At 43.1% G+C, this 52,678-nt stretch overlaps 1 protein-coding gene and 2 long non-coding RNA genes across 5 annotated transcripts; 2 read left to right on the top strand and 1 right to left on the bottom strand.

Moving 5' to 3' along the window:
- Window positions 1-10,015: 10,015 nt before the first annotated feature.
- Window positions 10,016-35,129, bottom strand: E2F7 (E2F transcription factor 7). Of its 3 annotated transcripts, none has more exons than XM_083699121.1 (13): window positions 34,879-35,129; window positions 34,153-34,245; window positions 29,876-30,154; window positions 27,160-27,328; window positions 23,972-24,259; window positions 22,850-23,008; window positions 21,749-21,886; window positions 20,846-21,040; window positions 19,312-19,378; window positions 17,586-18,060; window positions 16,351-16,597; window positions 15,246-15,673; window positions 10,016-14,064 (listed from the first exon to the last, which is right to left on the bottom strand). In XM_083699121.1, the coding sequence occupies exons 2-13, from the start codon at window positions 34,243-34,245 to the stop codon at window positions 13,888-13,890; spliced, it is 2,715 nt and encodes a 904-aa protein (XP_083555247.1). In that variant the 5' UTR covers window positions 34,879-35,129; the 3' UTR covers window positions 10,016-13,887. The 3 variants fall into 3 exon arrangements, with proteins under 3 accessions (XP_083555247.1, XP_083555249.1, XP_083555248.1); XM_083699123.1 differs by having other exon boundaries at window positions 16,351-16,594; window positions 34,879-35,124; XM_083699122.1 differs by lacking the exon at window positions 34,879-35,129 and adding an exon at window positions 34,461-34,479.
- On the top strand, window positions 34,169-39,286 carry LOC310825714. Its single transcript, XR_014555475.1, has 3 exons — window positions 34,169-34,233; window positions 34,865-36,110; window positions 39,245-39,286. It is a non-coding gene; the product is annotated as an uncharacterized lncRNA (long non-coding RNA).
- On the top strand, window positions 39,278-51,750 carry LOC310825744. The gene is made up of 3 exons (XR_014555508.1): window positions 39,278-39,324; window positions 49,195-49,279; window positions 51,732-51,750. It is a non-coding gene; the product is annotated as an uncharacterized lncRNA (long non-coding RNA).
- The last annotated feature ends 928 nt before the right edge of the window (window positions 51,751-52,678 follow it).

Below are 52,678 nucleotides of genomic sequence, written 5' to 3'. Positions count from 1 at the left end.
TCAGCTCATCAGCAGACTTTGGTTTTCATAACTGGCTTGGTGTGGAAGGTTTTGGCCACATCCTGCAAGAGATGGATACAGGGTACTATCATTTACAGGTTGTGCAAGGGGTCTTGCTGCCATCATTCATGCCTTTTTACCCAGAGTGTGAACTGCTCCAGCTACTGAGGATCTCTCTGTCTGCTAAGCCCATCAATATGAGACTGAAAATTATTTGGGTGATGCAAGTTGGTTCAAAAGTGGCTTTTCTGCAGTGGCTCCCCCAGAGAGGTTCGCCTGGCACCTTCATTATACACCTTTAAGTGCGAAGCAAAGACATGCGTCTTTAACAGGTGATGTGGGTTAAACCACAGAGCCTAGGACTTGCTGATCAGAAGGTTGGCGGTTTGAATCCCCGCGATGGAGTGAGCTCCTGTTGCTTGGTCCCTGCTCCTGCCAACCTAGCAGTTCGAAAGCACGTCAAAGTGCAAGTAGATAAATAGGTACCGCTCCTGCGGGAAGGTAAACGGTGTTTCTGTGTGCTCCTCTGGTTCGCCAGAAGCAGCTTATTCATGCTGGCCACATGACCTGGAAGCTCGACTTCCTCGGCCAATAAAGCAAGATGAGCGCCGCAACCCCAGAGTCGGCCACGACTGGACCTAATGGTCAGGGGTCCCTTTACCTTTACCTTTGGCTAACTGACACCCAATGCCCTTTTAAATGGGTTGTGGACAGGGCGTTTTTTCAACTGGAGTTCACCAGAACTCAGTTCTGGCTCCTCACAGGGGGTGCCATTGCCATTATAAGAAAACAAGGGATGCATTCATGGTGACACCTCTTTTTCTAGAAGAATAGCACTAGTTGTAGAAGGAGGGATTACAGCGGTACCTTGGTTCTCAAATGCCTTGGTACTCAAACACCTTGGTTCCCAAACGATGAAAACCCGGAAGTAAGTGTTCTGATTTTCGAACGTTTTTCAGAAGCCGAATGTCTGATGCAGCTGTTGGCTATTGTTTCCGGGGTGCCGGCACCAATCAGAAGCTGCGTCTTGGTTTCCGAACATTTTGGAAGTCAAACGGACTTCTGGAACGGATTAAGTTTGGCACTTTTGTTTTTGCTATTTGTGTGTTTGTTTTTGAGGCTTTTTCGGTTAATTTGTTTTTGTGACTGTGTGGAACCCAGTTCAGCTACTGATTGATTGTGTGACTGTGGAAATGGATAAAAGCCCCCATCCAAACAATGACTATCATCAGTGCAGGTAAGGGAAAAAAATATATTTTAATTTTTATCATCTACAATACAGTCTTATTTATTTTATAATACAGTACATTGATTATTGCTTTCATTTTATGGATCAATGGTCTTGTTAGATAGTAAAATTCATGTTAAATTGCTGTTTTAGGGGTTGTTTTTAAAAGTCTAGAATGAATTAATCCATTTTGCATTACTTTCTATGGGAAAGCGTGCCTTGGTTTTGGAACGCTTTGGTTTTAGAATGGACTTTCGGAACAAATTACGTTTGAGAACCAAGGTACCACTGTATTGGTGTGTTTTTGTTCATATTTCTATTATGTATTTTGTGTTTTTTATATTTATATTTTATGTTGTGAACCGCCCTGATATCAATGTGCATAGGGTGGTATAGAAATCATCGTCGTCGTCATCATAGCAGGTAAGAAGACAGTGATAACATATCCAGCCTGCTGCCACCTTCGTTCTGACTTTGCTTTTGTGATTACAGCAGCCTGATCCAAAGGCATGAAGAATTCTTTCCCTTCCCCCTTGCCCCCCAGGAAGAAAAAGCAATTGGAAATGTTTCAGTTGCTTTATGTCTTTAGGTCAGGGCTGCTGTGAAAGGCCACCTTTGTGGCAACTGCAGTGGTTACTGATTATCTGCTCGGCACGATTTGTGGTGCTAGTTTTGATTTATAAAGCCCTTTATGGCCTGGCTCCAGGATATTTTAGCTAGCACTTCTCTCCATATGAACTTTCACAAGCTATATAAAATATATATTGGAAAGTTCCCACCTGCCCCTTATCTGTAGAGAAATGCAGATGTCAGCTTTTAGGCACAATTCAAGGTGTGGGTGATAACCTTAAAAATGTCCAGGCAAAGTTATGGTGGTTAGCCAGTCATGCTTTTTCTTAGCAAGGGAGATGTGCTGATTAGGTGTGAGTAGATATCTCCATGCCCCTCCTATGTCCTGGAGGCTAGTTTCAGTGAAATTCCTAGCCTCCAGGCCATAGGAGGGGCATAGGATATGCTGAGAATGACTCTATACTGGCAGGGAAGGCTGAGACCCCAAAATTTGGGATCCCACTCCAAACCTGTGTCAAAGTTTTTGGAGTGAATTGGACAACGTTGGGTTTTTGGCTGATACCTATGATCCATAACTTGAGTATCAATTACTCAGTTTGGGGGCACTGCAAAATGCCAGGGGTTAGTTTTGCTGCAAAACGACTGTAAAACTTTGGCACAGGTTTGGCGGGGATTCCAAGATTTTGGGTTCGTAGTTAATGAAGCTCACGCAGGCTGCACCAAGCAGAAAACCCTCAAAACGCAGAAAGGCACCATTGGCCCTGGGCCGGTTGCATCTCTGCACTTTATGCTACTTGCTCCACCAATCTGTTGCATGTTCCTATATTTTATCCTAATTCCGTTAGTAATTGCAGCCATTAATTAAAACAATCAATTACCTGGATCTTTTAAAAGAAAAATACAGGACACAAGGGAAAAGTCATCCTCCCCAAGCCTCAACATGATTTGCTAGAAATCATTTCTATAAGGAATGATTCATGCATCCTGCAGCATTTAATTTCCCTGGCTAGCAGCAAAATCCCATTTAGAACCAGGAACAACCATTAAAACAAAATAAGTTTAAAATGTGTGCCTTTATCTAGTGCTGAATCTGTGAGAATATTGGCAAGAATTGTTTTAAAAGTCAGCTGTTGGACTTTGGCCTTGACGTTTCAGCATGATTTAGTTTAATATGCTGCTAGTAGACTGTTTCAGCACAAGGAAGCAATAAGAAATATCGTTGAGAGCTATTGAAATCTTGTTGAGAGCTATTGTTTCATACTCCCTAAGCTCAATGAGCAAGACTATGATTGCATTTACTCCACATTTGTGCTAAAGGAAGTGAGGAGAAGACACTCACATGCTTGTGGTGCTCAAAGCAAGCCCTGCTCTCAATAAACGGAAGGCCCTTCGACACTGAAGAATTTCCAGAATAAGTAAGACTCCCAGTGGGCTAGGTGACCAGAGATAGGAGGTGATGAATACCTTGCAATTTTGCTAAGAAGTGTTAGGTGGTATGGTAGTTGGAGAGTTGAATTAGGAGTGAGGCGACCCAAGCTCCAGTCCATGTTAAGGTCAGAAAAGTCACTGAGTGATCCTAAGCCAGTCATCATCTTTTAATCTAGCCTACCTTTCACGAGTTGTTGTGAAGGTAAAAGCGGAAGGAGAGAAACAGCCTGAAAGAAGGGTGGGGGAAAGATGTGATTAATGCCAGCTGAAAATTGTTTGATCCAACAGGCGTTCTCTGTGGACACACAGGGTTATGAGAAAGGTGGGTTAGAGCTGGCAATGTCTCATTTCTAAACCATCAAATGGATTTTTTAATGTTCATGTTAAGAAATTGCAGAGTGTACCGTTGTACTTCTCTACAACTACCATTTTCAATCAGCTTTCATTTTCAGAAGTATTATGGGTGGGCCATAATCCATACAATATGTAGAAAAGACTTTTTTAATAGGAATGCTGAGGTCATCTGACATTCTTTACTTAATATGTTTTATATTCAGAGCAAACAGTTGAAAGAAACCAGTTCCCACTCCTCTACATTTGCAGAGCCTACATACCTTAAGGCAGTATGAAAACATTTGATGTACAAGATCCATTGAAATGAATGGGCTGAGTATAAACAGAGGAGTTCTCCTCCACAGATCTGGTCCTCTTCAAACCTGCCCACTGAGGATATGTTCTCAGTGGGTGATGTCCCCCAATGAGTAGAACCCCTTCATTGATTTGAATTGAATATAAGTTTGGTGCCAAAGTAGTCAGGGGGAAACACATCCGTGTGCTGGCAGAAGACCATCATAACCCAAATCTGAGCATAGCACATGATTTCGTTTGCCCATAGCTGACTTATTATGATAAATAATGTGCTCTAGGTGTTGAAGACCTGTGGGGCTCCATTTATTGCTAGACTACAACTAGTTGGGTGAGACTCTTGACTATTCCCAAACACTCTATAAGTCAGAACTGCCAGGGAAGCAGAATTTTATTCTTCTGTGATCTTTTCATACAGTAAGCAGCACCAACAGATCATTGTTTAACTTGGTCTGTTGTAGCTGCCCTGTTTGTTTGATGGTCCATTTTATATGTAGTGTTTCATTTTATGAATCAGTGGGTTATTTTTCTGTTATGTTTTGCACCCTGCCCTGGTTTTCATATAGATGAAGAGTGGGTCATAAACATTTGCTACAAACCAACCAACCAACCAACCAACCATAGGGTGGCACTGTGGGTTAAACCACAGAGCCTAGGACTTGCTGATCAGAAGGTCGTTTCTGTGTGCTGGTCTGGTTCTCCAGAAGGGGCTTAGTCATGCCGGCCACATGACCCGGAAGCTGTACGTCGGCTCCCTCAGCCAATAAAGCGAGATGAGCGCCGCAACCCCAGAGTCGGTCACGATTGGACCTAATGGTCAGGGTTCCCTTTACCTTAACCAACCAACCAACCAAACAAACAAACAAACAACCAACCTCTGAGGCATTCAACTTTTCGCTCAGAGGAAAAGCTTATGGCTGTAACTGCTTGATTATGGCGCATCACATTATTAAACAACTAAAATTGGATCAGTGGACCTGATAAATAATTGCAGCTTTAAGCAGAGAGGACAGAAACTTGGCCCACGCTTGTAGCACAAATACATTCCAAACCTTCTCTATATTCTCCTTGTAACCCAACCCCCAAAGTGCTCTGGGGAAACTATGATAAATCTTTACACATTTGGAAGCCTGAATGCATTATCTTATGGCTGCTCCAAATTCTAAACACAAATCGGCTGCTCCATGCTGAGCCTATTTATTTCAGTTCTTTGGAGACTGATAGTCTCATAGAATATATGTCAGGAGAAAGTTTTTTGTTTTTTATTTTAAGCATATTGAATTTTGAATTGTCCACAAAACATGAAAAATTGCAAGTTTCTTACAGAGTGGAACAATGAGAAGTAATCATTTGTGGCCTGTTCTTGCTGCTGGTATGTTCGCAATCAGAGAAACTGAAGCTTGTTGGAATATTTTAGCATGGCAGAGACAGAATTTATGCTGCAAGGGTTTAGAGATATGGTAACACTGTGACATTCACATTAGTTCACCTATTTGTTCAGAATCTGGAAAAATGCCTGAGCAGAATTTGCTCAATTTCTCCGTTTACACTGCTTGGAGATGTGCATTCCTATCTGTATTCCACTGCCTCTGAAAATGTGTGCCCCCCTCTCCTTGTATTTTATTGTACAAATGGGGACTGCATTGATGACTCAACTCCAAACGCACCTTGCAATGCAGATGAGCATCTGGACATGCATATGCATCCCACAACAAAGGAATCAGCATACAAAAGCTATTTTTGTAGCTTTAGCTAACTGGGAGATGAACCAGAGATCAGTGCCCTGTGTAGACAATGCTAAGTGAGATGGTCTGACTCAGCATAAGGCAGGTGTTTTATTCATTCCTCCTTTGCTGGATTAGAGCATTGGAATGCATCTTCCACATTAGTTATGACAGCCAAGTGATCCTCTAGTACAGCAGAATTTGAGACATCTGGATGTATGTATGTGATTCAAACCAGCACTGGGCTCAGAATATTTAGAAAAATGATCCTCAAGAAATCATAACCCTCCATAATTGCAAACACAAGAAAGCCCAACATTGCAGAGGGCAAGCTTACTGCGATTCTGGAGAGACATAATATGCATGTAATAAATTGTATGTAGGATCCCCACAGTGGAGGAAGGAAATACAGGGCCTTCTTTGTGGTAGCCTCTTCCCTGTTGTTGTTGTTTTAGAGATAGCCGAGCAGTGTTTCATAAGGGCTTTGTTATTGATTGATTGATTGATTGATTGATTGGCTGGTTGCCTTTGTTCTGTTGGTTGTGCTGATTCTACTGCAGTTTACTGTGGCTGGTTTATTGATTTGATTTGTCAGATTTATTGGATGCTGTTTTATTGTTGTATTTTGTAAACCCCAACATATATATTTGACTATCAGCATATAATACTTAAATTAATTAATATATTTACTGCAGCATAGAACTTTAGCAAGCAATCTCAAGTTCTTCTAAATATGTAAAGACTTAGAAATCCTTTCTTACAGTTTATTCTTCTTGGGTGCTTTAATCATGTTTAAAGGAAGGACATGTTGGTAAAGAAGGGACTCTAAAAGTCAGGCATATTTACAATCAAAGCTTATGTGAAATGTGCTTTCTAACATTTTCCAACATTTTGCAATTTATGCAAAAGGAGACAGTTGACTATTAAGTGGGTGCTTAATTATAGCCATTCAAGTTTTGATTCCTGTGTGAGCAGCTGCACTGCTTTAGTATAAATTTGATGACCCTGTCATAATGTGTGGGACTTTGGAGGTTTCCAGTGTCTTCATCAGTTCTCAGATTGATTTATGGGTTATTGCTGATGCAGCCCATGGCTTCACCTACAGCACCAAGGAATGTTATTATATAGAATCAATGGGCCAATAAGATGGGGAATGAAAATAAGAGATGCAGGAGCATTCTGCTACATTCAGTTCGTTTGAATGAAATTAGCTGAAACCTTTCCAAGCACAGGCAAGCACGAATATGCTACTTTCTGTACAGATTGCACAAATGTTCTCCTGGAAATTGCATTAGGAGAAGCAATTTGGTGCTGCTAAAGTCCAGACTAGACTATTAAGTAGTTCCCCCATCCCCACCTCACAAAAATCTCTTGGTTTCAGATTTCTTTGTGGGAGCAGTTTCAAGCAAACTATGTTTTGGTGGGTTAGAGAAATGATAATCTTGCACTGGCTTTTACTACAGCGGAATTCAAACCATTGCAAGCACTCTAGGTCACATAGCCTGTGCAAAACTGGAGGGGGTATACCCCCAGCTGTAGGAATGCCAAACCCATAGGAACTACTCCCCAAAAAGTTGATGGGCATGGCGATTCAAATAGCATACATGCAGTGTCATGTGATTTGATTATGCAAGGCGGGGCTTACACACCCCCCCATATTGTATTCAAGTTGGCACCCCTAGCAAAAACAGTACAGAAGTTCTATTGATGTCACCTGGCATGTTGTCATTGCAACAAAAACTCAGCCCATAAAGTAGACAGGACATTTTGAGAGAATTTAAGAAAACAAGTGGACAGCATGTTCCACACAACATTGGCTGCGTGATAATGCTAATGTTAATAGAGTGGTACCTCAGGTTACAAACACCTTGGGTTACAAACGCTTCAGGTTACAAACTCCGCTAACCTGGAAGTAGTACCTCAGGTTACAAACTTTGCCCCGGGATGAGAATGGAAATTGTGAGCCAGGCCCCATTAGCGAAAGCGCACCTCAGGTGAAGAACAGTTTCGGGTTAAGAACAAACCTCTGGACCGAATTAAGTTCATAACCCGAGGTACCACTGTACCTATATCTGCTACTGTTGTTAACCTGTATCTTACTAGTCACCGTATCTGTTTGATTTAAAAGAGAGCTCAAAAGCTTGTCCCAATTTTGTGACATTTTGGTTGGTATTTATTTATTTGCTGTTCAATGCCAAGATTGGCTTCTAAGTGGTTTTCAAAGTCCCATACAAAGTCCCATACATTGGCTCTTCCCCCAATTGTGGATTTTAGAGGCTTTTCCCCCTTATGGACAAGCATGGGCTACTTTTGCTTTTCATTTTATTATTAATAAAAATATTTTTATTATTATCAGGAAATAAAGCATGCACAAAGAAACGATTGCAACTGGTCTGAGGTTTAGAGCTGCAGGATAGCCAAAGCAGCTATTGCTAAAAATTATAGAGGGTCACCCAGAAATACCCAAACTAGGATGTTTCTCTGCCCTTTTAAAATATGCATGGTTAGTTTTCTAGTTTGTCACATAAGCACTACTGCCATCGTGTGGTGAACCAAGACAAATTATTTGAATCGGGAGTGGTACAGCAAAAAGAGAACAGAACTCTTAGAAGCCTCGTGTCTCATTTGATCAAAAGACTCATGCCCAATATCTAGAACATACACACACAATTAACACAGGCCTCAAAACAATGGTGATATTGCAGTTTCACACTTCAGGGACCTTTTCTTGTCAGGTATTAGATCTGCCAACATACATGTAGGGTGACTGTAGGCCAAACTAAACCAAATGTTTACAGCACATGACTTCTCCCAAGGAATCCTGGGGACTGTAGTTTGTTAAGGGTGCTGAGACTTGTAACTCTGTGAGAGTAAAACTACAGTACCCAAGATTCTTTGGAGGAAGTAATGTGCTTTAAATATAATGTGAGTATGCAGCCTATGGGTTAAGAAACATTGTTCAAAGAAAATGGGCTACACTTCTTTGACAAGTCTTATGTGTTCTTTGCCTAGGTTTCTTTTAGGATCATTATGTAACTCAGCCTACGCTGCTGGCAAAAACTTGACTGTCCGTAGATATATATTGTTATAGGACTTGTAGATGCTAGAATTTAATTAAGGCTTGTGTGTTAAAGCTGTGAATCAGACCCCCAAGTCTTAGAATGTAATCAAAGCTAGTGTGTACTAGACACTTCTAATCCTTAAATTAGCATGTGAGAAAGACTAATTCCATAGGCAAGCTTCCTAAATTGTGTATTAGACACTTCTAGGCCTAGGAAATTAACACGTATGATTATTTCCTTTGATGAGTTAGCCTGGGGTAATGAGTCGTTAACAAGAGGATTAAAGGGGAATCTGGCCTCTCCCAGTGTTACAAAAAGCAGGGGAATAGGTTAGCAAGAGATGTGGCTTGAGGGAGCAACGTAAGTGGCAGGGCAAGGACGCTGCTGTCCGTATGGAAGAATCAGGGGCCCTCTTGGGTTGTATATAGTCATATCTCATAACTCATGTTGCGATAGGTTCATGTTGCGAACCCGGCAGTGTATACTTCTGGGTTTCACCATGCACGCTTCGCACATGTGCAGAAGTGCTTTCGTGCTTGCACAGAAGCGCCACTCTAGTTACGGACTTTTCGGGGTGTGAACGGCACTTGGGAACGGATCGAGTCCATAACTAGAGGTAGTACCACTGTACATGTAAACAAACCATATACTGTATCACAAAAACAAACCATATATCATAAAGACACCGCAGTCTCCGCTGTGCCTCATTGTCCAAAAGGAAACACAGACTTGCTGTCAAGTGTGCCTGGAACTCCCTGGAATCTCACACTGCTGTGGAGCTTGGGGGTGGCATGTAGCAGTGTATTTCCAGGCACAATTCAAAGGGCTGGTTATGAAGCCATCTGGCTTAGGCCCAGGCTATCTGAAAGACCATATTATCACATATGAACCTGCCTGGGCTGAGAGATCTTCAGAAGAGGCCCTTTTCTCTGCCCTTTCACCACCACAGGTGCAGATATGGGAGAGGGCCTTCTCAGTGGCTGCTCCCAGGCTTTGGAATGCCCTTCCTCAAGAGGCCAGACTGGCTCCCTCATCGCTGGCAAGTGATTTTTTTTTTATTTCAACAGTCAGGCGTCCCTTTATCTTTACAGTTTAGGCCAATAAAATAGCCTGGGGTTACGGTAAATGTCCCTCCTCTACTGCAGCTGCAACCCAAAGTGGTTGCCCATGTAAGATGCTTTTAATAAAAAGTGGTTGTGGTGGGGAGAAATGTCAGGAGCCCTTATAATGGACATGTTGAACTGCATCTCAGAGGGAAGAGATGCATGGGATCGCTGTGATCAACTGCGTTCAGAGCTGAGGAATTATTAAATGCATGGTGGCTGGTGGTTTTGCAAGAAACAAAAAGAAGCAGTCCCTTTTACTTTTGGCTTTATGTTTATTATTTTACAAAGATTAGGAGTTATCTAATTTAAGTATAAAAATATGCCCCCCTCCCCCGTTCAAATAGTGTGTGCTCTTAATAGTTTTGAATGCAGAGTGTAGCAAAGAACCTAGGACAGGCAGAGAGCAATTTCTAACCAGTGAAGACCCACAAGCAATTGAGACGTTAATACAAAGATAATAAACTAGCAGTGCAATGTTATAAACATGAAGCAGCTTTACATTATCAAAAACAATACAGCTTTTTAAATACAGAAATAGCACCTTTTACAAAAGGAACTGAAATATGTAAACGTGGTATATTATATTATTCAAGTATTAAGTTATACACACACTCTCCCCCCTGCAAACGGGTTAGTGCCATAGTACCAGAGTTAAGGTTTTTCACAAGCCCTGAAATCCTGCACAAGTCAGTGCATGAGCACTTGCATCAGTGCAAATGAATGCTTGCCTCTGCTGAAGAAGTTTTGCCACAGGTTCTGTGAAACAGGAGTCAAAAGACAAAACACCACATTCTGGGTCACCAGACCTGCAGGCTCCTGCTTTCACCACCAAAAGCTGCAGTTTCACACTTGCTTCTGTTTACAAGCAGTCTTTTAATAGTAAGAAGGTTGGCTCCAGAAGCAAACCTTGGCCTGTTTACACCACCACTTTGGCTGCCAAATCTGATTCCCCTCTCACTAGCTATATGCAACAGGTGCTGGTGCACAGAAAATTTGAATCTAGCCGATTCTCCAGTTCATGCAACCCAAGTATCTTTAACTTCACTCTCCTCTCCATACCTTGCTTGCAAATACAGCTGACAGAGGTAGCAGCAAGCCTAGCACAGCTACAGTCTTAAACTTCCAGCCTAGGGATAAAGTGGCAGCGGTTTGCAGATGTTCGTGCCTTACAGATAGCTTTTTTGCCCTGGTAGTTCTGTGATGCTGGATGTTCAAACAATCACTTCACCACTTCCTATCCTGTCACCAACGCAGCTAAAATATGCCCAAGAAAGCAAGTACAGTCGTACCTCGGAAGTCGAACGGAATGCGTTCCGGAAGTCCGTTTGACTTCCAAAACATTCGGAAACCAAGGCACAGCTTCTGCAACCCAGAAGTTGCAGAACCAATGTTGGACGTTTGGGTTCCAAAGAACGTTCACAAACGGGAGAACTCACTTCCAGGTCTGCGGCGCTCGGGAGCCAAAACCTTCAAGTCACAAGGTGTTCGTCTTCCGAGGTACTACTGTATTGGTTACTGAATGTATAGTTCTATTGATCATGAAAAAACAAGACATACTGTCTTTTAATGTTTTAGAATCAAGAGATTTTCATCCGCCTTAATTGCTGAGAACCACCCCTTTATTGCCACATGTAATGCATATGGGATTACTAATTAAGAGCAGGCACATCAGCTATCTTTCTGTTAAGAGAAACAGTATCCTTTGAGCAAAAGAGGAACAGACTTGAGTACACCAGTAAATCAGGCACCTGCCGCAATTATGCTTGGCAACAGTTGTTACTAAACAGAAGATTACACTTCATGTGGGAAAACTTGAATGTGGGTGAATAAAACAATGCATTGGGTAAAAGTCACAAAAATGTGAAAATTCTGTAGTGTAAAAAGTTTTGTTTTAAGGTCCTCTTCCTTCATGTTCTTCAATCTCCTATTGTGATTGAACTAAAGAGATTTAAGAAACATTAAGTTGCACTACACTCCTTGTAAGGCTGTTATTGGTCTATTCTAACATAAAAATACAATATTCCCAAATTATTTTGCAGCTCTAAAATTAATTACTTAATTTTCATAACACATTCATTATTCAAAACTAAATGAACCAAAGTATCTTGTCACACAAAACCATTGTTCTTTCTTAAACCTGGTGAAATGAAAGTTCAGAAAACTTTTCTGACCTCAAGAAATGTACATCATGGCTACAAAGTCATCCCTAGGTTAAAAAGAAGAAGAGAGAGCCAGCCACACTATCTATTTACTTGATTTAAAAATGAAAAATATCATGATGAATTTTCTTTTAAAATCAGCAATGTCACGTTAGTCTAGGAAACTGGTGAAATAAATGCAAAAGTATGCACTGCCCAGTTAATTTGTAAAATGTTAACCCATTTCCAGCAGCAGACTCTAAACTGACTTGTTTCCTTTCTATAGTGTAAGTAAATGAAGAGTGGCTCATAAATTAATGCAACCCTTTCACTGATCACTCCATAATTTTTCTATTTCCATGCCGGGATACAGATCCTCCATTTCTTTCTGTCATAAATCCAATCTTTCCACAGCAGCCACTCATGCCATAAATACCGTGCTCAAAGGATTATCTTGATGAAAACTAGACCTGTTATTGTGTAATTCATAGAAGTCCACATTATAGGCAAATCTGCCCAACTAACGACAATTTCTTTCAAGCTTCAGAGCCAGTGGCAGAATTACAGAACATGCTTTGCCATATATTGAACCTTGGCTCAATAAGAAAAACACAGTGGTACTTCGGTTGTCGAATGTAATCCGTTCTGGAAGACTGTTCCGACTTCTGAAACGTTAGGCACAAAGGGCGGTCAGCAAAGTCAGTGGAGAAATTTTTTTTAAAAAAATGCAGCGGAAGCCATTCGACTTCTGAGGTGCATCAAAAACAGAAGCAATTACTTCTTGGTTTTCGGTGTTCGGCTTCCGAAACATTCGGCTTCCGAGATGCTTGAAAACCGAGGTACCACTGTATATGGGATTGTCACTGCAATCCTTTACACTTACCTGGTAGTAAACCCCATTCTATACAATGGGGCATATTTCCAAGTAGTTAAGTATAGAATTACACTACAGTGGTATCTTGGTTCTCAAACGGCTTGGCTCCTGAACAAATTGGCTCCCAAACGCCGCAAACCTGAAAGTGTTGTGGTTTGCGAATGTTTTTTGGAAGCTGAACGTCCAAAGCAGCTTCTGCTTGACTGCAGGAAGCTCCTGCAGCCAATCAGAAGCCGCAGCTTGGTTTTCGAACGGTTTCAGGAGTCGAACGGACTCCTGGAACGGATTAAGTTCGAGAACCAAGGTACCACTGTGTATTTAAACTAGAGATGAATTTCTACCATACACACTTCAGAGACTCCTTATTCTTGAAGCAACCTATTACACCCCCTATAGTGTTGGGGACAGGCCTTTGTGTCAATTGATAATTAGCTGGTACGTTTTGTGCAGAAAACAAGGACACAGAGAAACTATGAAGTTCACTAGTACGAACCCCACTGAAATATTTTAAACTTCACAGTTGTTTTGGTCTTAAAGTATTTCACATGAATACATTCACTCCTACTGTAAGTTATCAGACGTCTCCGCTTTTAACAAGTGCAGGGGAAACTGTACATCAATAACATTCAAGTACTCCACAAAAGTCTGTTTTTCTGAAGTTGCAATACTTCAATGTTGTAGCAAAGAAGCACCGGCTCCTACACTTTTTTTTTTACTTAGAGGTCCCCCTTGGTCTATCCTGCATACTTAAGCAGGACAGCGTGTTTGTAAAAGAGCATTTCCCCTATATAAGTGCTAGCCAGCTTCCCCCAGTTTTGGACTTCGGAACAGACCCTGATAAACCTGCTCACATAACTGATCACTAATACAATTTTATAAACTTCCCAAAGAGAACCTGATGCTCCCTTCTATCAGCATGCACATAATTCAGATTTTAACAGGTATTAATATTTCCACAGCTGGGGTGATTCACGAGGAAGAACATCAACAGCGTAGTTGGCAAATGAACAGTGGGCAAGCGTGCCTGTTTTTAATGTAATAACTGAATATTTCTGTAAAAAAAGTTTAAGGCACTGCATCCTAAGCTGCCCACACCTCTGCTGTGAGCAGGATTAGTCAGAGCTGTTGCTGGAGATCTCTAATCTTCTTTGAACAGAGCTTGCCGTTCTGCTCTGGTTGCCTTCGCTTTTCCGCCATGCTGCAGGGTCTTCAAGGCTGCCAGGGGTCTTGAAAAACACTTCTTGGGGTGTGGAATGCATGTTCTTAGGAGTCAGCGGGGCTGCAGAAGACTATTTGTAGGGAGAGACAAAACCAATTCAGTAGCTGTTCTCTTTCAAATCCAATTCATCTAGCTCAGAGAGGTGGGGGGAACCTGTGGCCCTTTAGATACTGCGAGGTCACAAGTCTCATAATCTCTGACCCTTGACTATTCCGGCTGAGGCTGTAAAGAGTTCAGCATCATTTTGAGGTTCCCTGCCTCTGCAATCACTAAAATGAGTTGCAGATTGAGGTTGAATGGAGCGAGCAATTTCTAGATGATAGCCATGGTCTTATAACCAATCTCTTCCCCCATTAAAACTGTTGATTTGTTTTGGTGGGAAAACCATGGGTGTAAGGAAGTTTGTCCCTCAGCCTATTTGAATTTGACCACCACATAGAACAGAAACCATTCAAATCTAGTATGAATGAATGTATGCCACTATGACAGGACAACCCCTGTATTAGCAGCACTTACCCAAATATCTAATTATCCCAGCCTTTAAGAGGCTCCAGTCAAAAAACAAAGCTGGACTCCACTCACAAGAGTTCCAGAGAATGATGGTGTTTAACATTAAAACAAGAGTGCTTAACTTTTAAGCATGCACTCAGTTGTATAGGATTGCATTAATTCGCCCTAGTTGCATGGTTCCTGATTGGGTGACACCCCATAAAAAGGAATTCCTTTACTGAAATCAACAAGAGAGTTACTGTGGTCTAGGGGTTAGTGTCAGATTAAGACTTGGGAGACCAGTGCTCAAATCCCCACTCAGCCATGAAACTCAATGGGTGGCCTCGGGCCAGTCACAGCCTAAACCACCTTGCAGAGTTGTGGAGATGAAAGAAAGAAGGGGAAAACCTTGAGCAACTTGGAGAAAAAGATGGGATAGAAATACAATAAATACATAAAACCTGCGTAGGTCGCAAGTCCATATATGTGCTGGAGCTTATTATAAAGATGAGTGACTTTGCCGTGTGCAAGTGAGCGGAGGAGAATCCTAAATCCTAGCTTCATTTATAAATAAGCACCTGGCTGATTTCATAAATAGGAACTGCTGTTTACAAAATAATAAAATAAAACGTTTAGGAATTTTATGATCTTCAGCTGCCACAAAAGCACCAGTTTTGAAACGTAAGGTGATTTGGTTTAAACAGATGCATTTTACGCGCTCCCAATCTGAGCTTCATCCACACCCTATCTTTGCATCCTCACCTGCTGGAATTTCAGGAGGGTGACTGGGTGCCCCATGCAAACCGGCGAGTCTGCTTTAACGGAGCCGCAGGCAGACCCGAGGACAGGGCTCAGGTGTACAGCTGGCTGAATCTGCTGGTGCGGCTCCAGCGTTGGTAGCTGTGATGAATTTGGAGTGACGACTGCTGCTGGGGTCCCAATAAAAACAGGCGTTGTAGGTGCCAGGCCAGGCATTCTGAAATTCATGCACGTGACATTTGAGAAGGAGCCGGCAGGAGCGGAAGAAAGTTGGCTTGTGACTGCTGGGGAATAGATGAGAGGGAACGGTGCCAAGGCCGTAGATGGAACCATCATACAGGGAACGTTAAGCGAAGGCAAACGGCTTGAAGACAGGTTGACGGGACCAGGAGCTTGGTTGGCAGGAAACAGGAAATTAAACCCATTCAATCCTAAACAACAGAGAGAAGAACAGAGGCAGACATTTGCAGTTAGATGAGACAGTAACTGGTGGGATTTGCCTAGTTGGCCCCACCAGTGTAAGCCCTGTTCGACTTCTGCTTGCACAATGGTGTTCTCCTCCCCCAAACTGACTTGTGTGTGTGTGTTTGTGATGAGAACCTCCAGACCAAAATACTGGGGAAACGCGACCCTGAATTCCATCCATTGTATATCCTTTTCTCTTGAGAAAGGGCCAAGGTTGGTTCATGGGCTAGGGGTTCTCCAACTCTGCTGTAGATTACATTTGCAAACTACTGGCCCGATGGCCATAGTAGCTGGGGCTGATGAGACTTGGGAGACACAGCACCTGGGGCACTACCTTGCCCGCTACTCTTTCTACAGGGCATGTTAAGAGTGTTAAGCTTGAAAAATAAAAAAATCTGGACAGCTTCTGCTAAGCTTTACGAAGTAGAGATGATCTAGTAGACCGATAGCATGACTTCTCCATGCCATCCCAGACTTGGGGCAAGCTGTGCTACAACAAAGGGGATAGGTAACAGTGATAGGATTTAGATTTGGAAATTCGACCTCCCTACCTAGTAATTGGTCGGCATTTTGCATGCACCTAGTTTAAAGTATGTTCTGGCTAGATGCTACATCAGTACCTAGTTCCCAAGAGTAGCCTTACCAGCTGCAGGCTGCACATAGAGATACTGTGGCAAGAAGGACTGCTTGCCATTTTCTTGAGAGGCCTGTTCATTTTCCTTTGCATTTTCTTTCGAACACTTATTCCTAAATGGCTTTTCTTGCTCCCAAGTTTCCAAAGGTTTAGCAGCTTCTATAGCAGCAGGCACCCCTGCTTCAAACTGAAGTTGGTCAATGGGACTGCAGTTATGATCTGAGGCAGATTCTGCATCTGTTGGCTTAGCGTTCTTCTAAGAAAGAGAAAAGCACAATTCATTTCATTAAAGAAATGCAAAACAAAAGAGGTGCAGCTCTATTATGGGACTAGGACCCTAGCACAAATTATGTCTAGCTTTGAAAGGTTAAAAATAGTTGATCAAGGGATAAATTTATCATAAAATAGCTTTTTTTATTAGGGTCCTCCCCTACCCACCAAACCCAAAAACGAAATGAAGCTTTGATTTCCAATGCAGAACTGGCAGGAGTTAATTCATGCAACTGGCAAAAAATGACAAAGTAGTAAGAACCAATCATTTGTTTCTGAATGAGATACAGCAAGGACTGCTAAAATCTGGAACAGGAAGCTGGGTGGGCAATGACTTAGTGATAGCATTTTGCCCTTGTTCAGTCTGACTGATAACTTGGGAGCGATTTTGCATCCAAATCCACTCATTAAGGAATCCTTCTGCTACAATGTCTGATTTGATTCACTGGAATGACTCATCTAGGCTTATTTGCATGGCATGTGGCACATTGCGGAGGTGTTGGTGGACCGGTGCTTCTGAGCAAATGGTGGGGGCCAAATGGCATTTTGACTTCTTCAAACTCTAGGAGACGTTTCGTTTATTTGCTTTCCTCTTCCAATACTGGAGGGATTGCACGCAGAATCATGGAGTTGGAAGGGACCCTAAGGAAGAGATTCCTTCAATGCAGGAATACACAGCTGTCCCATATAGGGACTGAACCTGCAACCTCGGTGTTCTCAACACCACGCTCTTAACAAACTGTGCTAGCCAAAAAAACATTCCTTGCCATTTATCACATGTCTCTATGATGACTTCTGCAGCACAGAGGGGAAGCAAATACCTCACGCTTTACAGCAAACACGTCAGGGGCAATCAATGCTGCCTAGTTCTCTGCAGTATGCTAATTCGCCTAGGTGAGGGTCATTTCAGTACAACCTTCCATTTCTCCTGCTGCAATCAAAACCTGGATATTGGTCCAATGTATTTCTCTTACCTTAGATACCACCAGTGAAATGGGACCATCGCTCTGCTCCAGACTCTGCCTTTTTGCCGTCGGTTCCTCTTCAGTGGGAGGAACACGCCATTGGGAACTCCGCTTCTGACCTTTAACTGGAGACTCGGCCCCTTCTGATGGGCAGGGTGAAGCCTGGCCCTTGAGGTCCCAATTTCCCTTTTCTGGAGGACTTCCCCTCGAGAGACTCTCATGAAGACTGCCACACAGCATGTACAGAGAGGGAGATGGCAAGTAAACAAAAGGTTGGTTGGAGAGCACAGTGGTTTTGCCAGCCTCTGACTTGGAAGCCGATAAAGGCAGACCTTGGTCATTTATCCCATTTGGTAGAGATGGCTGTGACGTGTCTGAGCTTGCATTTGAGGGAGGGAAGGTGTTAAGACAATAGTCTGAGTCTCCAGAAAGAACAGAGAAAGGGGGAATGATGCCCAGGTTTCCTGCCGCTTCGAGACTTTTGCTATAAAGACAAGGGGAGAGTTAGTTAGTCTAGAACCATGGCACACGCTATTCTTGCTCTACTAAGAAAAACCTGATTTATTCTACTGGCTTAGGAAAGAACTAAATCACCAAAACGTTTGCATGTGTGTGTCTATTTATTCCAGTTTAGGATGGGAAAATCCAATGAACAAGATTAGGCCTGAGGAAGGCTTGTTGCAATTTTCTGACGTGCACTGAAGCCTTCACACCAGAAGGGTGAGATATAAGTGTTTCAATGAAAAACAAATTAAAATAAACAATCTGCTCTGTTACAAAATGGCAGTGCCAAATAAAAAACACACACCCTCCTACTGTCATTGCCGCCCTTTTTAATGGCTTCACCTAGATTCAGACACTAACTAGAACATTATGTGATAGGTCACCATGTTATTACATGAGCAATTTTCTGTGCAAAAGGTAAAAGGGGTTTAAAATTTATGCTAGACTTGTAAAAGAATAGGAGAACTGACACTCTATAAAGAGCTGTGTGGCCAAGGTGCTAGCTGATCAGTGTTATTCATGACAACACTCACAATGATGAGTACTCATTTCAGGAATTTTTATTTGCCTTATGAAATGAGCACTGGAGGCCAAACAAGATTCTCAGCAAGCTGTCTCTGCCGTGTTTAAGTTTAAGATGGTGCCATACACATTTTACTCAACTTTAAATTCACATAAAGGACCACATCCTTGGATTTAATCCATCGCAATATTAGAACACCTGCGTTATCAGGATAAAATGGCCACTGGGTAACACAAGCTTTATTTAAACCCAGCTTCCTCTTTATATTTGTTATACAGTCTCTCCAAGGTAGCACAGATAATTTTCGGAGGTGCCATTCATTCTATTTTAGTGCAACCAAAGCTTCAAATTAGAGAGCTTCAAAATGTCTACCTTTGTTAAAACGTTAGATAGTTGTTTACTTCACTTAGTGGGATGCATATTTTCACAACTATCAAGGAAACATCACACCGAGTTCACTTTATTCTGTGTGCTGCACCTTGTGCAAAGCCAAAATTTGTTCAAGTCTAATGAGCAATCCAACTGGAGCAGCTGCTGTACCCCATGAAACTCTTCGTGAAACACGCAAAGACACAAACTGTTACTGAACCATGGCCTGTTCTCATAACATATGGATGTTGCACAACAGCTAAACTTGGAAGACTGAAGCTCATTTTAATGCAGACCAAAGCTTTTGCAGAGTATCAAGCTTTAAAATCCACAACATACCTTGCGTCATCTTCCATCTTCTGGCAGCAAACAGATGCTAGATTTATCATTTTGGAGCAGCAGTCATCTGAAGAATGAAGGAAAAGCAGAACACTGAATTAATTACCAACGGATGACGGTTATGTTTGTACCGTATGAGAAACAGCCATGCAAACACCCAATCATGTCCTCTTGAGAAACAACTAAAATTCACAGAGAGACATGAACTTAGGAAAACAGGCAGCACCGTTGATGAGTACTGTTTCAGGGACCATGTATATAGGATCTGGTAATTATGCATTTTCTAGGCTCCGTCTCAGATGGGGCTGCAATGGAAGTATTGAGAGCATTCTTCGCTACACTCCCAGTTCTTCCTTTGAAGTCACAACCTGAAGTTTCAATCACTTGACATCAGATCTCAGATGACTGTCACCCTCAAAGTGATTTGCAGTAGGCTGGGCACTGCAGGTCCTTTCTCTAGCCTATATGAAAATACAGGTGTCCACAAATTTTGGCTGGTCATCGTTGACAGCTAAAACATCTGGTTGCCAGGATGCTTCCCCACTCACCGCTGAGCTTGGGAATGCGTATGACTGTGAGAACAATCATCTTCCCACTCACCCCACAGCTCTTTAGCATGTTCACGTTGAGCTCCAAAGCTAAGCATGATACAAAATCAAAGAATCATAGAATTGTGTAGTTGGAAGGGACCAGGAGGGTTATCTCATCCAACCCCCTGTAATGCAGGGATCTTTTGCCCAATGTGAGGCTCAGCCCCATGACCCTGAGGTTAAGAGTCTCATTCTCTACAAACTGAACTATCCCAGGTCTAGCCCATCCCTTCTCGAGCCCAGAGTTCCTGCAATTGTGCTGCACTTCAGAGATCCTTGAAGAGGCCCTGAAGAACATCACAATATAGATACACATTTCTTTTGAGCTAGGAGGGGGGCCCTGTGTAGGATTCTTCTTGAAGCTGTACCCTCCAAGTGTCTCTGAGGTTCAGTGGAATTGCAGAAATTATTTCCTCCTCTCTCTCCCAGAAATTTGTGGACCCCCCAGTGAAAATGGTGGCCTGGAATTCAGATTGATGTTTTAAACATATTCTATAGCTCAGCCCCGATACTGCCAACTTACACTCAAGCACAGTTTCTTTGCAGTTGGAGAGAGGCAACTCTATTGTTCCATAGGCCAAGGTAACACAGTACTTTCTGAGCTGGGAACCGTGTACCAGGCAGAGATGGGCCAATTGTCATTCTAGTAAAACCTTCAAATCACTTTATAAAGCCTGACAGTGCTGAAGTGTGAAAGTACTATAAACAGGATTGTTCCAGCCAGGTCCATCTTACCAGCAACCATAAAATAATATGTTCTCTTTCCATTTAAAGGGCTTTAATCTGCCTGTGCCAAATTCTAACAAAAGGAGCGCGCTCCAAGTTTAAGCTTGTGGAAAGGGAGCTGCTTTACCCGAAAAGAGATGCACAGACGCACGGCTGTTAGCTGGAAGCTTGTTAGCAGAGCTGGTGGGTTGGAGGAGCACAAGCCCTCCCCAGGTTACCTTGTTTTCCCCTGCGTGGGCTGCTGGGTTCTGAGCTGGCCTTCCTCTTGGCCACTTCGGAAGGCTGAGCCGTGCCAAAAGAAGCATGTCGGGAGAGCCGCTCTTTCCTACCGGCACAGGATTGATGGGGGACACGTGCCGCCCCTTTCGCTTTCGTCAAAGCAGCACAGGTCGGAATCTCCATCTTTATGCCACCTAAACAGATGCATTCTTCTTTAAAATCAGCTCGCCAAAGGATGACCCGCAAGCCACGCTCAACATGAAGCAGCCCTGGAGCATCACTTGGGCAATAAACCAGTTCCATTGACAAAGCAAGACACTTCGCAGGTGAAGTAGAACAGTTATAATCGGAAGCTGCCTACTGAGGCCCCTCGGATGGCACCCTTGCAATGTTAAGGGTTGGGCTTTCTATTCTTCACATTACTCGAGTCTCCTTTACAAAAATATGAGAAACCATTTGAGCCAACCTGGGGTGGGTTGGTGCTGTTAAGGCTGTAAGAAATGCATAAGAAGCTGGCCACAAGGCAAGGTAGGTACACGGCGGTGTGGGGAACAGGACAAAAACCGCTCGGCTGGAAAGGGGAAAGAGGGCGGTCCCCAGGTGTGCCTGGCCTTAAATAGGCTAAGCCCCGCCTCCCCGGCCCGCCAACTGGCGAGCAGGGTCGAAGACACGCCCGGGGATTCCCTGTTCACGCGGGGGCAAAGGGCCAGCCCCCGCGTGTGTGGGAGGGATTAGCCCGCAACCCCCTCTCCTCCCAGGTCGGAAATGGCTTTCTTCACATTACTCGAGTCTCCTTTACAAAAATACAAGAAACCATTTGAGCCAACCTGGGGTGGGTTGGTGCTGTTAAGGCTGTAAGAAATGCATAAGAAGTGATAATGACATAATATAAAGAATATTACCATTGTCTCCAGTGAACTCCACCGGCCCAATCCATTTGAAGGCTGGCTTACGACCTCTTTCCTCTGTTACATGCACTTTCTCGATGAGCCCAAGGCTTGTCAGGACATTGGCAATATCATACAATCTCCGTACCTTTGCTAAAAGAAAACAAGTTTAATTATTGAACAAATGCATTATGTTACATTAAGATGTAACTAACCAGGCTGAAGAACTGCTACCAGTGAACCCAGAAGTCAAATCATGAAGAAGAGTTTGGATTTGATATCCCGCTTTATCACTACCCGAAGGAGTCTCAAAGCGGCTAACATTCTCCTTTCCCTTCCTCCCCCACAACAAACACTTTGTGAGGTGAGTGAGGCTGAGAGACTTCAGAGAAGTGTGACTAGCCCAAGGTCACCCAGCAGCTGCATGTGGAGGAGCGGAGATGCGAACCCGGTTCACCAGATTACGAGTCCACTGCTCTTAACCACACCACCACACTGGCTCCCCATGAGGACTGGGTACAAAAAATATAATATATTTTAGGTCTTTGGGGTGGGTGGATGTGGTCTGAACTATTACTCTTGACCGGTGGATGAATGTCCTAGCAAAATTACTATGCATAAAGATTTATATCTGGAACATGAATACGCCATATTCAATAAGAAAAAAACCATAAAACTAATTGTTTTATATTATAGTCCTTGAGTTCAATGAATTGATTTTAATCCAGCAGGATTGCAGCCTCTTTAAAATGCATTCATAACCCAATCTAGGATAATAAATTTCGTTTCAGAGCTTTGTGTGCTGTTTTCATTTTAGGCAGGACCACAGGGGATCATTTTATCGTTTAGTTTTAAAAATATGTTTTCAGTGCACAGTGGCCAAGGAATCATTTAATATTCGTGTACACGCATGCACACACTTTGCATCATGCACAGGCTAAGTTTTGAACTAGGCTCCTGTATCACCTGCATGACATGATGCAGGGCCATAGTGTTCCATATGAATCCCACCCCCCTAAAAAAATCTGAAAAACCAAGTATATTCCCTTGTGATGTCAGTATGACTGTTATTCTCTGCAGTGACTAAATGATAATTCATCCCAGAAACAATCTTACTTTTAAACTTGCTGTGATCTGCTGTATCCTGGCTTTCTTCTATCAATATTTTCGCTGCTATGTCGAGAGTAACTATCTTGGTCTTGGAGACGAGGAACAGCATGACAAATTTTTGGCTCATAATCCTCAACGACTTGTCCTTTCTGCTGTTTGCAGACGCTGTATTACAAACACAACCCAAGTCTCAGCATGCTACATCTATCACAGCCAAGAAAGCGTTTTGAAGGCTTCTCAAGCAGAAAAAAAGAAAAACATTTCCTTGTTGGGAAGCAGGTTTTTTTTAATGAGCAGAAAATAATTGCCTATAGCAGATGGGCAGTTGCACTTTAATTCTCTTAAGGAAAGAAGGAAGGTCATAGCAAAGTATCTTGAAGGAGTGTGTGGAAAGCAGGACATTCTGTGGATTTTATTCTGTGTATAATATAGGAGCAAAGAAGAGTGAAATCAGAAGTTAGAAGGAAGCACCAGAAGAAAAAGGATATGTAGGTTGATTTATTTCATCTATTTATAAAAGCATTTACATAGCACCATTTATAAATGGCTTTGGCCTTGTATACCTGAAGGAGCGTCTCCACCCCCATCGTTCTGCCCGGACACTGAGGTCCAGCGCCAAGGGCCTTCTGGCAGTTTCCTCACTGTGAGAAGCGAAGTTACAGGGAACCAGGCAGAGGGCCTTCTTGGTAGTGGCGCCTGCCCTGTGGAATGCCCTCCCACCAGATGTCAAGGAAATAAACAACTATCTGACTTTTAGAAGACATCTGAAGGCAGCCCTATTTAGGGAAGTTTTTAATGTTTGCTGTTTTATTGTGTTTTTAATACTCTGTTGGGAGATGCCCAGAGTGGCTGATGAGACCCAGCCAGATGGGCGGGGTATGAATAGATTATTATTATTATTAACTGTAATATCAGGGCAGCGTTTGGGGCAACAAGAGATGGCAATGACGCAAGAGCTGACCCTGGTATAGTTCCACCATTTGTACAAAAAGAAGTCTTGTCCCCCCAAAAGATACAATCATGTTTCAATGGAGTAATTTACTTCAAAAATAAAAATCAAACACCTGTCACATGTTAATGATGGCAAGGACCTCTCTCTTATTCTGCCAGTAGCCTTTGCTAACTTACCAGACGGACAATCTGTCTCCGAGAAGTCAAGCAACTGCCGGTCTTGGAAATCTAGAAAAGTCTCTTTTTTGTGTTCTCCAAATTTACAGTCAAGGTCTAGCTCTTTATGCTGGAAAGAAGCCATAAGTTCTTCATATTTCTGCAGCTCTCCTATTTCCTGGAGGTTTTTGAGCGTTTGACTCAAGCTGTGACGACCGTGCCAACAGTACTGATTCTTAGCTACTCGGCTAACGAGATCAAGAGACTCCAAGACATTCACTATGTCATAAATTCGTCTACGCTCAACCCCTAGATGTGGAACAAAAAGAAAGACAAAGAGAATAAAAGCAAAACATTGCAAAATACACCAAACAAAACAAAACTCCTTTTCCTGGGCACATTACAAGACAAGTCATGGTGGTACAGTATTCTACTTCCAAAACAAGGAACACAATTATGGACTCGTGTTCTACTGTTTAGCAACCAGACAAGATACAGACACAACAGCTGTCAAAAGAGCAAAACTTTTCAGTGGCTCATTAGAGATGTGCTGTAAAGTTACATAACAGAAGAAAACTGGTCTCTTCAGGGCTACTTTCCATATTATACAAGTCATAGAGACTTTCACATAATTCTAGCTGAAGCATTTGCATCACAGCGATGTCTCATGGCCTGCCTGGCCTGACATGTGTGTGTTAGGTAACACCAGAGGGTTAATATGGTGTCTCTGGCTTAAAAACAGTTCCCAAGTCTACCCCTCAGCCTCAACAACTTGTTTTTGAGAGAGGCACCCTGGAGACCGCTTCTGAGCAGGCCTGCATAGGACTGTGTGTTCAAAGTAACCTGTCCAGGTCCTTTGGCTCAGAGTTATCCTATAGGAGGGCTTTTATGGCTTGATCACAATTTGGATCGTAGCCTACATAGCTACTTCTGTTAAAATGATTTATCTTCGTTTGGGTGCCTCAAGGTGGAAGCATTCAGCTTGAGAAGTGCTACATGAATAGCCAATCCCTACATCATCCTTTCATGTCTAGACGCTCTCATTTGAAAAAGCCAATCGAGGGAATGAAAAGCTTTATGTGAGAAGTAGCTCATGATTGTCTATAACAAGACATTTAATGTAATTTAAAATATCAATTAGGCAGTTATTAGTTTGTCACGCAGAACAAGAGAGAACAGGTTGCTGACTACCATCCCAGTGTTAAACTAAGCGGCCTTTGCCACTGCTTAAGGGACAAGCAAAAGTACCAGAGTTCCTAATAACACTGCCTTCTGAGGAATTAGTGTGGCAGTGATAGGAAATCTTCACGTAGTTAGAATCTCTGTCTCTCCCCCACCCCCAATAAAAGAGTAAATAATGTATAGTTACTTAGTCAAAAACAGCATGTGGCTTTGTGGCGCTTGTTACAGCATTAAAATCTACGCAACGATCCTTAAATTTGCATGGCAACATCCATAAATTATCCCCGTTAACAGAAGAAATGCTACTAAACTGTAAACTGCAGTCAAGTACTCAGAGAGAAAGAAAGTTATTCCGGCAGTAGCCAATGTGGTACCCTCTAGGTGTTATGGGCATACACGAGGCACCCCCAACCTTCGGCTCTCCAGATGTTTTGGACTACAATTCCCACCATCCCTGACCACTGGTCCTCTTAGCTAGGGATCATGGGAGTTGTAGGCCAAAACATCTGGAGGGCTGTAGGTTGGGGATGCCTGGCATACATCATCCCCAGACAACACAGCCTATGGTCAGGGATGATTGGACTTGTAGTCCGTAAGATCTGATGGGCACTACATTGGCTGCTCTTTAGGGTTATTCGGAGTGGATGGCAGTGCAGCGGTATGCTGATGAGGCAAGAGAAGGCAGCCTACTTTGTATTAAAACACAGTTGCCGCCCCCCTCCTTCAAGTATTTATTACTACTATTCTAGGATGGACAGGCAGAAGATTTGGAACTGTTGGGCTCTGGGTGTAGTTGAGTTGTTGCTGTGATGTAGAGCTCCCTTGAATTACAATGTCAACGTCCACTTCAACAAGGCTTGGAATTCACCTGGGAAAGGGGATGGTACCGTGAACTTGTGGTAGAGTCATCCACCCATTATTCATGCTCCAGGTGAAGATTTGCAGCTGGGACCAAGCAGTGTCCCTGCATCATCACTCACAGGCTAAGCCACAGATGACACTATTAATTGGAGTTTAGGGAACTATGAAAATGGTGCTCAAGTGGAAGCGGAGAGGTGCCCCCCCTTTCAGCAGCAGATCTGGGGCAGCGAGCCTATAGTGAAAATGACTTAGTGCCCTGCTCAATATTTCTTGACGCTGTCACATCTCATTACATCTTCCATTAAACTTCCTTTAGCAAAAGGCTACACAAATCTGCCCTAACAACACCATGTCAAAAATCTATTTTAAGAAAATATGCTATGCAAACAGAAAGATGAAAAATAACTTTATACATATTTATGTGAAACTTCCTTCTGTGCCAGATCAGACTATTGAGCTCAATACTGCTTTACTCTTACTGGAACATTAAAAAAGCTGCTTTGCCTTATACATGATATCCCAGTGTTGCCTCTTGTGACTACCAGTGGCTATCCAAGCTCTCCGACAGAGGTCTTCCCTATTATCTGCAACCTGCTCCTTTTAACTCGAAATTACAGGAGTTGAACTGAGCAACTTCTGCCCCCAAAGCAGTTTTCTATTTCAGTCCTGAAACAATTTGCTTAGAAGCAAGACCTAGCAGTTACAATTCTTGGAAGAAATGTGCTCTTCCAAATACTTGTGTGCAGGCCATTTATTAATTAATGTAATTTATAGGCCACAGAATTTTCAGGGCAGCTCACAACAAGAAATGCATAGAATGCCACAGCCCAAATCTAGTTAAATAAAACATATTTGGGTCCATCTGATTTTCCACCTCAGGTTTACATCTAGTAAGAAACTGCTGTATATATTAAATATCCTGTTTCAGATAATTGATAAGTAGCATCAGGGGGGAATATTTTCAGTTTCAGTCATTGAGTTTTCATGCCAAAAAACCCCCTGGACCTTCTCCCATGGAAACACCACTGAAATGCATGGGAAATTTCACGAGAGGATAGTTAATTTAAATGGGGTTTGTAAGGAGAACTGCTTGCCTTAAAGGGGCTACTATCTAGTTCAACCAGAGCATTCATTCCTGCAGTCAGTATTGCTCCTTGCATACGTACCAAGACTAGAAGCCACTTCATCCAAAGAAATTGTTGTTTTTTCTGCTGATAAAGGATAACTGGGGTAGCGGGCTAAGAACTTTTGGCACAGCAGCCCTAAGCTTTTCTGCTTTCTGCTGGGTCTCTGCTTTTCATATTCATCCACTGTTCCATCATCTACGGTGCCACACTAGAAAAAAATAAAATGGGTTGTAGTTGCCTGGTTTTTTAAATAACACTTTGTTATATGGCACGGTACCAGCAATACATGTTGTATTTTTAATAGGTAAGACCTGGCCTTTCAGCAGGAAAACGAAATACATGCATAAGGTATTAAGCAAGTCTAGAAAGTGGAGTTGTAGATGAAGAATAGCCAAGTAACCTCCAGATGTTGCTTGACTACAACTCCCATCTTCCCTGACCATTGGGCCTTGACAGCAGCATGGCGGACAGGTCTTGGACACCGGTAGCTCCTCTGACAAGCAGGACAGTACTGGAAATGTGGTGCTTTGCAAGGCGGCAAGGATAAAACTGGTCCGGTGTTGAATGTAATGAGCAACACTGCACGTTAGTTTTGATTGGGAGCCTTTCCACCTATCTCTAGAGCATTTCAACTTCACGAAGTACCTCATACCAATTAAAAACCATTGGCCTAGGGGCATAGGAAGCTGCCTTTTACTAAGCCAAGTAGCTGGTCCATCTAGCTTTTGCCCACACTGACTGGCAGCAGCTCTCCAGGGTTTCAGAAGGGACATTCCCATCCCTACCTGTAGATGCTTCTGCATGCCAAGCAAATGCTCTTCCACTGAGCTGTAGCCCTTCTGCTGCCTGCAGGCTTACAGCCCCAAAGGCACAACACAAGGAAAACTGGATGCAGAGGAAAGAGGGCAATTTTGAGAGAAAGCTCTTTAGCAACCCCGAAGGCCAGGTTTCGTACCACAAAAGAAAACTTCTGAAGCCTCTTACACTATAGTGAGTTTAATTGGCCTCCGCACCTAAGAGAAATCTTAAAAGATGCTGGAATGGCTCCAGTAAATAACTTTAAGGGCTACTGCAGTGCAACAAGTGGTCCTTAAAAGGAACATTTGTTAAAACAGCCTCAAATGCTGAAAGAAACTGCAGCTTACATTCCCCCACCACCTGAAGTTGTATTTTAAGCAATAATGTATGAAAGCGGTTCTCACTAGATTGGTTCTGGGAGTGACCATTCTCAGGAAGATTTCGGCTGCCTTAGGTAGCACTATGTTTTATGGTGCATGGTGGGGGCAGATTTTGGCCTTTGTATTTTAAAGAATTTGCAGAAAGCGTTTCTAAACAGGAACTGCTGATTTTATCCAAGGGGAGCAAGATTAATATGGCCAGTGAGTACAAGTAATCATGCTTTGAACAGGGAGTAGACAGCATTATTTGGAGAAGTTCACCAGAGGCACAATACAGCAGCTGGATCGGAGTGTACTTTAAACCACAAATGGGTAGCGTAAGGCTCACTGGACCTCCTTTGCTATTTATTAGAACCCAGCAGCAGCCAGCAGGGTGGGGCCACATTGCTACCCTGACTTCCCAATGCTGCAATTCGCAGGGGCTCACTGAGGGAGATCCAAGGAGCTCAGAGTGGCAGCAGCAAGTGTGTTGGCTCTGCTACCACCCAGAGCTCCCTGTGCCTCGCCCCTCTCATTCTCCGTAAGCAGCAGAAACACACGGTGTGGGCAGGTTGGGGCAGCAGCCAGTGCCCACCCACACTGTTCCTCTGGCTCCTGCTGCAACCCAAGGATGTACCAAGCAGTCCGGTGTAAAAGACACACAGTGAGCCAAGGAATCTCTTTTCAGTACAAAAACCGAGCTCAAAGTCTAACTCCTGCTAATGAGCTTTCTTCATTTCGGCAACCTAATTTCAGAGGGGAAAGTTGTACAGGCTGTCATGATGATTGTTTTATTATTATGCTGTATGTTGTTATTTATTATTATGCTCCATAAAGTATGTTTAATGTTGCACACCACCCTGGGAGCTTTTGATGAAGGGTGGTATATAAATAAAATAAATTAAAAAAAAACATTGTTACTGCTTTTGTAAAACAAGTGGGAGCCAGAAATCACTGCTCTGCTGCAAACTATCTAGAGATTCACCAGTGGATCCCAATCTACTACCTACGCGCCCCCCCTTTGAACCAGGGAGGGGTCAACTTGTTGACATGAGGATTTCTGAAAAACAGGAGAAGAGTAGAATTTTTTCATATTTTATGTATACATAATTACATCTTTTTAATTCATGATTCCAGTGACACAACAGCTGGTAGTCATTTATTGTGCAATATATTTGTAACGGCAGTGAATTTTTTAATATTTTTTTTTGGGGGGGGGGGTTAGAAAATTAAGTGTCTTGCTCATGTCACTTGGAAAGCACAAAGAGTCTGCCTGCTCCCCCATGCATTCTTGTTTCTAAGGAAGGTTCACATTCTCTAAGTCTTCTATGCTGGTGGCCCCGTGAAGCAGCCGTGCAGAGGAAGTAATATGTGACAGTACAGCTCAAAATGGCAGGCAAAGAGACAGCAAAGGAAGTGGCACTTTGGTCATGTGAGCAGAAATAGGAGAACGGCTGCGAAAAGTCAAATCAGAACAATTTGGGAGAGCTGTCCACAAATCAGATAAATGAAGAAGACTACAAATGAAATATTATTTAGTTCAAACAGATAATAAATGACTAATTCAAAACAAATGTGCTGTTGAAAGTCTCTCTTACCTGCAAGGAATCGGGAAAAGCGTCATTAAATTCATTGTTCTCAATTGGCCTGAAGAGCTCCTTCTTCTTTTCTCTGTCCCGCATGTCAGGGCTAGCAGCACTAATAAGCATCTTTAGGTTAGCTGTGGGGGTCCATGGATCTGCCAGGGGCCTATCCGTCAGCTTAACAGGTGTAATTGGACTTCTCTCGGGGGTGCAGGTTTTTTGCTTTGACAAATCAATGGGTTCATTTTTCATGGGAGTCTTTGGGGTCATTCTGGGTCGATCAAATATATTTTCCTATTAGAAAGAAAAGATAGCTTTGGAGATAACTGGAAGGCAGAGAAGCAGCCAATCAATGCTGCGGTCCTATTGTACCAAGAAACGGTGGCCTGCTCAATTACAAATGGCTCCCATAGAGATCTATGGGGCAAGATACACAGGCTAAATTTTAGGATGGAGTTGAGAGAGAACCTCATCCCAGACCCTTGTGTCCCAAAGGAAGGAGACAAGTTTATATCCAGTGCATTGCTTTACCTTAGCCATATAGGCTGGGGAATAAAGCAATGAATGCACTTTAGAAGAACTCTACTACTGTACAGTCTTACCTCAGTTCTCGAATGCCCTGAAGCTTGTACGTTTCGGCTCCCAAACAATTGAAAACTGGACTCGAGTGTTCCAGTTTTTTGAACGTTATTTTGGAAGCCGAACAGCCAATGGGGCTTCCATGGCTTCTGATTGGCTGCATGAGCTTCCCGCAGCCAATCAGAAGCCACATTTTGGAAGTTGAATGTTTCGGAAGTCGAACGGAGTTCTGGAACGGATTCTGTTTGACTTCCGAGGTACGACTGTATTTTACTTCCTAGGTGCCCATTCAACTGCTTCAGTCTGGGGAACTGGCACCATTACAGCTGCCACATAATTATTCCACAATTGAAAGAAAATGATTATTTTTATACCTGCATATTGGAACTCTCTGCCTATTGACAGCTGACAAGAACCTCTGCTGGCTCTTTTCAGGACCTGCTCAAAACAGGTTTTGTTTAGGCAGGTCTATCCAAACATGTAGAAGTTGGTGTGTTTCAATCTCTTTTGTACTGTTCATTTTTCTATCATTTTAAAATGTTTTAAATTGTAAATTTTAATATTTCATGTAAGCCACTTAGAGGCTCTATTACACCCAAGCAGGATGTAAATTTTGTTAAATAAAAATAAATGAAATAAATATCTGTGACCCCCCTCACATCCCAGCCCCCACCAATGGACACTACCCTGAGGTGCTAGGATGTTTTAAGAGCAAGTTATCACACAGCCACACAGGCCCTCCCTCTAAACACGGTTCACCCAATACAATGACAGGCATTTTGTTCAAACATATTGGGCCTGAGCTAAATACCTGTCAGTCCAGTAGCAAAGAGCAAAATACAGTTTTATGGTCAGGGAACAATGCTCAAGGTTAGCATTGTTCCTAAGATTAGGGATTTAATTTTTGCCATAGGATTAAACGCCCTTCATGTAAATGGGTGAAAAGTGGGTGGGAAGGTAAACGGCGTTTCCTTGCACTGCTCTGGTTCGCCACATGACCTGGAAGCTGTACGCCGGCTCCCTCCGCCAATAAAGCGAGATGAGCACCACAACCCCAGAGTCGGCCACGACTGGACCTAATGGTCAGGGGTCCCTTTACCTTTACCGTGTTCATAGAACGCAGTGGGAACCATTCACCAGCATAGGCCCTTGACATTTTCATAAACCTATCCAGGATCATAGCTGTCAGCTTTTCCCTTTTCTTGCGAGGAATCCTATTCGGAATAAGGGAATTTCCCTTTAAAAAAGGGAAACGTTGACAGCTATGCCCAGGATACTATTTCTTGGTCACAGAAGAACATGACAGAACCTATGGAAATTACTACTGTACATTCTGAAATCTTATATTGGTTACCAATACTTAAAATACTGGTAAAAAACAGTTTTTAAATTGTGCAATGCTTTCACTCTTTTCTGGAAGGGTTAACAAAAATACATACACACAATTCTCTTTAAAAAATCTCAATTAAAATCAAATTAACTGAGTTAAAAACAGTTGCTAAGTTGATGAATGCACTTGGAGAAAATTTCACATTGAAACTATACATTTCTATCCGTGGGAATTGCCAAGGTATGATTACACAAATCTCTGAAGAAAACTGTCTATTGAACAAGTATCTCATCCCTGTTCTGTGTGATACATCATACTGACTCATGTATTCTTTAACCAGTGATTAAGTTCATTTGGCAGGGATTTAACAGACTCACTAATCTGGTCTATTGCATATTTTGCTTGACTTAAATGCCAGAGACGCAGGCCTGGTTCACACACTGTGGTAAAGGTTCCGTGCAAGTGGGCTCCTGGGAAAGCCCACAAGTCACTTTGCCTGCAAATTCTGACTTAGCATCCCACACAAATGCAGGTTCATGTTTCAGCTCCCTCTTCACTAACCATGTGCTGTATGGTGTCATTCAAACCCAGGCTTGTAGTTAAGGACTCTTCTCACTAAACACAAGTTGTAGTGAGGAAAAGCATAACCATGGACCCAGGTATCAATGACATGCTAAGCCAACCTTGGTTGAGCTCAGGAGTAAAAATAGACTAGGGCTGCAAGGTCCCAATAAACCAGAGTTTGGCTTACTGTGACATGCAAATGAAGCCACAGAATTCCCTCTCAGCTGTGGCCCAAACTTTAGCCTGCTTATTCCATCCTATAGAACTCAATGGGAGCCACACTTTGTGAGGGCGAAATTGAGTTTTCTTTCATACTGTGTTTCTCCTGCAAGACACCTTAGTTTTCTGCTACTTCAGACTTAATACATCTTACCAATATGGTCATGCCAATGCACACTGCTGTACCAGTACCATGTTTCTTACTTAAACCTCCTGCTTTTGGAAACTTTACAAGGCTGAAAAACAATTGTACTGTCCTCACTGGGACATCTATCTAACTTTTCTGGTGGGAATATAACCACAGCAGTCAACAGTCATATAGACTTGCATTGCCTGTTTGGTTAGCTAGTGTTAGAGATCTACTATAGATAACAGACAATGTCAAAAGAGCCAAAAGTGATTGCAGAACTTGAGCTGATTAATACCTACAATGGCAGCAAACTGAGACAAGCATATTTTTTTAAAAAAAATTAATGCTTTAAAACTATTGAATCAGAGAGCAAGATTATTTGTATACTTAATTGAGCTTTCTTCTGGCTTCTTCACTTTTACACACACATTGCTTGTAAATTTCCAGGCCTATTGTTCCACTAGCAGCTAGTCACTGCTTTTGCAGATTAAAAAGGTGCTATTTTGAGGTGAAGGTTGTGCTTCCCCCCTTAGATCAAGTCTATAATGTGAGGTTCCAGTCAACATAGAATGTAGCATCTCAGGAGAAACCAATCCATTGCATTGACTTGTACACCTCATTGATACAGGAGATCTCTTGCTGTATTCTGTTTTTGCTTTAATGCAACTGCCAGGTATGTGTGTCCCAGTTTGAATGGAACAGTCCTTTCCTGGAAGGAAAGCTTATCTCTGAAGCTGCAGCGGCGGAGCATATAACTCCACTCCTCTCATTTGGTTAACAGCAGCTTCAGAATGGTTGGAAGATAAAGGGTTAAGTACCCCTCCCCCCAATGCCACTGCTCCATTCAAATCCAGACCACTGCATTAAAGTAAAAACACTTGACACTGGAGACATTTTTTCTTGCTGTGCTTTCTGTTTAATCAGGAGCACCTCTTCAGGTTTACTGTTTCATATCTGAAACCAGGTATCGATCCATTTTGCTCAGTGAGAGCACTAGTAGGATACAGTACTGCATCAGCTTCAACCCTTTCACAGGTATAAGAGTCTGCCACAAACATGCAATCAGGAATGACAGGATTGTCCATAATCCCATGCCCATATGGCAAATGTCTTGCACAAAATCTCATTAATAGAAAAAATGACTCCTCATTTCCTTTAAAGGGCAGGGGTGGAGAAACTGGCTTTCTGTGAAATTAGAACCAAGGGGAAGATGTTTCAGTGCCCAACTGAAAGAGTGATTAAATATGTAAATTATTACAATTTTATTTTTAAATTTTATGAAGCTACTAACTATAATCATACTTAAAATGGTTTTGTTTTTTGAGTTGGACATTACAGGTAGGTTTTACTACTTTGGAATATTGTAAGTTCCACCATGATTTTAATAAATGAGAGCACAGTTTAGAACAAAGCCTGACGGCCGTGAGCAGATTTGAAAATACCAAACTGGGTGTTTAGGCACCTGCTTACCTTTTGAGCACTTTCTCCATCTTCATCTATAAAATCCCTTTTTCCATGTCTCGAGCTGATCAGGTCTTTTAGTGTTAAGCAGTTAACCTCCATCTGTAAAATTGAAAGTTGCACAAGAGGGTCAGCACCTTACATCATCTCCCACCTAAAAAAAATAAAAATCAGCTTTCGGGTCCTCTTCAAACCCCAAAATAATTTGGGCAAAGCTTATGAAGTTCACAGTGTTTTCTAAACACTAAATTAAAAAAAACAACCACCCAAAATAATAGAAGGGTCAGATTGGGGGCCAAGGTGAAGAAACGTATTACAGTATTAAAATATCTTCAGATTCAGTAGAATAGGTCGAAATTGGCCTGGGAGAGGAGGTGGGTGTCCCCGAAAAGTGGGGATCTTCTGAGGGCGAATCTGTCATTTGGGAGCTCAGGGTGTTCGCCCCGGGATCAGTTACTTTTGGCGCAAAGAACCTGGAAGTGAAATCCCAGCTTTGAAACTGAAGCGGGACAGAAACTGCCCACCTCGCAGCCCAAGGCGGTTGAGCGAGACTCGCGCCCTGAGAGCGGGAGAGACCCCGGCCCCCTCCCCAAAAGGTGGTCTCCCGCCCCCCGCCATGAAGCCTCTGTCTCGGCCGCCCCCTCGGAGCAGCCGTAGGGAAGAAGACGGCGGCACAAGCGCGGGAGACCCACCTCCCATTTTTCCCGCCCCGCAAGAAAAGTTCAAGAAACTTACATTTTTTCTCGAGAGTTTCCTTCCTGTCCTCTCAAAGGGAGACCTTCGCGTCAGCGCCTCCAGGCCCGCCAAAGCCGCAGCCGGGCTTGAGGCTCATGGGGGTGCCTCCGAAGGGGAAGAAAAAGAGCCCCCCGCCCCAATGCAGCGTTGACCTCCCGCGCCCTTCCTCCCTCGCTTGCGCCTGCGACGTGCCTGCACTGGCCGCTTCCCCGCAGCCCCGAGATTCCACTAGGCGCTAAAGCTTCTATTCTGGCGCCCTGCAACATATTTTTACAATCCGGCCAATCAGGCTTTCTCCGACGGGGCGTCCCCCTGGCGTTCCCGCCAATCAGATCGAAGCCTTGGCTCGGCGAGTTTGGCGCGGCATTCGGCGCGCTCTTGTCCCAAGGTCCCGCGCCGACGCGGTGGGGGGCCTTGCGGCTGTTTCCCCGCCGCCTCTGCCGCCCTCCTCCCACCTTGCGCCACCTGGGCCGCCCCGCCGCCGCCACTGTCGCTAGGCAGGAGAAGCGGGCAGCTCCGGATAATGAGAGGCGGCGCAAGGGAACAGATGGGGAAAGCTGGGGGGGAAACCTGATCCTAAGCGACGCTGCGAAGGGTGGCGGGACCGCTCGGCTTCCTCCCTCCCTTGCAAGTCTGCCGTTGGCAGCTCGGGCCCCGCCTGGAATCGCCTAGCGATGACAGGAAGTATAGAGCTTTCCCAGAGGGAGATACAGAATAAAACGAGGCGCCCTTTTGTTTTCCTGGCAGACAAGCGTTTCTGGAAAATAGGCACATTCAGACGTACAGTTTGATAAATAAATGCGCCCAGTTTGTCTAGCTGGCAGAATTTTCACGTGATTCCCACCTTTTAATGCATTAGGTCAGATTAAAGCCAGGCGCCCTGTGGCTAGAAATGCGGCACAAAAGGAAGCCTGGATGAACCCTTCATTCAGAGTTGCTTCTTCACACGTTAGGGATTTCCTACACGTAAAAAAGTGCTCATCTGTAAGCTGGGGAGGCTTGTGAGGAGGTTGCGCTGCTGTGAGTACGTTCTCTACCTGAAAGCTACGACTAGCTGCACACCTGTAGCAATAAACCTGTTGGATTGTGCCATATTGACATGTGTGCTTATGTAGCAGCTTTGGACCAGAAAACAATTTTATTAGTCTCCAGATGTCCCTACCAAGTACAGCAGAATGCCCATATTTAAAAAGAGAGAAATCAAAGTTATACAGTATGACGTATTCAAAAAGGTAATGTTACATCTCTTTGGGGATTATTTTTTTAATGTAGCCCCCTGTCCATGCCCAAATCTATGTGTTCCCTAAGCCTTAAACCTTAAAAATCTAAGTGGTAGTGACTTAGTTATAGAGCCTGACTGTCTGTTAAAGATTGAGCTGCATAACGAAGTACACTTCTGACACCCAAACGAGTAACTGGAGAACAGCATGACCCAAAAGACAAGCTGGCTGTGCCAGATCTAGAAGCAGTTTCACACACTTTGGAAACTAAGGTGCTTTTCAGTGTTGGATAGACAGCAATCTTTTTCATGACTTTGACCCAGATAATGGCAAAGTATCAAGTTTGGACAAGGCAGGTTCCAAAGTTGACTTGATGCAACTGTGAACATGGAGCTGTCTTGAGAAGATGTCACCTGGGCCCAACTCAGCCTCACTAACATCAGGGACACACAGTGACAACAGGCAGACTCATTTGTCTAAATCTTGGTCTGCCCTAACCATGTATGAAATGACTTTTGAGTAATCTGACATTGAGAGCAAAAGAGGCACCCACCACCAACACTTACATACCTGTCTCCAAGCATTTCCAGTGGAATTTACTTCCAGTATGGGAGCTTGGTGTAGGAGAAAGATATACAGGATATGGACTCTGAGGAGGTACAGGGAGATGTTAGAATCCTCACCCATGCGTTTGTTTTGCTCTAAATGTAGCTTTATACAGAGCCAGTCCAATACATTTTGTACATTTTGCTACCTGAGAAGTCCAATACATTTTGCTACTCATCCCCAAAGCTAACTGCACTGGCAGCTGAATCTTCACTCCTGATGACATGACTAGGCCTAGGTGATATATTGCCCAGGACCGGTATGAGGAGCAAATTGTGATGTCAGTTTCACTCAGTGGTATATTGCTGGTGAAACCATCACCACACCTAAGTCCCCTGCTAGCAGCGTCCCCTGGAGGGAGTCAAGAGTTCCTTCCTCCAGTGGGCGATGCTAGCATAGGGACTCAGGAGCGGTGGTGGTTTCACCAGCAATGTATCGCTGGGTGAAACCTCCATCCCCAGGGCCGGATTTGGATGAAGAGAAGTGCTAGGCTACTCCACTTGTGAGGCCCCTCCCCCGCCCACACAACTAGAAGAAAGTGGAAGAGCGTTATAAACAAAATTCAGTGAAGCCAAGGATGATGACGGGTGTTTAAAATGAAGTCTTGGGTTTGCAATTTTGGGAGAGGGAAGAATGCCCGCTGCAGAGTGGGCAGGCTGGCGAGGCTCCATAGATTTAGAGGCCCTAGGCTTCAGCCTACTTAGCCTATACATAAATCCGGCACTGGCCATCCCACTCTGCCATCATACTATAGAGAGGGAGAAACAAGCTGTATCAGCAAGGCGTCAATACAGCTTGTTCCTCCCTCTGCTCAACTGAGGAGTGTGCAGCTGCCCTTGCCTCAGTCAAGCAGTTAAAGGAGCCCCCAGCCCGGTGCTGGCTCCTGCAAGCTGGCAGTGGGGTGGAGGGTCTGTGAAACTGCTCAGCTGAGGGGAGCGCAGTTGCCTGTCTTGGCTGGGGGGGGGGGCGGACAAGCTGCATTGTCCTAGCCTGTAAGCCTGGGTGAAACCGCCTCTGCTCTCAAGGGTGAGAGCTGGGGCAGTTTCACCCGGTGTCTCGTGAGCAGAGGCCAGTGCATCTTGTTTTTTCTGCATCATGGTATATTGCCAAACTGTGATGTTTGCCTGGTAATGCACTGCGATGTTGAAAGCTGATATTGCCCAGCGCTAGACAAGACAGCATCTGCCACTACTCCCAAGGACACCAGGCTGGCTTAGAGGGTGCAGGGCAGGCCACCTGGCACACAACACTTTCCCAGTGCCTCACCACTTGCTCCTGGCTCTTGGCACAGTTAGGGCCCTCTGTAAAGGTACAGGTAAAGGGACCCCTGACCATTAGGTCCAGTCATGGTTGCGGTGCTCATCTCGCTTTATTGGCCGAGGGAGCTGGTGTACAGCTTCTGGGTCATGTGGCCAGCATGACTAAGCTGCTTCTGGCGAACCAGAGCAGCGCACGGAAATGCTGTTTACCTTCCCGCTGGAGCGGTACCTATTTATCTACTTGCACTTTGACGTGCTTTCGAACTGCTAGGTTGGCAGGAGCAGGGACCGAGCAACGGGAGCTCACCCCGTCGCGGGGATTCGAACTGCCGACCTTCTGATCGGCAAGTCCTAGGTGCTGTGGTTTAACCCACAGCGCCACCCACATCCCTAGGGCCCTCTGTGGCACTCGCCAAATCAGACACAAGTTTGCATAAAATTTTCATACACTTAATGTAACATGAAGATATCTACCCTTTTTTGCACATGACCCAAACATAAAATGGGTCATGCACAAGTATAAGATGTCCGACAGACAGACTATCAAACTGGCAATTCTTTCCCCATAATTGTAGATCCATACTACAAAAGGCTTACTTTGTTTAACATCTACCTGCCACATATCTATTAAAGACATGAGAGCCCTGCTCTCCTCTAATTCCAGCTCTCAGTCTTGGGAGAACCCAAGTTTCACAAATTGTAAGTGAGTCATGTTAACTGTAAATCTTTCATCAGCTGATCTTAGGGCGGCAATACTACGTTCAGGGCAAGATCAGACCTGGCAGGGGAGCAAAGGTGGTTTAAGATTTACACCAATTCAGTTCAGATGCTCATGCTCAGATAAATTAAAGATTTAAATAGTTAAAAAGCAAGCACCTTATTCATTTGCTGTGGTTATGTATTAATGCTCATAATAGCAGCAGCAGCAGCATTTTCTTTCTTTTTCATTTCCTGAGCAAAAGGGGTTTGAAATCCCCATTCAGCCATAAAACTCATTTGGTGCCCTTTGGCCATTCACTGTCTCTCAGCACAAACCTATATCACAGGGTCATTGTGAGGATAAAATGCCCATTTAAGTGTTTGTACCAGCAGTGCCACCAACCCACCTGCCTCAAGAATCCCAATATCCCTTCACGGGAGAGATAGCCACCCCTCCTTGTATATTGTTGCTACAATCAACCAGCCCCTCTCACTGCCCTACTACTGTATTTACATTGATGGGGGGACGACCATTACTGCACACTATCAGATTGGATAACAACACTCTCTGTCTTTTTCCAGCTCCCAACTTCATACCAATTAAACAAAGAATATCTCATGGACTGTTCTCCTGCCTACAAGATGATGCAGCCTCCAGTCAGGTGAGGTGGGGGGTGCCTACCCCCCCAATAAAACAACAACAATTTATTATTTATAGCCCTCCCATAAGAGATCACCAGCAAGTCTATGGCAAGACATCTGTACTTTACCAGCTCTTTAGGCACATACAGTGGTACCTCGGGTTAAGTACTTAATTCGTTCTGGAGGTCCGTACTTAACCTGAAACTGTTCTTAACCTGAAGCACCACTTTAGCTAATGGGGCCTCCTGCTGCCGCCGGAGCCCGATTTCTGTTCTTATTCTGAAGCAAAGTTCTTAACCTGAAGCACTATTTCTAGGTTAGAGGATTGTGTCTAACCTGAAGCGTATGTAACCTGAAGCGAATGTAACCTGAAGCATATGTAACCCGAGGTACCACTGTAAATGGTTGCCTAACAGACTTGGCCAGGCCCATTATTTTAGCAAAGAGGTTGGTTTGACCAGTTCAGCAGCCACTTCTACTACAAACTCCTTTCTTACAGATACAAGATTACAGACCTAGTTGGAAACCAGAGGCATCATCCAAACCATCCCATCCCATAACAGTACTTTTTCTTTTCTTTTCTTGAGAGTCATTAGTATATTCCTATATAGATTTGATCAGTTAATCTATTAAGACTCACAGGATTGGTCGACTGAATTTCCTTTAATTGGATATGAGATTTACAAGTAATAGTAGTACCCATGATTCTGTGTAATTGCTTAATATTGGCCGTTATTTTCACAACACACATTAAAAAACGCCATAAAGTCATTCAGGGAAGTAAATGCCAGTGCAGCCAAACTGCTGAACTGAAGTTCTAATGTGAGACCCTTTGGGGGAGGAAAACATCCAAGCGATACTGAACATATAAGCTGTGTTGCTAAGGATATTAGTGTTCTGTGTTTTCCTTTTTGTCGCCTAGATGGAAGTCTGCTGATTCAGCATTCCTTTTTTGTTCGGCTGGTTACTTCTATTGCCTTCTCAGGTTGCTTGTGACTTTTACTTAAATCAGTTTCAGGCTGACAAGTCTTAACTACCGTAATTGATAAAATATTGATTTATTTCTTCTTCTTTTAGTTTCAGTTTCAAAGTGATCAAACACATACTTCAAATTTAGCTTAATTGAACAGCTCTGATCACTGGGGGATGGGGAAATTAATAGCCACAACAGGAAACTGTTAGATTTTTTTTTTAGCGTAGTCATTCCTTTCAAGAAAGCCAAACATTTCTCCTTTCAAAGTTGCTTACTAAGAAGGTTTCCAGCATGTTGTAACTTGCTAGAAAGACAGTCATTCTTTTTTAAAAAATAAAAGAAAAAACATTATTTGTGTTTTAAAATTTATTTTAATGGATTTCTAAAATGTTTAATTTAATCTTTTTAAATTATTTGATTAGAAATATGTAACTATACCAGACGTTTTCAGTCACAATCACACCATGTATATTTTTTTTTTTTTGGGGGGGGGAAACCCTCACAATTGAACAAACAATGATGCATGACTGGTTATAAATAGATTGGTGAAATATACTCAGAGTCGCAAAGTGATTTCATGCTCTTTATTCAGCTCATAGTGGTGAGGAGGAATGAAAATGAATGTCCCTCAAAGTATCTGCTTTATATACATTATTTACACAATGGGCTGCACATGATTGGTTAATTCCGGAATTCTACTGTAAGCCAATCAGGTTGTGGATTCACTTCTATCTGGAGTATGATTGGGTGGTTCCTGCTAACCAATCGTACTGCTGCATTGTTCTAGGGCCAATCAGACTGTTGCATTCTGAATCCTATTGTTCTAGGACCAATCAGACTGCTGCCTTTTGGAGCCTATTGTTCTAGGACCAATCAGACTGCTGCAGTTTGGATCCTATTCAACTCAGTACATAACAATTGGACTGTCCCCAACATTTCTGGGAGTTCACCATGCAGAAGTATATCCTTAAATTCCCAGTGATGGTGCAGATTATGAAGCATTCTGTCATCCAAGCACCATTTACATCTGCTGCCTTCAGGCTAGCCAACAGAGCAAGCTTGGATCATCTCAAGCTCTTTTTTCTGCATTACTCACCCTGTCCTAATCTGCAATTTCACCATTGCTTAACGCCCACAGAAACCTCATGCTATTCTATGGTGATCCTCACTTTCTGCCACACTGACACAATAGATACACTGGATATTTGCCCTAGCTCTGTGAACTTTCACCATGGCTAATAACATATTGCTGTTAAACGATGGATTTAATTGATCTGTAATTAAACAACCACAATGTGACACTGATTTGACATAATTTCGATGCTAAAGTAAAATATTGCATGAGCTGTGGTGTGTGTATGTGTGTTCTTAGCAGAGTGTGACTATATATTGATTGCAATTGCAAATCTCTGGTTGGTGAAAGACAGGGAGGCAGAGGTCCAAGCACTTGTCAGTATCCACTAGTGATCATAAATATGATGTATCTTGCTGATTTAAATGCTATTCCATCTCTTTGCTGGACAGCTGGAAAGAGCCCGACACTGTTTTGAATAACCTGGTGCATTGGCTGGTTTTGCTCTTGGTTAAAAATGCCTCTGAATATAAATTGCTTTTTATCCCCTGAAAATATTTATAGAAGTACTTATTCAAATTAAATTTGGCATTTTTACATATTTAATGTTTAAACATGAGCTAACCATGAGACTTATATATATATGTGCAGTGAACATTTGTGTAGAGATCAGCTATCATCGCATAAAAACTCACTTGCTTGTCATAGAACACTGTATCAAGAGCTCAGGCTTCCATTAAGCACCCACGCTGAATTTTTGCTAACATTTTGGCAAAAGTTGCAATACAGTCCACAGTTGCTGATACTCTAGCCTTTGCAGGATCGCAGCCGAAATGTTTTTATCCTCTCTCAAGACTTTATAATGGAAGTTGGATAAGAGTAGACAGCTTTGGTTAATTAAAGAAATTTATTGACTGAATATAATTATAATGTATGCAATGTCTGCAATCCTATACCAACCTACCTGAAAGTAGTTCCTGTTGAACTCAATGAGGCTTACTTTTAGGTTTACTAAGGATGCAGGTGGTGCTGTCTTCTAAACCACTGAGCTTCTCGGGCTTGCCGATCAGAAGATGGATGGTTCAAATCCATGCAACCGAGTGAGCTCCCGTTGCTCTGTCCCAGCTCCTGCCAACCTAGCAGTTAGAAAGCATGCCAGTACAAGTAGATAAATAGGTACCGTTTCCATGTGCTCTGGTTCCTGTCACAGTGTCCCGTTGCACCAGAAGCGGTTTAGTCATGCTAGCCACATGAACCGGAAAGCTGTCTGTGGTCAAACACTGGCTCCCTTGACCTGAAAGTGAGATGAGTGCCGCAACCCCATAGTCGCCTTTGACTGGTCTTAACCGTCCAGGGGTCCTTTATCTTTACCTTTTTTTACTTCTGAGTAGAACGACACTCTCAATGAGGCAATGAAATTGGTGTAGGGCCATTTGTGACACTTAATCTACATGGTTTAACCATATAGGGGGAAAGGGCTGTGTAAAACGATCATATTGTGAAAATATTGAAATTGTCTATTTTATTGTGATTACCTTTGCCTGGGAGCCATTCTTCCAATAAATACCACAATATAACTTTTTATTCCCCCCCCCCCAATCCCTTCCAATAGCCAATCTCTGCAGTGGACCAACTGAATGTAGGGCATGGTGGCTTTTAAATAAATTGCAGGGAAGGAATATTTTCTTGGAAATTAATGCAGTAACTACTGTTCCAAACTGTGTGCCTTTTCCCTGAGCATTTTCTGAAAATTAGTAACTCTTTTCTCATTCATGCCTCTAGCTTGAATGCTAATATGTACGATCAGCCAACATCTGACACTCTCCATACCAACAATTCTGGAGTTCATTTACAGAGAAAGTCATAACTCGGTTGTGTGCTTAAATGTGCAGTTCTGTTTTAGAGTGTATTTCTGAAGCATTCGAAAATATGATGAAAGGTAATTTGGAAGAATGCAGGAAAGGTGATTTGGACAAACATAAATCCTAAGGACTGGAGCACAAGAAATGGATCTGAACAGTGTAGTTTCTATAAGTGAATATGGGAAGGACATGTCTAGTACATTCTCAAGACAAAATTTATTCTTGGCATATCTGCAATGGATTTTGCTCCATGATTCACCTGTCATTTACTTGGTTAAATCTCTGGTAAAGCTTCCTACAAATATAGGTGAAACGAACCTCTGAGTAATGTATTCTTCTTGTTGAAGAACTTGTGTTCTTCTTCTGCACTTTTCTAAGAAATATGGTGGCCATAATTTTCCAGGTAGAAATAATTTATTGACATATGTCCAGATTCTACAGTGAGGTACCCTTAATTTCATTCAACAGGTTAAGGTTGGGAGGAATTTCATTTAATAATGGGCAAAACACAGTATTCTAAAACAACATTACTGCATGCTAGGGATATCCTTAACTAAAACGGAAATAGACAGTTGTCAGGCTCCATCTACTGGTAAACGACATGTAAAGTAGGCTCACCTCACCCACTGTCAGCCCTTGGGCCAAATGTGAATTTAAAGTTGTCAAACAAGTTGCGAAAGGCAGGGCGCAGAGGGCTGTCGCAACATAACTTCACTTGCAGGTTATGTTGGAGGGTGGAGCTGTTCCCACCTACCTTTTCAATGTGGTTGCTAGAAACATGTGAGTGAAGTCACTCCGTCAGGCAGAGTGGCCAAACACATGATCTGGGGATAAACGAAGAAGTCCCTGCTCCAAATGCCACCCTTTATGGATTTCTGGGTGTCATCTAAAAGGAGCAGGGTCTTATCTGTAGTGGCTCTCAATTTATACAAGGCTCTCAATAGGTCCATTGATCCCCTTCTCTTGTTTTCTTTCAGAAGCAAGTAAAACACTCCCATTCTGTCAAGCTTTTGGAAATTGAATTGTCTTTTGCTGTTTGTTTCTAATGTTGTTGTTTAAAAAGTTTTTATGATGTAACTCACCTTGGAAACTGTGTTGAAAGGCGCTATATATACGGTGTATAGAAATAAGTGTGGGTCCACCAGCAAAAGTAGTTGCTGAGCAGGTTTGTAAAGCAAGGTCTGGCATTCACACTGGGAATCTGTAGCAAATGTAATAAATAAATGAAATAATTCACTTCAGGTATCACTTTCCTCAGGACAGTGATGCCCTCTAGATGTTCCATGTTGGGAATCCCAGTACTAGGTCTTAGTATCTGGCCCTATGGATGCAATCTAACCATATTCCAAAGCTTCACATGGATCACTCCCTGTGATTTATTAATGTATTATTATTCACCCCCCAAAGCTTTGGGGTAGGATAAAAACCCACATAAGCACAGACTGCTAATTGTAAAGAGCTTGGGCAATTTGTTTATAAGCCAAATATCAGTGATACAAAGACTTCATCATTAACCAGAGGAGACTGCTAGCCTGATTTAAATGTTGTGCTTCATAGGTTTTCTGGCAAGGGAAGCTTTTTAACTATTGACCCTGTACACAAATCTAAGCCTATTATAAAGTGATAGCTGTCATAAGGACGGCTAGCCAGATTCATTTTAAATGGCTGTTGAGTGTTCATCTTTAATGAAACCTTGAAACATCTGTTTGTGGTCAGCTGTGAAGCATTTCTGTAGCTCACGGTCATTCTGTCTTGTATGTTTTTTTGTAGTTAGGTTAAAAAAAAAAATAAGAGCCCATGTCTGGAATCCTGATCTAGGATTTAGCCTCTGGGGTGCTAATGCTACCATTGGCATTGCAGACATAAACTGCGTAATTATGCTGCAGTGATGTTGTCTCTAGCCTGAGTGGATGAGCTGCAGCCTGTGCAATCCGATGCTCCCCATACCTCTGGGAATTCACTCATAGTTTGAAATTAATCTCTCACAGCTGCTTTGGTAAAGCAGGTGAAAAGTGAAAATAATTATCAAAGCTCTGTGACCTCTTATAATTGTGTGAAATCCGCAGAATATGGGCTGACAGAGGTCGCTAACGTAGCTTGCAGTTTGCTGAAATGACATGCTGCTTAAAATAGATAGCACTGGGTTTTTTCTTCTTCTTCCCCTTTTTCTTTTCTTGAAAGGGTAGGTAATCAATTCTGCAGGCTGGGGAACAGTTCCCTCTTTTCAAGCCATCCCGTGAATGAATGGCTCATGCCGCAAATTCAAAGGCCTAAAAACACACAATCAGTGATCCACAGGGGCGCATGCCCTAGATCTGCATGGACACTGAGGTTTTCTGCTTGTTTTGTCTCTGATCCTGTCAAACCCATAAATTGCTTTTTAAAATTATGCCAGGTTTTAAAGAAAGCAGTTACAGTTCTTCATGGTTTGAGTGCATGTGTATGAGGCTATGCATGCCAACAGATCACCTATGCAAATTATGCTCATGTTCCCTCCCTCCTCCACTTACAGTTTTGTTATTGCAGGCATTTCTGATTCATGTGCCCCAACCTCTGTCCAGTACTGTATTGGCAATTATATTTCACCATTTCATGTAATTCATTGTCTTCATCTTGACCAAGCATAGAAACATGCTTTTATAGACATTATAATGGGCATTGTTTATATATTTTTTTTTCCTGGATGAAGCTGATTATTTGGATTCCTTTCAGTCTAGCTTCCATCCTGGTTTGATACCGAAACTGCCTTGAGCTGTGCACACGCTATGCCATTAAAGCACATTCAAAGCACATTTCTCCTCTCAAAGAATTCTGGGTACTGTAGTTTGTTAGTGGTTGCTGGGAACTGAAACTCTGATAGGGGTAAACTACAACACCCAGAATCCTTTGTGCGGAAGAATGTGCTTGGATACTCTGGATGACTTGCACTTGGAGATTGGTGGGGCAGTTCATCCCTTTGGATTCTCAGTAGCATTCAGTACCATGCATGATGTCTTCTGGGTTATCTCTCGTGAGTGGAGTTGGGGAACACTACAACTAGCATTGGTCAATTGTGTGTTCAGACCTTTAAACCTCCCCTTAAATAAATTCAGACAAGACTTAGATTTTGGTTTGGTTTTTGGCAGAATTTAGGCCACAACTTTATTGATTACAGCAAATGAGGGCTTGCATAGGCTCTGGTTCGACTAGCTCCCTGCCATGCAGGTAGCGCTGACCCAGGGCACCAGCATAGGTCAGCCTAGGGTGAAACCTGGATAAGCGGAAAGCCGGGAACAGGCTATCTCTGCCACCCAAATGCCTCCCTAGACTCAGGCACAGGCACAACCCCTCACAGGGGTTGACTAAACCATTGAGTCCCTGGATTCCTTTAACGGAATACCCTTCACATAGGGATGGTGAGAGCGTTTTCCCATCCCTATCACCTGAGCAAGAGCCTATTCATAACCTTACAAGTTGTGACGATTTGCTACGCAGCAGGCAAAACCCAAATGGCACCAGCCAATCAGCCAAGTGGGGAAAATTCCTGCCGTGCCCCTGTCCCAACGAGAGACGACACACGATGGCATAGCAAGGTCAAGCGCACAGCCTAAATATAGAAAGAGGAAGCTGCATAGGTATAAACTTGATCTGTTTAGCATGCATCCCATTGGCCTGATTAAACCCAGCATCAAGGGACCTACCAATTGGGTGTTGTGGCTATCCAATCATATGCACCCACAAGACAGGGTTTGGTTGCCAGGTCTCACCGCAACATGTGCCCTCTTTAAGGGAGGACCTGATTTCTAAGAGCCAGGAGCCAAAAAGTTGTTAAGAATTACTGCTGGCCAGCCTCACAGCCATTGCCCTATGGGATACGGCAAGAGTCCATCTTGCCCCGTGTGCTTTTTAACACCTGCATTAAATTACTGAGTGGGACCAGAGTGTTACCACCAGCATGCTAATGATACTCAGCTCCAGTGCTATTTTTCTAGAAAAAGAGGTGCTGGAACTCACAGTGAATGCCTCAGTTGTTCTCTTAAAATGGCAACGGCACCCATCTGAGAGGTGATGGAACTGAGTCCCTCCTGAAAAAAAGCCCTGTTCAGCTCTGTCTCTCACTTTTATCAGATCCTAAGGAGATAGTGGAAATCATAAACTGAAATGTTGGGGCAGTAAAGAAAGGGATGAAGGAGAACAAACTGACACTTCATCCAGATAAGGTGGAAGTATTTTCCATAGTATTTGTTAAGTTGTGGGCGGACATATCAGACGACACAGCGATTCTTCCAAAGCAGCTCTTTATTTGTAAGCTGGACAGAACTGAACAGCAAACAGCTCAGCCGGCCTGCTTTTGTAGGCAGCCGGCTGTCAACATTGTATCAACAACAACCCAGGGTTTCCCGCCTAAAATAACTGACGTGGACCTGAGTGAAAACTACATATACAATACTCCTGGTGGCCAGGGTGAGAACTTCAATACATAACACCCCTCTCCACCGAGATAAGGCGTTAGTTACAATCGTAATGGTTTCCTTACATACAGCACTACACGTAATGGTTCAATTAGGCACAAAGCATATTGGTTACATTTCACATACTTCCATTAGATCAACAGTGTTACATGTCCAACAACATAGTCCTTTAAATACGGTCTACTGGCCTTGTGGATTTCCTGGGCAGAGAGTTCAACAGCTTCTGAGGCCATGGCCTCTTCAGTGGCTTTCTGCAGCGTGAGTTCTGGCTTGGCGAGGAGACACCGTTGCAGATGGATGTCCCTGACCCCGCAGATGATTTGATCCATCAGGGCATCATCTAAGTCTCGGAACTCGCAGTGCATTGCAGCCTGTCGGAGGGTGGTGGTGTAGTTGTTGATTGACTCCACCTCTGCCTGGTTCCGGTGGTAGAACACATGGCGGGCAGCAATCTTGGATGGCTTTGGGGCATAGTGGTTGCAGAGCTTCTCTTGAATCGTGCCCCAAAGTGCTGCCTGGACTGCTAGAGGCGCAACCAATGCTCGGGGCGTCGCGAACACTTTGGGGCCACAAAGGCTGAGGAGAGGTCCCGCTTCTGCTCTACAAACCCTCTTGTCAGCTCTTTTGCTTGGAGGTAGCAGCCAAACCGAGCGAGGTAGGAGTCTCATGATTCAGAGGCTGGGGCAAACGGCGGTAGAGGCACAAGTGAAGCCATGGTTCTGATGCCAACGTGGAGGCAATGGATGGAACACCGTGCTCTAGCCAGAACGGTCAGCTCTGAATTGGTTCTGCTCCGTGATTTCGCTCAGTGTTTCAGCTCAGTGTTTCAGCTCAGTTCAGAGGGTGGCTGCATCTGGCTGTGCTCTGATGTCCATCCATCCATCCTCGTCGCCAGTGTTAAGTTGTGGGCGAACATATCAGACGACACAGCGATTCTTCCAAAGCAGCTCTTTATTTGTAAGCTGGACAGAACTGAACAGCAAACAGCTCAGCCGGCCTGCTTTTGTAGGCAGCCGGCTGTCAACATTGTATCAACAACAACCCAGGGTTTCCCGCCTAAAATAACTGACGTGGACCTGAGTGAAAACTACATATACAATACTCCTGGTGGCCAGGGTGAGAACTTCAATACATAACAGTATTTTAGTTTAACCAACAGCAGGAGTACAATGACCTGCCTTCGATGGCGTCGCACTGATAATAGGTTTACGCCTTGGGAGTGCTACTTGATTCAGTCCTGCTTTTGAATACTGAAATGATAGTAGTGACTAGGGATGCTTTTTTTAGCAGCCTAGTCTGGCATGGTGGCTATACCCCTTCCAAGAGAAAAAAGACTTGGACACCGAAATTCAGGTCTTAGCAGCGTTCTGACTACATCGCTTATAAGACACTTTATGTGAGGCTGTCCATGAAAAGTGTGTAAAAAAATTCAGTGAGAAAATGCTGCCACCTGTTTCTTACCTGGAGACTATTAGACAGAGCAAAAGACTCCGGTATTAATTTATTTTCATTGTCTACTTGTTAATTTCTAGGCTCAATTCAAAGTGCTTATGTCCCAAAACCTATCATAGATCAACTGTCATAAAAAGAGTCTTAATTCAACAGTCTTCAAGAGAGGTAAGCTTCGTTTTGGTAACAGCATCTTGTTTGTTAAGAAATGAATATATACATTATTTTCCCCTTCCCCTCCTTTTGTTTTGTTTTGAGAAATTAGGCTTGTTCCATGATTTTTTTGTTTGTTTCAAAGAAACCTCCATGTTAAATAATAAGTTAAACTATAAGTTCATATTTGTTTGCTTATTTATACAGCATTACTATCCAATCAGAGGCCCTCAGAACGGCTTACATAAGAAGAGTTTGAAAAGTTTGGATTTTATATCCCACTTTATCACTACCCGAAGGAGTCTCAAAGCGGCTAACATTCTCCTTTTCCTTCCTCCCCCACAACAAACACTCTGTGAGGTGAGTGGGGCTGAGAGACTTCAGAGAAGTGTGACTGGCCCAAGGTCACCCAGCAGCTGCATGTGGAGGAGTGGGAATCGAACCCTGTTCACCAGATTACGAGTCCACTGCTCTTAACTACTACACCACACTGGCTCTAGTTCTAAGCCAGTTCTAAGATGGATCTCAGGCTCAGAGCAGAAAAACACATGGCATACAAGGAAAAACAAGTGGGAGGGAGGAGATAAAAGCAAGCTCAAGTTCTTAATGTTACAGTTCTTGAAGTTATAGCTGATTTCAGTGGCACTTCTGGGCTGTCTTGCAGTCCCTGCCCTCACCCCCAGATCAGATCCAACAACAAGAGAGCAACCTTCAGGCCAGGAAGACAGGGTTAGCTCCTGCCACACAGTGCTTCCCTCAGACAACTGACTTGATGGCAGCTAGAATCCTGAAAGGAAGGGAGCTTGATGGAGTTACCCTCCTCCCTTGCCAAAGTCAGTGGTGGTTTCCAGGCTGTCTCTCTGCCCCATTGCTAAGTACTCTTCTCCCCAGATCAGATCTAGGAGCAGTGTTAGCGACAATGTCCAGGCCAGTAGAACAGAGTAGTGCATGTTATCATTGCTAATGCCCATGCATACCAGCATTTTAAAGGTTTGTGTTCGCTAATAGTTATTTTAGTACTTTCCATGTTGCACAATTCTTAGCTTCTCTGCACAGGTCCTCATGTAGCCCTTTTAATAATTGGAAGGGGTGATTGTAAGTCTATTCCCTTTCTCATACAAATGTCCAGCATACCTGAAGGAGCACCTCCACCTCCATTGTTCTGCCCGGACACTGAGGTCCAGCGCCGAGAGCCTTCTGGCGGTTACCTCGCTGCGAGAAGCCAAGTTACAGGGAAGCAGGCAGAGGGCCTTCTCGGTAGTGGCACCCGCCCTGTGGAACGCTCTCCCACCAGATGTCAAAGAGAACAACAACTACCAAACTTTTAGAAGACATCTAAAGGCAGCCCTGTTTAGGGAAGCTTTTAATGTTTAATAGGTTATTGTATTTTAGTGTTTTGTTGGAAGCCGCCCAGAGTGGCTAGGGAAACCCAGCCAGATGGGCGGGGTATAAATAATAAAGTATTATTATTATTATTATTATTATTAAAAACTTTTTCTGCTCCTGCCGCCCACCCACTTTGAAAGAGGTGTGTTTTTCCCTGCCAGCAATCCCACTGGCTGTTTGTTTATTTGGGGAAGAGGTATCTTTCTCCCACTGAAGGGCTAGCTCCCTGCAGAAAGATTCTCCTCCTCCATTATGTCTGAACAGTTTTCATGCTGTCCCCGGAGAATCAGGGATAATACAAGCATAGTGTAGTACAGGAAGCTGATGTCTGTGCTGCTAAAAAAAAAAAAAGTAAATAAATCAGCCCTTCTACAAGCTCTTGGTCTCAAGCAACAATCAGCTCATAGTGGGTAGAAAATCTTTGCTTTCTGTGTCTATGGTACATGTTTGCAATGCAGCTGTTGCACTGATACCAGTCAATTTGTGATAAAAACTACCCTACCACTCAACACTTCATTTCAGAAAATTAGCCCAGATCTTCTGACTCCATGATTCCAATGTCTTTTACTTGCCTGAAGTGTGAACCATGATAGCTGCAATCAACAAGGGGATAACAAGCTGGCAAGCAGGAGATGGTTGAATTTCTTACCTGATTGAAAATATCTGCAGTGCTTTGGAAATTCAGAAAGCATTGAATGTGTACAGTAGCTTTGAGAAATATTCAAAGATTATCTTACTAACTCAGTTTTTTTAAAAAAAGAAATATTGCTCTACAGCATCTGGTAGAGTCATTGTTGGAAAGAGGATAATGAGCTAAATGTTTCATTTACTATGGTAATTCCTTCCTTTCTCTCAAAGTGAAGTTTATTCATTCATTTGGTGTATCCATCTAGAATTCTCAAGATAGTACATTTTTTTGTAGCTTATATGTATGCAGTACACTAATTTGACTTGATCCTAGAATTTGATTAGAGTCTAAAAAACCTTGCAGTTGGATATAGAATCTAGGAACTTCTTCAAAAGCGTGACATTATAAAAAGCTACACTTATATTCTACCTTTGTCTCCTTTGTGCCTTTCAGGTCATTTTTACTGAGAGAAGATCTGTTTCTGGTGGTTCTGAAAAAACAGTGGATGACCCTATAAAGGCAACAGTAGATGCATAGGAAATGGAAAGATGTCTAGGCTATAAAATCCAGTAGCTCTTGGGTACCAATCTATTTCAACAGGAACGCATTCATGCTTTCACATGAAGGGGGAAAGTGGCAGGTATCAATCAAGATGAGATCATCAAGATGCCAAGCAAGCAATATGGAAGAACAACAGGACAACAGCAGTTACAGATAGGTAGCCGTGTTGGTCTGCCATAGTCAAAACAAAAAAAATTCCTTCCAGTAGCACCTTAAAGACCAACTAAGTTAGTTCTTGGTATGAGCTTTCGTGTGCATGCACACAAAAGCTCATACCAAGAACTAACTTAGTTGGTCTTTAAGGTGCTACTGGAAGGACAACAGCAGCGATGGTTCCGAAATTTCAGTTGCTCTCTGATGCAGCTGTAGGCAAAAGCAGCATAATGTAGGGGTCATGGGTGCAGGTGTGCTTCTGAATGCATATCCAGTTTAAAATAATGTACTGTGGATAGGCCATTTCCACATTTGGATCCATGTTCAGATCCACATGCATATTTAGCATCTGTACACATCAAAGGTAAATGTATAGTTCTTGATTTAGCAAGGGATACACATGTATGGATCTCCTTATCAGGACTGGAGTGATAATCCCAGTTTTCTAAGGTAATAAGCATGATCCAGTTCACTCAAACACACATATGTGCATCTTGCATTGAACTGGGCTACTATAGCATGAGGTTCAATATCTCTAAGCTATAGTTAAGAAATCAAAGACTGCTCCCTTGCTCTGGACCCACTTCCATTTGCAGTGAATTCTCCCCTCCTTTATCCTTAACAAGGAGCAATGTCCTGTGGTATATTCAGTAAGTATTGAGATAACTGATCTTTGGGAAACAGTA

The sequence above is a fragment of the Podarcis gaigeae genome (genome assembly GCF_964106915.1).
Source record: "Podarcis gaigeae genome assembly, chromosome: 10".
Lineage (NCBI taxonomy): Eukaryota > Metazoa > Chordata > Lepidosauria > Squamata > Lacertidae > Podarcis > Podarcis gaigeae.
Note: the sequence above shows the minus strand (reverse complement) of the source record. Positions and strands in the feature narration are given on the sequence as shown.

Excerpts from the sequence above, each read along its gene's own strand:
- E2F7 (XM_083699121.1), bottom strand. The coding sequence starts at position 34,245 with ATGGAGGTTAACTGCTTAACACTAAAAGACCTGATCAGCTCGAGACAT. Across the intron at positions 24,260-27,159 it reads TGAAGTGGCTTCTAGTCTTG|GGGTTGAGCGTAGACGAATT; the intron begins GTACGTATGCAA and ends TTCCACATCTAG. Across the intron at positions 21,887-22,849 it reads AGATCACAGCAAGTTTAAAA|CAAAGGTACGGAGATTGTAT; the intron begins GTAAGATTGTTT and ends GTTTTCTTTTAG.